Raw genomic sequence first — 72,089 nt, forward strand, 5'->3', positions numbered from 1 at the left:
AGGTCTACGGAGGATTTCATTTTCTGCCAATCCTTTCTTAATTCTGTCAAAAGCTGTCTGCCATTCATCAGACCAATCCCACAATGCATTTTTCCTTGACAAGTTGTTCAATCATGGTGCATTAAGTGACTGTGTTTTCACATATTTTTGATAGAAGTTTACTACTCGAAAATAAGATTTTAAATCTTTTTTATTTCTAGGTTTTGGGAACTTTGCGATGGCCTCAATCTTTTCTCAATTAGGCCAAATCCCATTTTCATTCATGCAGTGGCCAAGAAATTTTAATTCTTTCATGGCAAACTTACATTTTGCTAATTTCAAAGTCATACCCCCCTGTCACATTTTCTCTCCAATTTCCTTTAAAATTTGAATATGTTCCTCCCAGGTCTTACTTGATACCAAAATGTCATACACATAAATAATTACCTTTTCTAAGAGTTATCTACCCAAAACAAAGTCGAATCCCCAAATAAATTCTGCTACAGATACATTTAAACGAAATGGTACATCACAACATTGAAAATATTTCCCATTAAACAAAAATGCAGCGTATTTTCTAGAATCTCGTTCTAATTCAGTCTGATGAAATCCAAAAGTCAAGTCAAGGCTAGTCATATATTTTACATTTTCAGACTTATTTAGTAGTTCATCTATAGTTTCAGGGTGGTCAGTTTCTCTCTCCAAATATTTATTCAGGTGTCTAGAGTCGAGCACTAAACGAATACCACCATCTCGTTTCGAAACTACCACTAATGGGTTATTGTAAGAACTACAACTTCTTTCTATTATTATCCACCTTTCCATTTTCTGACGTTCTCTTTCTACTACCTTTCTGTTACAGATAGGGATAGCATACGGTTTTATGAAAAACAGATCATCAACTTTCAACTTTCGACTACATTAATACCCTTTTACTCTCCTTGGTTTTACATCAAATATGTCATTATAATCCCACAAAAAATTTTCAAGCTCTCTTCTGTTTTCTGTGCATTAAGGCTTTCAGTTGCAGATACTTTTTTATACACTAGTTTACTATAATAATTAGCACTACCCTCATCAGTACCAAATTATTCCCCTTCCTCACTATAACTATCACCGTCAGGCTCTTGCATCTCTCTAATCTGACTACTTAGACCATGATCTTCCATTAAAATACTCATTTTCCCATGAATTCCACTTTTGGTTCAACAAATGTTATTTTCATGTCACCCCAGATAAAATTTACTTTAGCCTTAACAATCCACTTCATACCTAGAATCAAGTTTTCATTTACATCATAAATTACTAAGCATTCCTGTATAAATTGTACATTATTAATCTTAAATTCAAGTAAGACTTGTCTGGTAATCTACTTACTGCTTTTTCCTGTTGCCCCTTTTATCCTTATCCCTGTTACTGGAAATTCTGTGAAATTATTATCATTATTTTTGATCCTGTCTCTTAGCTTTCTCGATATTCCTGTAATTGGGCTGCCTGTATCCAGAAGACAGTTGCCTATCCAGTCATTAATCTGTACTACAATATATGGACCTCTAAATTCTTTACCCATTTCATTGATCTCATTTTCAAATAACAAATCCTCTTCTATGTTCCGAAAATTCACCCCTTTATCACAATAAATGCCTTTTATTACAGATTCTACAGATTTACTAATCATACTACCACCAGGAGACTGTTCGACATTTTTATGGCAATTTTATCATCTGAGTGCACACTTTGACAATTTTCACTTAAGACCACACACTTTTGATCACCATACTGACATTTGCTACTATAATCATTGACTACACTCAGTAATCTATCACTAATTAGATCATCTTTTCCATTTCACAAACACATTCAGACACATCATCACTAACATCAACTGGTAACATTAATCTATCAGGCACTGCTCTACTGGTTTCTATCTCATTACTCAAACACTCACCAGAAAATCCAGAATCATTCAGCATCAAATCATCAACTTTAACTTCTACATATACCATCCATCTACTTCTGCAAGTATCATCATCATCATCATCTTCTTCTTCTTCTTCTTCTGAATCATTCTCATTAGAAACATTATTATCACATTTAATATTACCTTCAACACCAAACTCATTTCTCTCTTCACACACTTCTTCAACAACCTCAACACTGTGACAACTCTGTTCTACCACATCCTCATTTTCCTGTTTATTATCTACTATAATTTCATCTGGAATTACTCTGTCATTCTCACTTCCACTGCCTAGCACATGAACATCAGCTTCCACACACACAGCATGAGTACCAGCATTTTCACTCATTTCACAGTTACTCAACATTCTCACTAAACCATACTCACCAGATTTGTTCTCATCACTATCAACAGCTACTACTGCATTACTACTGTTAAAGAAATTTGTCGAAGTGTTTTCTTCTAATTCAAATTCGGATTTTTTACTTTTTTGTTCATCTTTGTTTTCAGATAAAAAAATTTCCCAAAATTCCCTATCAAACTTCATTCTCTTCACTTCAGGTTGTATTCTTGGTACAAGATTCTGGTACGTTCTATTTGTTCTTCCCCTTCTGAAATTACTACAATGAACCTGATTGTAATTCCCATGTCTATTTGCCCCATTTTGCCAGGCTCCGAAAGAGGCAGGTCTCAGTTTACTGGATCATTTCTTCTGTTTTCAAAATTTTTACTATTGTTTCCCTGATTTTGCCCTCACTGCCTATTTCTTGGTTCGAAATTCTTATTCTCAGGTCTCTGCCTATCATTCCTCTCCCCATTTCTTCTGTCATCATTTCTAAATCTGCTGTTGAAATGATCATTGAAAGCTCTGTTATTGTTATTCCTGTATCATCAGGTCTGTCATTACATCTGTCATTTCTCTCCCATGCTAAATCCAATCAATATCTAAGAAATTGTTCAATTGAATCATCAGGTCCATAGACAAGACTCCACTGTTACCTATTCAGCAACCTACATTTTAGAGCATCTATTTGGATCATTTCATCAAGTGATTTATCAAGATGTACTAAAGTTCTCAACTGTTGTTCACAAAAAGTTTTCATGTGTCCACTACCCGGTTTGAAATTTGGCCAATTCAAAAATTCTGACTTAATTCAAGCTTGATTAGTTTCTGACCATAATATGTTCTTGAAAGCTCATGCTACCTCATTAAAGGACATTTTGGGTTTGATTGCTTGGTTCGCCCATCTAAGAACTTTTAAAAAAATATAATTTTCAAATTATCACTCATTTTATCAGTCAAGTTGTCTTTAATCTGGTACATGAAATCAAATTGCCCTCTCCTGAAAATGTTTTTATGTTTAGATTACTCCACAATGGACTGTAACTACAGAAAGCTTTCACAGCAATGGAATCTTTGATTTCTTGAAATTTAGATTTGAACTTCAAAATTTCACCTAAACACGTGCCTACATCTTCTTTTAACTCTGCAAATTTATCGTTTGCAATTTCAGTGAAATTTTGTATATTTTAGTCTGTTTCTGTGATTTTTTTTTTTACAAAATCTTTGTTGAGCTTTGTTAATTGTAACATTTCAACAGTAGCAACTTTTTTGAAATTTTTTGTGGAGTCTAGTCTCTCTTCAAATTTTTGGTTTTCCTGTTATGAGGTAACAATTTCCCCTTCTATATCCAACACATTTTTGGTGTTCTCATCTACTTTTTCCCAACACTTCTCTAAATTCTCTTTTGTCTTGCGAATCTGGGTTCCATGGTTGTCTAACTTTTTATCAATAGAATCAAGCTTCTAGTCAAAAAAAGTTTTATGTTCATCAAACGATTTTTCAATTGTCTTTTTCTGTTCTTCCATCAGCTGAACTAATCTATCCAAGGCTGATACATTAGGTTCATATCCATGAAAGAGTGTAAGTACACTACTGTGGGCACTGTCCTCTCCGATTTCATTGTCCTGATTAACAACATTACTATCAGTAATATCTACACTGTTTTCCCAGTTTCCATTAACCTCCCCATTATGATTAACTTGCCTATTGTTGTTAACCTCTCTATTATCCCCTATAATGACAATGCAGACAAAAAACAATTTCAAACAGTGAAAGTTCAAATAATTATATTGTACTTGCAGACAGTTGGTTCTCCAAGTTGCATTTTCACATAAGTACACTTTGAGTGTTACTCACTTTCTTCTCTGTCCAGTTCTCAGAAAAATGGAATATTATTTTTACAAGTGGATTAACTCTGAAACAAAATACAAGATTAGTTTACAGGTTTACACTTCATCCCAGATCCTCCACCAATTATAACATTTCTCTAACTACTCATAGTAATGGGGTTGATCATAGTTACTCTTTATCTGCTGCAGTCATGCTCCTCAGAACATTTACTGTCACTGTAAAACAACTACTGTACAGTTGATTTTGTTTAAGCTTGCATTAAGTTTCATAGTTTTTTCTTATACTTTCAAAACATAATTAAAGTATTATTACAAAGACAAACAATACTTACAATACAAAAGGAGCAGCTACAAGCTCACTGCTCAAAAACCAAAACCAGTCAGACCCCTTGCCAACATGGCTGTTAGTGTTTATACTTTCTTAAAAATCCCGAACAATCCTTGACATTGTTTAAAATTATTATTTCATTAATTAACAATTAAAACTCTCATCCTAAAACAAATGACATATTTAATGGTTACCTAGAGTCTTATATATTAAACACATCAGTGAATTATAATCTCTACATAAGTTGAAGCAAGTATAAACACTTAGGTATCAAATGTTAACAATACACTTGTTATATTTCCTAATTACAGAAGATTCACATCATATAAAATGTTACTACCAATTAACAGATCTCTACACATTAGTGTAATTAAGACTTCATAATTATTTTCTTCATAACTTTTTCACAAGTACATATTTCCATACACCTGTACGTCAGAAACTGCTTTTTATGGTTAAAATTTACACATTTTTATTAGTTTTGATTGGACTGTTACGTTTCAGTATGATGAGGAAGCTTTTATTACTGCTGCAGAGCACTAAAGTACACCATTTCATTCTCTGAGCTGATGCAGCATCACTCTAAATATCCTCTGTGCTCTTTAGTTAAGGGGAATTGGAACACCCTATCCCAACAGTGTTAAATTCAGCAAATTGGCTTCCCTGTATTTCAGAAACCACTTTAGCCATCAACATCAAACTTATGTATGACATTAAACTGTATGTTCTGAGTCCACTGAACTACAATAATTGCATTTCAGCCATTGCTTTTGGAAATATAATTTTTTAATTACATGGTTAAAATGTTGTGTACTTTTTTGTATGTTATCCTAAATAATCATAATTATACATAACAATATGTTCTTCTTTTACTTCAGTAGACTCAGGATGTGTGTGCGTTATTATTACCTGAAAATTTGGATACTCTGCTCGAAGTGGTTTCTGAGATTTAGGGAAAAATGCAACAGAAAATGTAAATTTTCAGAAATGGCTTCTAAAGTTTCAAAAGACTGTAACTCACTTAATACATGCTTCATGTTTTAAATTTTTAGTTACTCAGATGCACCCTGCACCATACTGCATATCATCTTGATCTTTTTCCAAGTTTTTTCTTCTTTTCTTCTTTCCAGACTCTTTAGTGGCCAACTGTGATGCATACTCTGTTTTATCATGCAAACCTTGTCCATCTATTCCAGTTCTCTGATACAGTTTTCTCCAGGATTAATTCCCCACATTCATCCTACCAATGAAGTGTGTGAGTCTATATAAGACTATGGAATGACTCATTTGGATCTTGAGTCTGACCATGCACACACTTCTTCAGAAATTCAGAATTTTCCAGGTCTCTGTAAATTGTTTTTATGGTATTCATGACTGCTGCTGGGATGGAATGTTTAAGGCAGTATGAACTGTTTGAGTACTGGGAATTGCAGTAATTGCACCATGAATCAGGTCCAAGAGGGCAAAGGTGGTGTACTGTTTTTTCGCCAGTTGGCAGTCTGTGGAAGAAAGTAGCCCATACTGTCTGCTTCATTTTCAACAAATCCTCAGTATTATTTCTAATGGTCATCCCATAATATGGCTGTAGTTCATCAATCATTTAGTCTGTCAGCCTGCTACTTATGGTATTACCATCAGAAAGTTTCTTGTCTCTCAAACTTTGTTTCAGCTTCCTCAGCCAGGTGCCCATCCTCTTCTGGACATGACCAATACAAACACGTAATTTAACCTTGATAACACAGCAATCCACAGCCTTCCATGCAAAAAATTACTGATTTTATTAGATCCTGAAATAAGGCATGTAAAAAAATTTAACAGTTTCAACCAGTGTAGATTATATTTAAAAATAAAATAAAATTCTATCTCCTATATTTGGTGTGTGTGTGTGTGTGTGTGTGTGTGTGTGTGTGTGTATTTGTCAGGAACAGGTCCATCTTGTATTAACTGTCTGGAGTAAATGTCCACCTTCTTCAGTATGGATAGGAACTGTAATTGCTGCGTTCAGATGTGAGCAGAGTTCGCGTTTCTTCTCTCACAGAATCCAGAAGGTGTTGGCTTCAGTCACACAGCTTGTTGCTGTTGTCAATGGATATTATTTCAGGGAGCTGGAAGTGGAGACCGCTGTTGTCTCTTGGGCAGTGATTCTGAGGTGTGGCAGACTGAGAAAAACTTTCCAAGGGACCAATCGGAGGGGCACCCAGTTCATTGATGGACAGGTTTTGGGCATTATCTGTGGCTGACAAAGATCCTGAGTCATATGCTGTCACTTGCACTGTTTTATAGGAAGCCCCTTGACTTGCTAAGGTCTGGGAATCACCAACGGTGGGATTGCTGGCAGTTGGGAGCTCCAACAGTAGGTGTGTAATGGGGTTCCTTAGGGATTTGGCTGTGAATGAAAGGGAAGTATGTTTGCATACCAGGAGTAGTTGTTCCAGATGTGGAACAGGTGCTTCTGGGTACCATGGTGAGTAGAGGTTGCAGTCAACTGCAGATGATGACTCATGTCGGTACAAACACTGTGTGTTGCTTTCGATGATATCGGTGTGTGTCCAGTTTTGGGTGGCTAGATGAAGTGGTAAAGATTGGGTGGTTGTTTTCCTGGGTCATGCTTACTAGTGGTCCACTACACCCAGTAGGTGACTACTTGGGCAGTGGGGGCTGCATGGAGGTGACTGGCCTTCTTCTTAGGTTACGGGGTCTCAGTAAGTTACAGGAAGGGCATCAGTCTAAAAGGGTGAAGGGCAAAAACAGAACAAAAGTAGTTCTAGCTGCAGTTGCTATTGTACTTCCAAGTTGTCAAAGCTGTGTTGGGAAAGAACCTGAGCTCAAATAACTAATAGGAAGTACTGAAGCTCAAATCATTGCAGGTATGTAAACCTGGCTAAAGCTATAAATAAATTCACCTGAAACTTTTACTGAGGACCACACGGTGTTCATAAAGGATAGATTAAATACAGTTAGTGGTGGAATGTTTATTGCTGTTGGTAATAATTTACCTTGCTGTGAAATTTATGTAGATAGTTCCTGCGAAATAGTATGGATAGGTTATATTTGACAACTGGAACAAATGAATAATTGGTTCATTTTACCAGCCACGTGAACAAGTTGCTGAACAGCTCAAAGACGAGCTTAGTCTTTCAAATAGGTACCTCCCTCCTACAATTACAGATGGAGATTACTTCAATCTACCCTCCACATGTTGGCTAAAATATGTACTCCAAGTCGATTGTAAGCATAAGACGTCATCCGAAATCATACCGAAAGCATTCTCAGAGAACTATTCCCAACAATAATTATTAGTTCAGGGGCCCATTTTAAGCACAAATTGTTGCAAAAACATAATTGACATCTTATCAACAAATAATCCTGAGCAAACAGGGAGCATCATGACGGACTGTCCACATGCTCATTTTAGCAAGTCTAAATATCGTAAGATCCACACCCATCAAAAATTAACGTAGAGAGAGAGAGAGAGAGAGAGAGAGAGAGAGAGAGAGAGAGAGAGATAGAGAGACTGTGTGTGTGTGTGTGTGTGTGTGTGTGTGTGTGTGTGTGTGTGTGTGTGTGTGTGTGTGTGTGTGCGCGCGCAGATAAAAAGCACTTGAGACAGCCTCAACTCATTCCAGTCTGACTAAGTAAGCCTACACCAGATGTCTTTTGAATTTATATATACATAAAATCGATGGCAGTTGAGTGATATATACCAAATAAATTAGTAATAGATTCCCCATGGTACACAAAACAGGTCACAAGACTATTACAGAAGCTACGAAGAAACACATGCCAAATGTAAAAGAATGTAAAATCCCAACACTTGCAAAAAAAAGTTTTACAAAAGCTGGAAATATAGCGCCAACTTCAGTGTGAGAGGTTTGCAAAACTTTCCACAGTGAAACTGTTCTGAAATCTGACAGAATCCCAAGAGATTCTGGTCATATGTAAAGTATCACAGTGCCAAGATGTAATCAATACTGTCACTGCACAATAACAGTGGTGAAGTACCTCTAAAGCTTAGATTTCTTTGCTGAAAGAATTTTGAAAAACCATGCTTAGCCATGTTGGCAGTCATTCTTGATTTGAATACAGGAATATCTACATAGTTACTAATGTAGTAGTAGGTATCCTCCATGTTTACAGGCAGCTAATGTAGTAGTAGGTATCCTCCATGTTTAGAAGAAGCTTACATCACTTAATACAAGAAAGGCATTCGGTCAAGATTGTAACCAGTCAGGTTTGTTTCAGAATATGCTAATACAATAATTCCATATTCAGCAATCATATATAACTGTTTACAGTCTTCAGGTGTGGATCTTTCGAAGAGCAAAGTTGCACAAGTCCCATCAATACCCTAAAAAGGAAACAGAAGTAATTTGCTCAATTACAGACACATATCACTAACGCAGAGTTGCAGTGGGATGTTGGAACTTAAACTGTGTTCGTACATCATGAGTTACCTCAAGAAAAATTATCTGTTAATGCCCAGTCAGCACAGATTCAGAAAACATCTTTCTCATGAAACAACACAACACAACTAGTGCTTTAGTTTAATAAAATAATGAGTGCTATCAATAGGGGATCTCAAACTGATTTGATATTTTTAGATTTGCAGTAAGCTTTCAAACAATATTCATCAGATGCCACTTCTAATAAATTTGCATGGCTATGTATTATCATCCTAGTTGTGCATTGGATTCATGATTTTCTATCAGAGAGGTCATAGATCATTATAATTTACAGAAGGTAATCAACTAAAACAGAAGTAATATCTGGTGATCTCCAAGGAAGTGTTATAGGCCCTCTGCTGATTCTGATCTACACAAACAATTTAGGAGGCAATCTCAGCTTTCCTCTTAGATTGTTAGCAGATGATGCCATGATTTACCATTGTGTAAAGTCAACAGATAATAAAAACTAACTGCAAAATTATTTAGGCAAGATATCTGTATGGTGCAAAGAGTGCTGATTGTCTCTCAATAAAGAGATGTGAGATCATCCACATGAATACGAAAGGATACCCGCTACATTTCTATTTCACAATACATGAATCTAAATGTTGTCAGTTCAGCTTAATACCTGGAAATTACAATTATGGACAAATTAAACTGGAACAATCATATAGACAAAGTGAAACCTACAACTGTGATTTTTTGGCAGAACACTTAGAGAGTGCCACAGGTCTAAAAGAGAGACTGCTTACATCAAGTTTGTCTGACCTCTTCTGAAGTATTACTATGTGGTGTGGGATCTGCATCAGATAGAACTGATGGAGGACAACAATAAGTTCAAAGAAAGGCTGCTGCAAAAAAGGGGAGAACTAAAACAAAGTTGTTTCTTGTTGAAATACTCAATGAATATTGGATATTTCCATGTGTGATCAGACTTTTGATGGACTTTAAGCATCTAAGGAAGAAAATATTAAACAAAAGTTTGAAGTTATGCCTTACATGAAATATTTATCATATTAGCTCATTTGCAAAGCAGTCCGAATTTTGATGCCGTTTTATGCACCCGAGTTAGAAGCTGTAAAATAGCAGCAATTTACTGGTACAGCTATAAGATATTGATGATATGGTATTGAACAACAGGAACATGGAAATATCACTGCAATATTGTTTTAGTATTCACAATATCAAAGCCATCATGATAATCATATTTACGCCCATTATAGTAACCTGTGAACATCAAAATATGTCTTTTGTGACAGAATAAGGGTAACATACATGCTTTCTTACTAACGGCACAAGCAGTCTGAAAACATTTATGAACGAACTATTGTACTATTACCTAATGTGTTTCACTCACATTCTTCACCATTGCAATATTGAATTTATAAGGGAAACATGACCAACAACTCCAGACTGGGGTAATATTTCTACAAAAATTTCTAAACAGACAATAGTATGGTCATCTCAGAATAACAACTTATTTATATTATTGCGTATTTACATATATGAAGTAAGACTAAGGCAAAGCTTCTTAAGAGCAAGCAAGTTTCTTTTCACCCCCAGGTAACAAACTACCCGCAAAACAAAGTTTCAGTAATTTATAAATCCTTTACAAAAACTTAGTTCTCTACATTGGCATCAAAATAAGCTTTACTGCAAACAACAAACTTCTAAATAATAAAAGTGACTGGTTGGCATCATAACAAGAAACAAACTCACACACAAAATTAATATACAGTTTCTTTCTGTGTAATAATACTGGTAATATCTGTTGCTTTGTAACAAGTGGAATGATATGCATACGAGATATAAAGGATGTAGACTTACTGAGGTTCAATAGTCTACACTCAACACATGCCATTCCCCTGGTCGCTAAAGAAGCCAGAGTGTCTCACAATTCTTATTACAGAGAGGTTCTAGAACAAACTTTATCCACTAGGTTCCATTAATGAACCCATGTCTGGAAATGTATAGCGTTTCTTCTACAACCCCTACATGTTTGTAATGGGAATTGTGACATGCCCTGTGCACAGAGAGAGTGAAATATTGTGATTGAAATTTCTAACAGTGAACAAAAATAAGAAATCCTTAATGATCAGATAAAACTGCCAAATGGGCTTTTCTTCAAAAATTTCAGAGATTCTCAGTACACTTCAATAAACTCTGGAATGATTTATGGATCTACTATTACAAGTATCTCCTCATATTTGTGAGTGGCTAGCCATTCATCTTGAAGTGAATAGTGTAAGTGCAGTGCTACAAATAAAAAGAGCAATAGAGTAGGTAAGGTTCGTATTCCAAAACAATTTTAGTGATTTTAAAAAAATTGAGTAGGAAGCTAGGCTTCACAGAGTTTCCATGATTATGTGCTTAGATTCCAGCATTATAAAGAAGCATTACCATAGCATCTCTGCAGTCATATAATCATCTTTTGATAATTACTGATTAAAGAAGTGACATAATTCAACTAGCAATTTATCATAGAGTAATGCAATGCTTGGAACCCAAAAAATGATGATGGGGAACACCACAGTAACTGTCTTAATTAAACTATATAAAAACCATATTAAAAATAGCATCTCAGCTTGCATGGATATATGTTGTTGCAAAATTACCACACCAAGCTAAGAGCACATTTATATAAAAAACTTAACAGCTTGGTGTGGCAATTTTACAACGGACTGCATAATTTATATTAAATGTATGTAGCACCACTGAAAATAAGCAAGAGCATGAATGGTGTGGTATCTGTGACTAAATAAATACATAGTAAAAATAGTGACATTAATGTTCTTTTTTAAAACATTACATTCTGAAGCCATGGTATGCCACCTACCTGTTATTGGTAAAATATTCATAGTTAATTGGCAGCTATAATATAACAAATAACTGCATCACTTATCCACATCATTTACCTCAACTGGCACATTACTTTCAATCAAGTTACATTACTTCAGATGGTACCTATATTGTTTTCATATTGATTTAAAATATATTGCACCACCTGAATCAGTTGTAAATCTACAGTTTCTCTGAAGCAATAGTGTTGCACAATATAAGCAGGAAATGATGCTTAAATCACAACTACTTACGTAAGTAGTATTCTTTGGTTAAACATACAACAGGTCATGAGGAGAAAAAAATTAGGCAGCAAAACAGAAACAAATTTAAATACCATGTGAAGTACATCTAAAATGAAACCAAACCCAGAGTCATTTCATGTGACATGTACACATAACTAACTCAACCAGGTCTCACTGGCTGTGTCTTAAAACATTAAAACATCAGGAAGGGAATTCCACGTCTGAGGTGCTGGGCTAAGGCTGGCATCTTGCACTTTGTTTTCTCTAAGCTGGCTACTTGCACACCAGACAAAAGAGATATCCACTACTACTTAACATTGCATTTGGCCCAATACTAATCTGATACCACGATGTGCTGCGAGTAGCTACAATGTCAATGTGTGATGGAGAATCCATGATTTTTAGTTGATGACACTCATGAACCACCCTTAAAACATTTGTTCCCTGGCTTTCATAATGCTGGTGCAAATTTTTGGGATGGTGAGGCACGTACATGGCTGAAAGAAGTGTGTTGCTCCACATTTAGGGCTTGTGACATGAGACAGTTTTGTGCCTTCCCAAATGACAGGCTGCAGGTAAAGGTACTTCAGGCATCTGTAGTAACGAAAACCAACTGCAGGAACACCTTGGGCTGCGGATCGGAGCCGCCAGGCGGGGAAGCCGCCGGCGGTGGAGCATACACCACCAGGTAAACACAAGGACGAGTCGGACGACAGACCAATGACAACCGACAAAGACTGACACAACAAGGAAGAGATAAACAACGGAGGCTTGTAGAAACCACCACACCAAACACCAACAGTAAATACACTCAGAACCAGAGCCAGGCAAACGTCAACAACGAGCAATGACCAGATCGCAGTACTGCTGAGATTCAGACACAAGCCAGAGCGAGTGCCAGACTGACTGGACCAGGGCAGAGTGGGTCCCTATATATGAAACCATAGGGGGCGGCTATTGGCCGCTGTCTGCACGTGGCTTAGCGGTGGTGTCCTCGCTGAGCGAGAACCGCTGCGCGGAATAGCCACCGCGGACGCGGAGCCCTCTATGGGTGGGAGGTACTAGAGCATCTGGCAATGCTGGCTAGACCTCATGTCATCTTCCTGTTGGTGGACTTGCAGAACATTCTTCCACAATGACAATGATCTTTCTGGCGGTATTGGACACCAAAATACAAATGATATAATCAGGGCAGACATCCATGTGGTCTGTGATGAAAGACAAAACTCTGAACACAGAAGCATCTGGGAGACTGTTTACTAGGTACAGCAGTACCTCATATACTTTCAACAATCCTCCACATAGTGTCCTGTCCTAATTTTCAGCCCCCAGGGGCTCAGCATTCGTTTGCTGGGTACGGGCTTGGCGACCCCGGGGTTCCTGAGCTGGGGACTGGTAAGCGCCACCAGTCCCCTGTCACCGTAACCTCTAAGCATACTTCAACGACCACCGTGCGGCGCGGCGGTGGAATGTTGTGTGTCTCAGGGAATGGGGATCTTGGCTTGACCGCCCGGATCGCGAGGATGGAATAAACCTCTATAAAAAAACCCTCAATCTCAAGGTGTGCTGCGCGCTGATGAGATGCATGGCTGTTGAGGTGGAACAGTCGGTAGCGGGCAACCTCTGGGGAACCTGCCGCACCTCAGTTGTATAAGGCTTACCTAGGCACACGGGGCTCTGTCTAGGTGGACTTCTAGTTCCCTAGCTGCTCGTGGGACCGAGATGGATCCTTCGAAATTCTCTTTTCCTCCTCCCAGCGGAAAGGGTGGGCCGCTGGAAGGTTCTAACACCCAGTCTCTTAAGAGGGCCCGTGCAGTCAGTCCCCCTGACTCCGGCGCTTCTTTCAAAAGTCCAGTCTTAGGTAACAGAATGCATTCTGGTAATCCGAATGTGTTTCTCATTGTGAAACGGAAGGAGGGTAGTTTCGAGAAGGTTTCGCCCTTCTATATACAAAAGGGATTGGAGGGAATCTGTGGCTCCTTAAAATCGGTGAAGCGCTTACGTAATGGGACCTTGCTAGTGGAAACTTCCACTTCCCAGCAAGCAACTAACCTCCAATCTGCTAAATGCCTTGGAGAGTATGCCATAGACACCGAACTGCACAGCACCTTGAACTATAGCAAAGGTGTTGTGACATGCCGGGATCTAGCTGATATTCCCAAGGAAGAACTGCAACGTGAGTGGGCTCCGGAAGGTATCGTTGATGTCCAACACATCATGAAGAGGGTTGATGGCACTCTTGTCAAATCCGACTCCTTTATTCTGACCTTCAGTAGCACAACACTTCCTGAACATGTTAAAGCTGGCTTCCTTCGCCTTAGTGTGAGGCCTTATTTCCCGGCCCCAATGCGCTGTTTCAAATGCCAGCGTTTTGGGCATACCACCTTAGGCTGTAAAGGCGAAGCGACTTGTGGAAACTGTGGTCAGGCTGCTCATGAAGGAGTTGGTTGCTCGTCTCCGGCTAAATGTATTAATTGCTCTGGGAACCACCCTGTTTGGAGTAGGGACTGCCGCATATTTTTAGAGGAACGCAAGGTCCAGGAAATCAAAACAACCAAGCGTATCCCCTATGGTGAGGCCAAGAAGATTTATAAGTCGATGCAACCTCCCACATTTGCTACATCTTTTGCATCCCTGGTACAGAAGCCTACTCCAAAGGTCGATGCCTCAACGCAGACTGAGGTGGTGAGTGTTGGCACTAACACCTGTAGCTGCCAGTGCACTTGCAACGCAGCCAGTGTTCCAGAGCCAGTAGCCCCTACTCGAACGGCAGACAAAGGTACAGTGGCGGACTTGGTCCAGCCCCTCGCGCCTCCAACAGCTGAGGTTGTCCCCAAGCCCAGTGCGCCACTTACCACTCCCACATCCGCTCCCCCAAAGTCCACCAAGCCACAGAAAGCTACTGTGCAGCAGCAACAGCGGGTCAAATCCCGTGGTAAACCATCTGACCATGCGGATGTTGTTTTACGCGAGGCTTCATCTGACTCTTCCCCAGAGTTGATGGAGTACGATGTATGTGTGGGGCAATCATCTCGTCCCACGCCTGCCCCTCCACCTGCTGCGGTCTCCCCGCCCCGTCGGAGAGACAGGATGAAGGTGCTACCCCCAACATAGATGGCTCCCATACTCCAGTGGAACTTGCAAGGGTTCAGGACGCATGTGGAGGAACTTCGTCTACTTTCTCAGGGTCGACCATTGTGTCTCTGTCTCCAGGAGACGTATTTCCATCCATCATACTCCCCTGAGATACGAGGCTATACACTCCACAAAAAGGACGACCTGCGTGGAGAGAGAGCTAGAGGAGGCGTAGGTATTTTCGTCAGGACGGACTACCATTCCTCGCCTCTCTCACTTACGACGACTCTACAGGCCGTCGCTGTGTCCGTGCACGTGCGTCATCCATTGACTGTATGTTCACTTTACTTGCCCCCACATGATGCTCTTGATGAAGCGGCCCTCACCGACCTTCTTACACAGCTCCCCCAGCCATTCATTATTTGTGGTGATTTTAATGCCCACAATGTGCTTTGGGGCTCTGCAATTACCTGCCCCAGTGGTAGAGCAATTGAGAGGCTTCTCCTGTCATCCTGTGCCTACTTGCTCAATGGAGGACAGAGTACTCATTTCTGCACGGCGACTGGGTCGTTCTCTGCCATTGATCTCTCGCTTTGCTCTCCAGCTCTTGCCGCTAGTGCTCACTGGGAAGTGGTCGCTGACTTGCACGGCAGTGATCATTTCCCAATCTGGATTCACCTGCCAGATGGCGTGGGCCCCGACAGGAGACCACCACGATGGGTGCTCAGTGGAGCTGACTGGACACTTTATAGCCAGTTGGCCCAATTCGAACACTGTGCGAATGTTGAGGTGTGGGTGGATCATATTACCAAAACGGTCCTCCATGCCGCTGCGGCATCCATTCCACAGTCCACAGGTCACCGGAAAAGGCCACCTGTGCCTTGGTGGAGTGACGAATGCCGCTCTGCAATCAGGACCAGGCGTGCGGCTCTGCGGCGGTTCAAGTGTCGGCCGACTGCTGAGAATCTTGCTGCCTTTCGGGTGGCGAGGGCGAGATGTCGCCGCATTATTCGTGAGAGCAAGAAGAGGTCGTGGCAAAAGTTCCTGAACACCGTTAATCGTTCCACCAAGAGTTCCATTGTGTGGGAGACCATTAGGAGAATTTCTGGCAGAGGAGGGAGGTGCCCCATAGCTGCTGTACTGAATAACGGCACTCTCCACACAGATCCGCGGGACATTGCCCAGACTATGGCAGCCTATTTTGCGACAGTTACTGCCACAACCAGTCAGGATCCCGGTTTCCAGCGCCATAGAGCGGTTGCTGAGAGGTGTAGTCTGAACTTCCAGCCCACCTCTCATGAAGTTTACAACTGCCCTTTTTCTATGTGGGAGCTGGATTCTGCATTGTCTGGAGCTCGTGACACTTCCCCTGGTCACGACAGGATCCATTACAGTATGCTATGGCACCTCACAATGCGCAACAAAGAAATCCTCCTCGCACTTTTTAATGCCATTTGGGCGTCGGGTCACTTTCCTGACGCGTGGCGTGAGGCAGTTTTAATCCCTTTTTTAAAACCTGGGAAAGACCGCTCGAGCCCAAGTAGCTACCGTAGTATTGCCCTCACTAGTTGCATAGGGAAGACCTTGGAGCGGATGGTCAACCGCCGCCTTGTCTGGATGTTAGAATCCCGGCAACTACTTAGTCGCTTTCAGTGTGGGTTCAGGAGGTTTCGTTCCACCTTCGATAACCTTGCCCTCCTGGAGGCGGCTATCCAACAAGCTTTCCTACGCCGTCATCACCTTATAGGTGTATTTTTCGACATCGAGAAGGCCTACGATACCACTTGGCGGCGTCTCATCCTGGAGCAGCTTCACGAATGGGGTTTTCGTGGTTGTCTTCCTCTTTTTATTCAGTCTTTGCTCTCGCCACGATATTTTAGATACCGAGTTGGTGACGTCCTGTCTGATCGCTTTGAGCAGGAGAACGGTGTCCCTCAGGGTAGCGTTTTAAGTGTGACTCTGTTTGCCATCGCTATTAATAGCATTACGTCCATGGTGAAAAGTCCTGTCCAGTGTTCTTTGTTTGTGGATGATTTCTCTTTGTTCTGCTCTTCTTCAAGCCTTGCAACGACAACTCGTCAGTTGCAACTTACGATTAGGCGTTTGGATGACTGGGCGCTGAAGAGTGGATTTAAGTTTTCCACCGAGAAGTCTGTATGTGTTCTTTTTAACCGTTCTCGTTCGATTTTACCCTTTCCTGAGTTGCGCTTGAGGGACACTATTCTTTCTTTTAAAGACACGGTGAGATTTCTGGGTCTCACTTTTGACTCGAGGCTCACGTGGTTACCTCATCTTAAAGACCTGAAACGACGGTCGCTTCAGGCTTTAAGCATTTTAAAATGTCTTAGCCACAGTACATGGGGAGCTGACAGGACTTGTCTGCTCCAGTTTTACAGGGCGTTTGTGCGATCTCGGCTCGATTATGGGTGCACGGTGTATGGGTCTGCGAGGCCTTCGTACTTAAAGATTTTGGACGTTGTCCACCATGAAGGGCTGCGGTTGGCCACTGGGGCATTCCGAACTAGCCCCATACCAAGCCTCTGTGCAGAGGCTGGTGAACCGCCACTTCATATGCGACGACGGCTACTTACGGTACGCCAGGCGTATAAAACTTTGTCAACACCGTACACACCTGCATACCATACCGTTGCTAAGCCTCCTCTGGCACGGTTATTTCATAACCGGCAACGTGCGACGCAGCCCTATGGGATTCGCGCACAGGATTGCCTCGCTGCGATGTCTGTGGCTGGTCTTCGTGTTTTACGTCGCGGTTGGAGCAGATCTCCACCTTGGCTCCTCCGGCGTCCCAAATTTATTTTAGATTTGACTCGTTTTAAGAAAGATGGCACACCAGATTTTACGTTCCAATCTCTGTTTTTTAACATTTTAGACGTGCATCACGGTTTCACTGTCGTTTATACTGATGGCTCGAAACAGGAGACTTCCCTAGGCTGTTCTGTGGTGTTCCCTGATCGTGTCACCCGGATTCGCCTCCCTGCTGAATATACCGTTTTCGCAGCGGAGCTCCACGCGATCCTGAAGGCACTGGAGCAGATGCATCGTGTTCGGGGCGATCGATTTCTTCTCTGCTCCGATTCTCTTAGTGCCTTACAATCGCTGCAGAGCCTATACCCGACTGAAGAGATGGTCCAGTTGATACATGACCAACTGTACTTGCTCCAACAGCGGGGTAAAGAGGTATCCTTCTGCTGGGTGCCTGGTCATGTCGGCATATGGGGCAATGAACAGGCTGATCGGGCTGCCAAGGAGGCCTGCAGAGAGCAGGATGTGGTCCAGTGTCCTATCCCCTTGCCGTCAGTCATCGCTGCACTCCATAGGAAGTGCATGGAGTTGTGGGAGGCCGAATGGCTGGCGGTGTCGGCCAATAAACTGCGGTCGGTAAAGTCAACCACTCGGCCGTGGCGTTCCTCCTGTCGGTTGCTCAGGCGGGAAGAGGTGGCCCTCACACGTCTGCGGATTGGGCACTGTCCTGTGACGCATAGCTATTTATTACGGCGGGAGGATCCTCCGTTTTGTGCCACTTGTGGTGTGCACATCTCTGTCCGGCACATTTTAATCGACTGTATTTTATACCGTGATGCAAGGGCAGAAGCACAGTGTGTGTGTGTGTTGGGGTTTATGGGCGCTCAACATCGAGGTCATCAGCGCCCTGACACACATTAAAAGGAACGAAGGCAGAAGCACAGGTTGTTGGGGATCTCCCTTGTATTTTAGCTGACGATGAGACGTGTGTGGCAAGGGTTTTTAAGTTTTGTGATGTGTCTGGACTCTGGCCTCAACTTTTAGGCTGGAGGTTTTAGTGTGTTGCAGAGTGGCTGACTCCTCCCTTTTTTCCTTGTGGTCAGCCAGCCACTTCCATCTGCTCCAATGTTTTAGCTCTCTCTACCATTTTCTTCCTGTATTGTCCACGTTTTACTGCTGACGCCCTGCATCATCCCACACTTCAGTGTGGGTGAGCCCATTTTTTCGATGATTGTTCCCCGTGTTCTCTGTTCCGTTTTATGTCCCTGTTCTGAGGTTTTCTTTTTTCTTGACACCCGTCTCACTATGATGCTGCACGGGCGCTGAAGACCTTGCTGTCGTGCGCCCACAAACACCTCTACTACTACTACTACCTAATTTTCACTTCAATCTTCTCCAAACACATGGCACCTTCAAATTACTTTTACATCTGTCAGGAATGTCCAGTCTCCTGCACAACTTTACGGAAATTTAATGATGCTCATCCATAAAAAAGTTGCCACTCTGTTCAGACACAAGCACTGCTGATAGTAGCGATACTATTTTGTATCTCCGTAGTGTATCTGGAGACACTATCTCCTCTTGTTCTCGTTATTCAATGGCCGAGGAGTTCCTCCTCCCTATCAGAGAGAAGATTAAATAAAGGAAATGAAAGATACCCTCTGGCCTCGCAATCTAATATCGTTGAGATCAAAAAAATGAATAGTTGGTCAAGACACAAAAGAATACACAATACATCTGACACAAGTAAGTGGAAGCAATGTCAGACATTTCTAGAACACTGATAGTGTTTGGCCATATTTAAAAACAGTCATACGTGTGTCACTATTTGAGCTAAGCAGAACAAAGATCATATCACATTTAATACCGTGAGATTTGCATGTTTATGCTGAGCCAACATGTTGACACAATACCATGTTCTCTAACATTACAAGTACTTTCTTTGGTATATGTACCCATGTTGAACTGTATCATGACCAAAGTGCAACATTACAAAACTGAATGGATGGAATATCTAAAAGCATATGGTAGTGCATAAAGTGCTGTTACATTTATCAAATATTTGAACAGTAATATTTAGAAAACATCTAACAAGCCTCTGTAGTCCCTACAGGCTAAACCTCAGCTAACATTAAATTCTAAGTGTCAAAAGAAATTTCATTATGCCTATTACACATAAAGTAACTATGCAGGTTGTTTGATCTGATTGTAATACACAAAATAATATATTCCACACTACACAACTGAATGTTCCAATTTAGTAAAGTGTTGACTGAAATTTATGAGGGGCATTCAATAAGTAATGTGACAATTTTTCTGAAAGCAGGTTGGTTTTATTTAGTATTCCAATGCACCATAATGTTCCCTGTGATTTTTGTTACAAAATCCTACTTTTCAACATAATATCCATTCAATGTAATGGCCTTTTGCCACCTTAGTGGGAGGGCTTGTATGCTCATATTATACCATTCTACTAGTCGACATCAGCATTAACTCCTTGTTGCATCAATAAATTCCCTGCTGACTTCAGAGTGCACCCTTCACTGGACCATTCTTCCTCATCCACCCAACAGCCTGGATCTTGCACCTGCTGGCTTCAATCTGAAGTTTTATATGCTCCTCTCGATTGTTCAGACTTGTACGAGATCATGCGATGTCATGAAGAAACGACTTCAGCATGTTCATTGTCACAAAAAATTGAATGAACCTTTTCTTCTCCAATTTCCTGATGGTAGCGCAATACATTTCAGAGTTGACAGTTGCACCATGATGGTGGTAATCAAAAACAGTAACACCTTCACAGTCCCAGAAGACCACCAATATGACTTTACTGGTTGAGGATCTGGCTTTGAACTTTTTCTTTGGAGGTGGTGTTATGATGCCACTCCACAGATTGTCATTTTGCTTCTGGTTCGGGTGAAAAACCGACGTCTTACAAAGTACTACAAAAATTATCACTGTCGGCATCATAACATGCAGACAGTTTGACACACATGTTCCTTCATTGCTCTTTACGGTCTTCAGTTAGGTGGCGCGGAACACAGCGGGGCACAGCTTTGAGTACCGTAACTGGTGGACGAGTGTGTCTGCACTAACAATAGACACATCCAGCTGAGCAGCAAGGTGGTTCATCTATCATGATCAATGGATCTCCATGTTCCAATATTGATGAGGTCACAAATGTGTTCGTCTGGCCCTCTTCTCTTTTCCACTACTAGGTCTCCGTAGATATTCTACAAGTGCCTATGAACATCTGCAACGCTCTGGTTTTGCACCGAAAACTCAACAGGTCCCTCCCTAGAATGTACCTCTGTTACAAACGCCATTTTGAAGTCACATATAGTGCTGCCACTTATTGGGACTTGGTGGAATATTCCTACTTCAGCCCCTATAGTTTCATCATGTTCCAAGGTGTTTCATGTGCATTTTTTTGAACTGACGTTGGTTGAGAAAAGAAATATGCTGCATTTCTTATTGAGTGCCACTCCTACCTTCTGCTACAAATGCATTTTTTTATTTCTTTTTTTTTTTTGTATGATGCTTTTCTACATAATGGCAAAGCTGAGAGATATTGGAATTAGTGTGTTTCAACTGATAGAGACATTTTGTAGGAAAACACTGTGATAGCTGTATAAATGTGAGCAGATGACAGTTTAACCAAGGCAAAACATAGTAATTGCCTGTATACAAAGGTTACCTAACAGAAAGTAAATATAACTTTCCAATACTTCCTCTGTGTGTCTAAATTATGTTAAAGTAAGTCTTCTATGAATAAATTAAATTAAAAAAATTATGACAATCATATATTTACAAGGTCATCAACAAATTCCCAATTGTAGTTACACCTTCTTGATCAACTGCTTCTGTATCTACGTTTACCAAGTTTGATAATATTATTTGGAGGCTCTAAAAGAAAACATCCTCTGTTAAAGGCAGTACTTACAAATATGCATCACGTTTGTACGAGATGTGACACACAGATCAAATTGTCAGCACACACACAAAGCCACAATTGAACAACAGTACGTTCTGTATCAAATACAGAGGAGAGAGCAGTACAGTATGTGAAAGACCCATACCTAGTATATCTCGAGGACCGAGATTCTGTCCTTTCACTGCACGAAAGGAAATTTGTAAACCACAACTAATCAAAACTACTGAAATATCAACTCATAGAATGAAGGATTAATTAGCTGTTCCAACGTCTGCCAAGGCACACTAAAAGGCAGTACGCAAGTCTTCTAATACCGTATGCCGAGGCACATTACATAGTTTCCTGGAGTGCCCATTAGTCTAAGTTGAATCTTTCGTGCTCAAATACACCAAAATGGTATAAACACTTCCGCTGGAATGTGAGGAATGTTTATACGCAGTGAGAACACTCATAACATTCATTCCCTCACGATTCGTATCTCATCCTCGGCTATACTAATACGATGCACCGGCGCCGGGCCGCAAGTCGTGACACTGACACTAGTAAACACGCAAATCATGTGGCGCACAGTCTGACCGTCCATCGTACCGTGTCCGAGACACAGGGTGCTCGTAATTAAACTCTCGGTGCTCGAGGTGTCACTGCCGCCAACGAGACAGGTGACGGTACTGCTCGCAGCTGGGGGAGATAGGTGGGTGGGAGCAGTGTGTAGGTGTCTGTGCTTTCCTTCCTGCAAAACACGCGCAGATTCACTGAGCTCGGGCGGAAGCCCGGGAGAGCGACGACTTTCGCTGCGAGCAGCCGGAGCAGTGAAAACACGGCAGCGCCTCAGCGAGCAGGGGCGAGGAATGAGAGGACCGCGGCTGCGGCTCACGGCCGACACTGTGCTCTCGACACACGGCTACCTGACAGAAGCACTTCACGGCGGGAGGGACCCACTGTGGTACACAGTCACTGTATACAAACTTCTACACCAACAGCAGCTGCTGCGTAGCAATAATTGCAAAGCAAAGCGAAGGGCTGTAGACAGACAAGTGATGCACTAATGGCTGTCAAGAGGGTAATGCGTTCTGCAGAATATTATCGAAAAATGTCTCACAAAATGCTAAGAAATTCTGGTCACACGTTAAGGCTGCCAGTGGCACCATATTACTCTCTGTTCGCTCACGAATGACACAAGAAATGAAACTGAAGGTAGCAAACCAAAAGCTCAACTACTGGACTCCGTTTCCAAATGTACCGAGATACAGATGTGCTGCTCCCATTTAATCTTTACTCCACGCACGACTGCGAAGATGAGACATATCGCCATTAGTGTTGGTGGCGTCGAGAAACAGCTGAAAATTCTTCGTCTGAGGAATGCCATCCCTGTCAGACTCTATGCAGAATTTGGAGCTGAGCTGCCTCTCATTTTAATAGTAATAGACCACCACTGAACAAAAAAACTATCCAACTTGCTCTTTTCTGACATGACATCCAGAAAGTCACGTATCGAGGCAGTCACGAAGATGGGGTATTACTTTACTTCCGAACAGCGTATGACGCAACGATTATTATCGAAAGTACAGTCGTATCGGATCTCGAATGAAATTTGTGACTGGATTGAGCATTTCTTGGTAGGGAGGACGCAACACGTTTTCTAGGGAAATGTGCCCTTACAATTCAAGTTGGTGCCAGTTGCATATCAATAACATTAAGGACAATATTAATAGTAACTTCATACACTTCGCAGACGATGTAGTTCTCTACACTGAAGCGCCGAAGAAACTGGTGTAGGCATGCCTATTCAAATACAGAGATATGTAAACAGGCACAATACGGCGCTGCGGTCGGTAATGCTTATGTAGGACAACAAGTGTCTGGCGCAGTTGTTAGGCCAGTTACTGATGCTACAATGGCAGGTTATCAAGTTTTAATGGAGTTTGAAAGTAGTGTTATAGTCGGCACATGACCGATGGGACACAGCAGCTCAGAGGTACCAATGAAGTGGGCATTTTCCCGTACGACCATTTCATGAGTGTACCGTGAATATCGGGAATCTAGCTGCATTCGGAGGAAGAGCCTACAAGAACGGGGCCAACGACGACTGAATAGACGATGACAGAAGTGACAGATTTGCAACCCTTTCGCAAATTGCTGCAAATTTCAGTGCTGGGCCATCAACAAGAATCAGCGTGCCAACCATTCAACGAAACGTCACCGATATGAGCTTTCGGAGCCGAAGGTCCACTCGTGTACCCTCAATGACTGCACGACACAAAAGCTTTCTGCCTCACATGGGCCTGTCAACATCGACGCTGGATGGTGATGACTGGAAACATGTTGCCTGGTCGGACGAGTCTCATTTCAAATTGTATCAAGCGGACGGACTGTTCAAGCTGGTGGAGGCTCTGTAATGGTGTGGAGCGTATGGAGTTGGAGTGATATGGGACCCCTAACATGTCTAGATACGATTGACACGTGACGTGTACGTAAGCTTACTGTCTGCTCACCTGCATCCATTATGTCCATTGTGCATTCCCACGGATTTCGGCAATCCCAGCAGGAGAATGCGACGCCCCAAACGTCCAGAATTTCTACAGAGTGGCCTCAGGAAGGTTCTTTTGAGTTTAAACACTTCCACTGGCCACCAAACTGCCCGGACACGAAGATTATTGAGCATACCTGGGATGCCTTGGAACGTGCTGCTCAGAAGATTTGTCCAGCTCCTCGTATCTGACGGATTTATGGACAACCCTGCAGGCCACGTCGTGCTGCGGCACTTCTGCGTGCTCCCGCGGACCCTACACGATATTAGGCAGGTGTGCCAGTTTCTTTGGTTCTTCAGTCTATAACCAATTATGGCCTGAAGAAAGCTACACAAATATTGAGTCAGATCATGATAAGTTTTCAAACTAATACAAAGATATTGACAACTTACTGTAAATGTTAAGAAATGCTAAATTGTGCTCTTCGCGATACGAATAAACCAAGTATCCTGTGAGTACAGCATCAGCTAATTATAATTGGAATTGATCAGCTGGGTGTAACAGTTTGTAGGATTATCAAATCGAATTATCAGACAGGCTCATTCATATGTACAGCGGGTAGCACACTTCGGCTTATTGATCGAATACCAAGGTGGTGGTGGTGGTTGTTGGATGTTTAAGGGGGACTAAACAGCGAAGGTCATAAGTCCCCCATTCCAAAATCAGGCGAGCCGGAAATCGACGAAGCAGATAAAAACCAAAGGGGGAGGAGACGTCCCCCCAGGCGCTAAAAGCACACAAATCCAGCAACAAACACTACAGACAAGAACAGGACATAGGAACACCAGACAGAAAGAAACAGAAAGAAACAGAAGAAAGGAAGATGGCCGGAGACTGGTTGACTGACCACGAGATCAAAAATGGGAAAGAGTCAACCAGCTCACGGCACACCAGAACAGCAACAGACACAAGGACAATAGACACAGAAAGGGAAAGGCGCAGGACCTCCCTAAATCGAACCATAAAACGGACTACCACGGATAAAATTTAAAACGGTATCAGCCATGGAGGCATCGTCGGATAAAACCAAAGCCAAAGTGCCCGGGAGATTAAAAGATTGCCGGAGTGTGCGCAGTCGGGGACACTCCAGCAAAATGTGGCCGACCGTCAGCCGGGACCCACACCGACACAAGGGGGGATCCTCCTGACGCAACAGATGGCCGTGCGTCAGGTAGGTATGGCCGATGCGCAGCCGACATAGGACTACCGAGTCCCTGCGAGAAGCCCGCAGGGAGGAACGCCACACATCGGTCGTCCCCTTGACAGCCCGTAGTTTATTCGGGGCTGTCATGCCACGCCACTCAGCAGCCCACATCCCAAGTACCTTACGGCGCAACACCAGCTGCTGGTCGCGAGCCGTAAGGCCGATATCCAAAGCTGGGGCGTCTATCGCCCCTTTGGCCAGCCTGTCTACACGTTCGTTCCCTGGGATGCCAACATGACCGGGCGTCCAAACCAGGACCACTGAACCACCAGAACGGGCAATGGCGGAAACAGCCTCCTGAATGGAGGACACCAGAGGAGAGGAGGGATAGCAGCGGTCGATGGCCTGAAGGCTGCTCAGGGAGTCACTGCAGATGACAACGGACCTACCTGAGCAGAAACGCATGTGCTCAAGAGCGCGCAAGATGGCCACCAGCTCTGCAGTAAAAATACTGCAGCCAGCCGGCAAGGAGCGTTGCTCAACATGGTCAGAGTGAGCAAAGGCGTAGGCAGTGCGACCATCAACCAGGGAACCATCAGTGTAGACAGTCTCACAGTCCGAAAATGAGGCGAGGAGAGCAAGAAATCGGCGACGGAGGGCCACAGGCGGAACCGAGTCCTTGGGTCCCTGTGCCAAGTCCAGACGGACGGACGGCCGGGACAAACACCAGGGAGGCGTAGGTGCATGGACGCGGAAGGGAGGCGGAAGAGGGAATGAACCCAAGTCCGACAGCAGGGACTGAACTCGGACAGCGACGGAAAGCCCAGACCTAGGTCGCCGTTCGGGCAGATGGAGGACCATGGCAGGGAAAAGCAGGCGACGATTGGGATGGCCTGGCGAGCAATGCACGTGGACAGCATAGTCGGCGAGCAGTCGATGGCGGCGAAACCGCAGCGAGGGAACCCCGGCCTCCACCAGTAAACTATCCACGGGGCTCGTACGAAAAGCGCCAGTTGCAAGCCGGACCCCACAGTGGTGTATGGGGTCTAACAACTTCAACACTGAGGGTGACGCAGACCCATAGGCCAGGCTCCCATAATCAAGCCGGGACTGCACAAGGGCTCTGTACAATTGCAGTAGCGTGCAGCGATCTGCACCCCAAGACGTGTGGCTAAGGCAGCGGAGGGCGTTGAGGTGCCGCCAGCATTTTTGCTTCAGCTGAGTAACATGAGGAACCCATGTGAGCCGGGCATCAAACACGAGTCCCAAGAAGCGGCAAGTGTCCACCACGTCAAGCAGGTGGCCGTCGAGGTAAAGTTCAGGATGAGGGTGGACCGTCCGACGCCTGCAGAAGTGCATAACCCGAGTCTTGGCAGCAGAGAACTGAAAACCATGAGCCAGAGCCCATGATGCTGCCTTGCGAACGGCGACTTGCAACCTGCGTTCGGCGACTCCCGTAGTCGTGGAGCTAAATGAGATGCAGAAGTCGTCGGCATACAAAGAAGGAGACACCGACGACCCCACTGCTGCAGCCAGACCATTAATGGCCACTAGAAATAACGAGACGCTCAACACTGAGCCCTGCGGGACCCCATTTTCCTGTATATAAGAGGAACTAGAGGTGGCACCGACTTGCACCCGGAAAGAGCGGCGCAATAAAAAGCTTTGAAGAAAAGCCGGGAGCCGACCACGAAGACCCCACCCATGCAACGTGGCGAGGATGTGATGCCTCCACGTGGTGTCATACGCCTTCCGCAGATCGAAAAATACAGCAACAAGGTGCTGACGTCGGGCAAAAGCCGTACGGACAGCAGATTCCAGCCACACCAAATTGTCCACTGCAGACCGGCCCCGACGGAAGCCACCCTGGGATGGAGCGAGGAGACCGCGCGACTCAAGGACCCAACACAAACGCCGCCCCACCATACGTTCGAGCAATTTGCACAAAACGTTGGTGAGGGTAATGGGACGATAGCTGTCCACCGCCAGTGGGTCCGCACCGGGCTTCACGATGGGGACAATAAGACCCTCTCGCCATTGCGACGGGAACACGCCCTCGTTCCAAATGCGGTTAAAGATGGCGAGGATGTGTGTCTGGCAGTCCCTGGAGAGATGTTTCAGCATCTGCGCATGGATGCAGTCCGGTCCTGGTGCTGTATCAGGGCAATCGGCGAGGGCAGCGAGGAGTTCCCTCTCGCTGAAAGGAGCATTGTATGTTTCATAATGACGCGTGTGGAATGAGAACGGCGTCCGCTCGGCTCGCTCCTTTAGAGAGCGAAAGGCGGGGGGATAGGATGCAGTCGCAGAGCTCTGAGCAAAGTGCGCGGCTAGCCGTTCAGCAATGGCGGCAGCGTCCGTGCAGACAGCGCCGTCCAAGGAGAGCCCAGGGACACCCACAGGGGTCTGGGAGCCATAAATCCGCCGGATACGGGACCACACGTGCGAGGACGAGACACGGGAGCCCAGGGAGGAGACGTACCTCTCCCAGCACTCCTGCTTACGCCGTGCAATAAGTCGACGGGCGAAGGCACGGAGCCTCTTAAAGGCGATGAGGGTCTCCAGAGACGGGTGCCGCCTATGACGCTGGAGAGCCCGCCTACGGTCGCGAATAGCCTCAGCAATCTCCGGCGACCACCAGGGGACAGCCTTCCGCCGAGGGAGGCCAGAGGAACGGGGGATGGTAGCCTCGGCCGCTGAAACGATGGACGTGGTTAAAACACGGACCACCTCGTCAATGTCACCCTGTGGGGGAGACGCAATGGTTACAGCGGAAGTAAAAGCTGGCCAGTCAGCCCTGTGGAAAGCCCAGCGGGGCAAGCGCCCAGAAGAATGACACTGTGGCAGTGACAAATAGATGGGAAAATGGTCACTACCACACAGGTCAGGATGCACACTCCAGTGGAGGGATGGGACAAGTCCAGGGCTGCAAATAGAGAGATCGATGGCCGAGAACGAGCCATGGGCCACACTGAAATGCGTGGGAGCACCGGTGTTTAAGAGGCTAAGGTCGAGCTGAGCCAACACATGCTCCACGGCCCGACCACGATCATCGGAGACAGTCCCACCCCATAGAGGGTTGTGGGCATTGAAATCGCCCAGCAGCAAAAAAGGTGGCGGCAGTTGTGCTATCAGAGCAGCCAGGACATGCTGCGCGACAGTACCATCAGGTGGAAGGTAAATACTGCAGACGGTGATAGCCTGTGGCGTCCACACCCGAACAGCGACAGCCTCTAAAGCTGTTTGTAGAGGTACAAACTCGCTGTGAAGAGAGTTCAGGACATATATGCAGACGCCACCAGACACCCTTTCGTAAGTTGCCCGGTTCTTAAAATAACCCCGATAGCCACGGAGGGCGGGGGTTCGCATTGCTGGAAACCAAGTTTCCTGCAGAGCAATGCAAAGGAAAGGATGACGGCTGATAAGTTGGCGGAGCTCAGCTAAATGGTGGAAGAAACCGCTGCAGTTCCACTGGAGGATGGTACTGGCCATTGCTGGGAAAGGCGTGACGGGACAGGGAAGGCAGATTACGCCACTGGGTCACCCGCTGCCTCCAAGTGAGCACCTGTGCCAGTGCTTTCCATGGCGTCGGAGGGACTGGCGAGATCGAGGTCCTCAGCGGACGCCAGGATCTCCACCTCGTCCTCAGACGCAGAGTTTGAGGGTGGCGGTGGGACAGGTGCCACCGCAATGTCAGGTTGCTTGGGAGCCTTTTTCTTCAACGGCTTCGCACGCTGTGCCTTGGGAGGGTCTGGCTGGGAGGGCCCCACTGGGTCAGTCTCAGGGACGGACGACGACCGTGAAGCCCTATGACCAGCGACCGGTTGTTGTTTCAAAACTTTGCGGGTATCCGCTTTGACACTGGGCAAAGCCTGGGAAGGGAGGGTCCCAAGGGACCCCTTCCTGGCTGGAGTGGCCGAAGAAGCCCTACGCTTCTCCGGCTGGGAAGGGGGGACGAATGTCCCTGATGGTTGGGGTGGTGTTGCTCCTGGAGTAGGTGGAGCAACAGTGGGCGAAGTGCCCCCAACAACCAAGGGGGCCGGTGCATTGAGACATGGCTGAGAGGCAGCAGTACGTGACGACACGGGAGAGGATCGGACTGCTTGTGCAGCGGCGGCATAGGTGGATATCATGGGCACGGGATGTAGCCGCTCATATTTCCGCCTTGCCTCAGTGTAGGTCAGGCGGTCCAGGGTCTTATATTCCATTATCTTCCTTTCCTTCTGGAAGATCCGACAGTCCGGTGAGCAGGGGGAATGGTGTTCTCCACAGTTAACACAAATGGGAGGCGGAGCACATGGAGTATCAGGATGCGAAGGACGTCCGCAATCCCGACACGTGATGCTGGAAGTACAGCGAGATGACATGTGCCCGAACTTCCAGCATTTAAAACACCGCATCGGAGGAGGGATATATGGTTTCACATCACAACGGTAAACCATCACCTTAACCTTTTCGGGTAAGACATCACCCTCAAAGGCCAAGATGAAGGCACCGGTGGCTACCTGATTATCCCTCGGACCCCGATGGACGCGCCGGACGAAGTGAACACCTCGTCGTTCGAGGTTGGCGCGTAATTCATCGTCGGACTGCAGAAGAAGATCCCTGTGGAATATAATACCCTGGACCATGTTGAGACTCTGATGCGGCGTGATGGTAACTGAAACATCCCCCAACTTGTCACAATTGAGCAACCTCCGTGACTGGGCAGAGGATGCCGTTTTGATGAGCACAGAACCCGAGCGCATCTTGGACAGGCCCTCCACCTCCCCGAACTTGTCCTCTAAATGCTCCACAAAAAACTGGGGCTTGGTCGACATGAAAGATTCTCCATCAACCCGCGTACACACGAGGTACCGGGGTGAATATTCTCCACTGCCTTCTTTAGCAAGTCGTTCCTCCCATGGAGTAGCTAGGGAGGGAAACGATCTCTGATCCAATTTCTTCACGTTGAGGTTAGACCTCGATCGCTTAGAGACTGCTGGTGGAGGCCCACCAGCGAGAGATGATGTACCACGCTTCATTGCGGGTCATCCGCCCTGATGCCACCTACTCCGACCAAGGGCCCTCCCCACGGGCGCCACCCAGCCACAGCAAAGGCCACCTGGCAGGATGGCCATTGCCGGGAGTCCTGATGCCCCAGGGGGATGGGCATCTACTCCTTGGCATACGTGGGGAGTGAACGGCGCAGGCATCAGTAGAGCGATCCCTGTGTTGTCAGGGGGCTACAACCAAGAGGGTACATGGCGACCCCACCACAACGGACTGGCTACCGTGCTGGATCTTAGGTGCAAAAATGGCCAAGGTCGTCGTCACAGTTAAAAGAAACACTGCAGAGGGCAGCGTGGTATTCGCCCAAGAGATCGAAAACGAGCGGGACACCATGGCAACGACGAGAAAGACGGCTATAGGTCTAATTGCACGAAGGATACAGTGCACCATGTAAGGTGCCCTTCCCCAATTGGCTCGCTCTTCGGAATAATTTAGATAGATGGAGGTCAAACCCGAGAGGGGACCATCACATAAGGCCGAAACGTTTGAGACTCCTTTTAGTCGCCTCTTACGACAGGCAGGAATACCGCGGGCCTATTCTAACCCCCGAACCCGCAGGGGGGGGAATACCAAGGAACGCAACATTAGGTTGCTTACAACTCACTCTTGCAACCCATCCTAATATATTTGCCAAGTGTGTGGGACCTGTGCCAAATACGACTAACAGGGGATATTGAACGTGTACAGCGAGGGACAGCAGGAATGGGAGTGCATCACGGAGCTCCTAATAGAAATGAACTGGTCGACGCTTGAAGAGAGAGACAAACCACTGCAGGAAAGCCTATTTACAAAGCCTCAGAAAACATCCTAAAGGAAGGTACTACAACATACTACGTATCGCTCCAGTAGGGATCGTGAGCATGTGACTTATTAAAGTGCGCACACAGGCGTTCAGGTGATCATTCTCTCGCGCTCCTTGCGTGCGTGGAAAGGGAAGAGGACCTAATAGCTGCTACAACAGGAAGTACCCTTTACCATGCTCTTCACAGTGATTGGCGGAGTGTGGACTTAGAAACAGACTGTGGTGTTCCCCCCGCCCCTTTCGCGAATAGAAAACCACAGAAAGTGGTCAACACTACACCTACATCTATCTGAAAGCGGTCGCATCTCTCGCAAGCTACCTTCATTGCCCCTATGGGAGACTCGCGACGATGACACCAGAATCATCACACTGTGGTCCTGGAACTCCGGTTCTCTAAGTTTTATCGGTTTTCTGGCTATTCCAGCCGCGCACCGAAGTAGCGAATTTGGCAGCTTACATACTTCTCTCGTGGCTGCTACGTTACCTCTCACTGGCATTCTTGCTGAACAGCTTCTCGAACAAGCATCCCGTACGAGCAAATCAATTGCGACTTTACCTGTGGTTACTCGTATCTTGGGTAAGTGGGCTATGCACTTCTCTGTTTACAAAAGAAATGCCCTATAATGTACGGTTCGAGTCGCACACATCTGCTTTTATGTCCAACAACTAACTCGCTGCAAATACCTGCCTGTAGCTGCGATCCTACAGTCGAACAGGCCATCCACTGGCTACAACTGCGAATTAATAAAATGCCAAAAAATACTAAATGAAAGATTAATGAACAACAAATTACAGACGATAGATGGAAACATTTTTATTAATATAGAATAAGACACTCAGTTCTGTTGAATAATGGTATGCTGTCTGTATTATAATGCTTATTCTAAATATACTTCACTGAATAAATCTTACTAAATGCTGTTAAGTCGCGTTGAGGAAGTTACGAGAATGGTGACAGATTCCACAAACTAAACAGTCATCCATTTAAAAAAAAATGGCTCTGAGCACTATGGGACTCAACTGCTGAGGTCATTAGTCCCCTAGAACTTAGAACTAGTTAAACCTAACTAACCTAAGGACATCACAAACATCCATGCCCGAGGCAGGATTCGAACCTGCGACCGTAGCGGTCTTGCGGTTCCAGACTGCAGCGCCTTTAACCGCACGGCCACTTCGGCCGGCATCCATCCATTTCCTTGTAGCAGTACAAGAAAATATTCGCCATCTAAAAACAATTCAGAGTTCAGAACGGCAATGAACACAGTAACACACAAGAGATATCAAATGGAAATTCATGCTCTGTTTATTCTCAATTCCGTAACGCAATCGGTAGTCCCTTCACACGTTAAAGTATTGTAGTGGCCGTTAAACGGCCCATAATCGGTCACCTTAAAGACCGTATAACACACGTTACCAAAAGCAGATGTGCCTTCTTCCAAATCTGGACTGAAGTGTCTCAAAAGTTAATGTCTTCTAGAGGCCGTTCACCACCCAGAATCAACCAACCAGACGACAGAATATCTCACTGGTCTGCTTTCTTCAGAAACTGGCGTAAAAATGTCTCAGAATTTAAAATCGAACAACTGCTACATCACCCAAAATCTACCGCCTACACAAAAGAATACCACACATTATCACAGCAGGAATCCCTACGGAAAATACATGATTCTTATGTTCTACAGACATGATGTGACTCAACTTGACCACTTTCTGCACCAAACTAGCATATTGCACAATATTTAAATAAGACCATTCACAGCAAGCATAAAAAAAGTTTGTTTACAAATAAGTGAGTTAGCATTCTTGGGCCAATGCGCTCATGTTAAAAGAAAACAAAATGTTAAATATTGTTTAAAGAAGTATTTAAGTCTGCTTGATAGAAGCGGCTTGTTGTACTCCTTTCAGTGGCGGTGTCAGCTGATACATGCGATTACTACTAAATTTAAGACGGTTTACAATATTAATTGTGATCAACATTTGAATAAAGTTACCGGTACTGGGACAGTAGTAAAATATTCATTAGCTAACTACACGAGTATGACAAGATATGAAGTATTCATGCTGCATTAAGTTGCTTCGTTATTGTGCAGGAGACAATGTTCTGACAAACATCTGCATAATGAAAAAGACATAAAACGCAATAAATTGATAAATAAATTACATCCAGGCGACAATGACAGTTACAGTGCATTGCTATCTGAGACATCGTTAGTTGAAATTGCATATAGCGTTTAAGAGTTGTTAATCCTAAAAGTCCTTTCCGGAAATATTTAATCGTTGTGTAGCGTTACACGTGAATGTGGCACATTAGCTTGCTCACATGGCACATTAAGTTGCACCAAATTTGACGTTTTTACATAACAATATAATAGCTGTGAGAATAGAGTAAGTATCTTTGTGGTGGTGTATGAAGCAGCACGCACGTCCTAGGAAATGACATATTATTAGCATAAATCGATTCGAAGCCTAAGACAAGTTATAAAATTACGACATATTAACTAAACGCCGAAATAAACGCAAATCATATAAACTGAAAGAAATTTTGCTCGTAAAAGTTTTTAGCGCTATTGTGCTCATTTGGCAACAATTTTTTCGCCATTTTATCGTAGCAGTTCCCTGGCACGATTTCGTACACAGCGCACTGTCGGTGTTTTTGTGTCAACATTTACGCCCTTTGCAGTCCCGCTGCCTCTGCAGAAACTCATGCCTCCACGGGCCACACACCGCACTGAAACGTGCGGCCATGCGCAGCCACCGCCCGTGTTGAACGGCAATAGCTGTCGCAAGACGACTGTTGGGTGGTCATACCATTTTCCGAACCCCCGTAGTTGAGGCACTGAACGCCCTCCCCAGTGGAGTCTATACATTCGCAAACAGGATAGCAACGCTAAAACTGATTTATAGCTTTAGTAAAAATACATTTGATTCAGTTCGACATTTCTAGCACCCTGCCCAGTTTCCAGGAGAAAACATTTCTTTCCTGGCAGGTAATTTGTCCGACACTGTAAGTCAGCTAACATTTTACCATTTCTCACCATTTTGCCACATGTAATCAGTTCACATACACAAAACAGACACTTCCTAGGCAGTGCATGAAACCCTCATTAAATTAGCTCACGATCGTGGGTTGCCCCCAAGATTTCATATCGCGAACTAAATTTTTGGCTCTTCCAATATTCCTCGCAAAAAATCATCGCCATAAGCGGTGACAAAATCAGCTGGATGGTATTTTCCATGATTTACAAACCACTTACGTGTTCCATGTGTTAGTTCAGAAACGACAATCACAGTGGCAGCCTTAATAGCTGCCAACGAATTTAATTCCGCCCGTGCGCCTTTAAACTGCTGACCCCACTATGTAGCTTTGGTATTAGTTCCTGATTCCACTTATTGTCCTATTTTCACCACTTCTTCTTCACACTCTACCACACAAAATATTAACAGACTTAGCCTTCACTTCCTCAAGCGCATTTTGCCTCAGCACACAGTTCTTAACATCACCAACCAGCTCGTCCTGTACCTTTTCCAAATTTTCCCACAAATATTTTTCCACAGTGTCGACTCTGATGTTAATAGGCCACCCTCCTCAGAAATTTTCCGTGTGTCATTATAACCCCTAATTTTGCATCTATCATCGATTCAATATCTGATTTGATCTTTCCTATCTCAGCTTTGACACTTTATACGTTTGTCTCTATACCCTCAATTTTGAAACTTAACTCTGTTTATACTGAACCCAAATCATCTTTTACACAACTTGCCTCCGCTTTTACTGAACATAGCTCAGTATCCAATGCCCCAGCATAATTTGCATTACGTGTGACGATGTATTGTCGGAAAGCTTACTTCTTCCCTCTATTTTGGACTATCTGCCCAAGCAGTAAGTTCCCTTTCGACACTATTACGATCGGAGTTAGGACTAAATGGTCCACTAGTATTACCTGAACTACTCAGACTGGGTTGCGGCCCATTCTTTGTAGGCTGCATCACTGACGATGACCCTGCAGTTTCACAAATAACACTATCAGCGCATGTACTTTACTTACCGGTCGTGCTGGCTGCTACTGTTGAACTGCTCTTGCCGAAAGTGTAGATGCAGCCGCTGCCGTTGCCGAAGCTGATGAACTAAAAGTCGTCTCTGGCTGCAGCAGGCTGGTGGAACTCTGCACCTCCTTTCATTGCCTCATATTGTTTATTGAAGTTCCGCGCCTGGCTCCCGCACACTTAATTACTGTCAGCACGCAACTGCTGCAAAGGTCTTATGCTCGGAGCCCCCAAGCAAACTGCCTGCCCATACAATAAATTTGGGACCTGGATCACAGAATGCTATTTTGTTGAAAACTGACGTTTTAAGTCCGTGGCTGTGTACAAAATGAGGACCGACTTTTACATGTAAGATAACAGCAACGAGCCACTTTTTACCATTCTAGAATTACAACTACTTTTACAATTCTAGAATTACAACTGCAATTATAAAGGGATTAGATTCATACCCTGGAGCAACCACCAACTAAGACATTACCACACTGATATTTTTGCTGAGAACTCCTATACAAGGAAACCACGAGCGGCTTTGCGTGCAGCTACTCGCACCTTAGGACAGCCTGCCTTATCAGTAGGTCCGACGACTGCAGATGAATGCTTCAGCAGAGTCGTTGATCATACTGGTAATATATTCCACCCATCGCTGGATACTGTCACGGTGTACTAAGTACAAACAGCGAGTTGGTTGTGAAGCGTCGCATCTGCCCTACGAAGCATCCATCGTGGCGGATGTCTTTCAGTCATCACTCCGTCTGGCAGGTAAATTCCGTCCAGATCATCGACCACTTACCTTTGAGCGGCGTGTGTGAGGGCTGGAGAGCATGCCGAGAGAGATCTACGGCAGTGAACGTCCCTGACGGAGTGCTGAAGAGCATGTTCCACCCCACATTCGATAGACATATGCATGTAAGGACAAGAGGGGGGAGCCTTCATAGTCTACAGCAGAATAACACCAATATGTAACCTCTCGATAGATCAGAGTTGCCCTGCAAGTCCCTCAAGAGCATTATGTATCCAAAATGGCAACAGGTTTTCAAAAGAACCATGTACACGTTTCATGACAACAAGTCACATAATACTGTCCGTGACTTTCAGAAATGACTGGGAGTAGAAACATTTGATTTATGTTTCATGGTGTTCCCACAGGCAGCTGGAGGGGGGGGGGAGGAAGTGCACCCAGACAGAACTCCACTTGCCTTGGTAGGCCGTATACAGTTGAGTTGCGGCAGGTTGCACAGAGGTTGCCCACTAGTGACAGTTCTTCCTCAAGAGACATGCATCTCATTAGCAGGCAGCACATCTAGAGACTGAGTGGTTTTTTTTGTAGAGGTTTTACCTCCCTCATGGTGCCGGCAGTTAAGCCAATATTCCCAGTTCCTAGGATACCCAATGCTCCAATGCTGCTCTGTAGGCCACAAGCAAAATCACACATTGGAGGGTCCTCCACCTGGAGCAAGAAGCCATTCGTCAAAGGGCTGTGACCTATGTGAAGACGAGTAAGGAGAACCTCATCTTTTCGATGTGGCTATAAGAAGGTATGCAGTATCAATGTGTGAGCTTTGCTTCCTTCTCCATCATGTATTGCTGGAGGAGGGTGTCATGGATATTCCGAACTACTTTATCAGCTGGATAAAAGCGTTGCAGAAACTTAAGTGCACCCAGGAAGTGGGAATGGGAACAGATGGGGAATTTAGCAGGCACAGCATATGCTCCAGCGCTCTCGAGATCGCATCAAATACAATGAGCTCTGCAGGCGTCCAGACCTGGAGGACATGATCAGGGAAGGCAACAGAGCGACCAACGGAGACTTCTGTTTAGACCCACCTTTGGAGACAGCCACATAGCTGTGGTGCCCATTCAAAATGTAGGAAAACATCGCTGCACTAACTCTAAAATTACTCCGAGCTTCTGCACTTACCTGGGTGATGGTCAGATGTGAGAGTGTACATGCCCCGTACCAAGGGATTGCAGGACACATTTTGTATGGATTCCTAATGCCTCATTGCCCATGGACGATTTATACAGAAGTGTTCACCAGCAAATGATACCAGCTATGGGGGTAGGGAGGAGCTGACACGCCTGGTGCACCATGAGAAGAAGCCACCAGATGGTAAGAGCTAGTTCAGAGCCTCAGCAGAGAGACTGGGTTTGGGCCTGGTCCAGTAGGAGCCTGTGGTCGCATGATGTGCACCTTCAATTATCTTCAGCATGGAGGCCTCGTCAGCTTATTTCAGTTCCTCCGTGGGAATGTCAGTTAGATCCCTCCAAGTCAAAACACGTTTGCTGTGGTTCAAGATGATGTGCAATACAATTTCTATTGCATACTCTCTGAGTCTCCTAGATTTTTTGAGGTTAGGTTCTCCATGGGAATTACAAGTTCCCACTGACAGTGTCCCAATTGAAAAGTGCTTTAATGACTTAAAAGAGCCACAGTTTCCCTCTTAAACCCCTTTGGATACAGAAAAGTGAAATTTTCTTAGAACTACCCTCTTTCCGCTTAACTATTAAAAACGATTGAATGATGGTTGCTCAGTGTCTAAGAAATGCCAACGTTACTGTAGGGAGAAGCAGCTCCACAACCGATCACTGCTCCCAAGTTCCGGCAATTTAACAGTAACGAATTACACTGGTCAGAATGCGGCGCCCAACTCAAAGCAAGCAAGCTGCACAGCCTACGACGTTAACGGTATGACGGGCTTTCCTTTCTTTTTTACCGATGCTCAGAGCCGATATGTATCTCATATGGATCAACTTATTTCCCGACTCTCGGCCGGAAGATATTACTTGTGAGGAACTCGTTCATCTCAACCAAGATTATGAATCACAAGTTCATGTTGCTGTGGAGAGAATTACATTTTTTTCGTTTTAAGAAGCACCCTGAACAGTCTTTCGCTGAACATCTTGAGCCAAGTTAAGGAAGACTGGAAGGTTCTGAATAGCATACTACCGTTCAAGACAATGTGCAACCACGACTTGGACATGCCAGGGCCTCTCCCCCAGGCTATATATGAGCAGGTTGCTCACGAACTACAACGATGGAGAGGGACTGGAATGGTACAACCCATTTCAGCACGTCAGTTGCTATCACCCTTGGTGGTATTAAACATCTACATGGTTACTCTGCAATTCATACTTAAGTGCCTGGCAGAGGGTTCATCGAACCATTTTCATACTACTTCTCTACCATTCCACTCTCCAATGCCGCGTGGGAAAATGAAACATCTAAATCTTTCCGTTCGAGCTCTGATTTCTCTTATTTTATTATGATGATCGTATCTCCCTATGTAGGTGGGTATCAACAAAATATTTTCGCATTCGGAAGAGAAAGTTGGTGATTTGAAATTTCTTAAATAGATCTCGCCACAAAGAAAACCGTCTTAGTTTCAGTGACTGCCACCCCAACTCGCACATAATATCAGTGACACTCTCACCCCTATTGCGCGATAACACGAAACGAGCTGCCCTTCTTTTCACTTCTTCGATGTCCTCCGTCAATCCTACCTGGTAAGGATTCCAAACCGCACAGCAATATTCCAGCAGAGGACGGACAAGTGTAATGTAGGCTGTCTCTTTAGTGGGTGTGTTGCATCTTCTAGGTGTTCTGCCAACAAAGCGCAGTCATTGTTTCGCCTTCCCCAAAACGTTATCTATGTGGTCTTTCCAATTTAAGTTGCTCATAATAGTAATTCCTAGGTATTTAGTCGAATTGACAGTCCTTTTATTTGGGCGATTTATCGTGTACCCAAAATTTATCGGACTTTTTTTAGTACCCATGTGGATGACCTCGCACCATACAGAAATTCCTTCTCGATCATTTTTTATTTGGAATTGATCGTCTGATAATTTTACTAGACGGTAAATTGCAGCGTCATCTACAAACAATCTAAGGGGGCTGCTCGGATTATCACCCCAAAAAAGCCTTAAGGAAGTTTACGCCCATGTGCTGCTTTTAATAAACCTACAAACCGGAGAAATTTATGGGTAGACTGGGCAGGCCACATTCTTTTCGAAGACTCACTGGTAACTGTAAGTATGCCTCACACCACTCGACGTGCAGTCCAAAGAATATTTTGTGATCAACCCTCACCTGGGTTTGTCCCCATTTCAAACACTACTGTAGAAAGTGCTTCAGCTCTGGGTATATTTCCATTGGTTCCTGAAACAATTAAGAGCCAAAAAACCTGTCATATATTGTCGTCACGGACTGTATGCCTGCTAGTCATTTACCAGATGTAGAAAGTTTATATGAAGTATTTGCTACGACTAGCTTCAAGAGTACCAAGAAAAAGTCAACGAAGAAATTCAATACTCATGCCATAAATGCACAGTCCTAAATACTTGTTCTGCTTATTCACTCTCATCTGTGATTAAAGGTCTGCTGGCACCCCAAAACACAATTTATCGAGACACCTGTAGCTTCTTGTCATATTTGTTGAAGTATATTGGAAACACTGCGCAAACGGCTGCGCCGCTGAACCGGCTGTGACGGAAATCCCTTTGTGTGAGCCCAAGAATGTGAGGACGTATTTCAGCAGTTACAGGGCGCGTTGGTAAGTGGTCGTCGTTTGATTCAGTTTCATCCTGCTAAGATGTGGGTGCATCTTGGTACGGGATTGGAGCTGTGCCCTCCCACAGAATGGATCCATCTGATGAAACGATTACTTTTGGCTCGAAAACGATCAACAAAGCGGAGTGCAATTACAATCTGAATAAGAGTCACTCGGTATTATCTATGATGTTATCAAGTTCCACCAATGCTTGTATGTTCAGAAGTTCTATCTGATTATAGATCACCTACCTTTAATGCTTTGTTCAGTACTTCCAGGTCTGTCTCAAAACAGATAGCGCAAAAATTGATACTGTGGACACTGTTACTGTCAAATTATGAATACAATTTGTTGTACAGGCCCACTGCACAACATTCGAATGCTGATTCCTTGTCTCGGATACAGGTTGGTACCGACACAGGGTTTGAGGTATAGTGTTATCACACTGATACTCAAGATTAGGAAATTCTTCAAAGTTTACCACTTGACTTTAGGCGTATTGCTGGACTAACAACCGCCGACGCAGCTCTTCAGGTAGTTTTGCAGTAAGTACGACATTGTGATCACACGGTCTGAAAGAAATTCCCCACCCAATGGCGCTTTTTGAATTGTCACGCGGTATTCGTGCGGTCTGGTGTTCTGCTGCTGCGCACAGAGAATGACGATGCACAGGTTGTGATTCCTCACTCCCTCCAGTGGCGGGTTTTGTCACTGTTGCATCAAAGTGATTGGAACGTTGTTCACACGCAGTAACTTGCCCACCGTCACTGTACTAGGCAGGTTATGGACACCCAAATTCAGGAAATTATCTCTCGCTGTAGCGTGTGTGCGTGCGTGCGCGAGGAGTATCAATCGACCGCCGTCTCCGCTACGCCACGACCGTTCCGACAGTGGCGACGTGTCCGCAGTGATTTTCCGGGCTAATTCTCGAACAGGAACCGTTGTTGGTGACCGACGCATACAGTAAATTTCCTAGTGTTGTCACCATGTCATCCACACCAAAGTTCTTTCTGAGGTCCTCGTCTCGTATAATGGAACGCAGTTCACATCTGCCAGTTTTCAACAGTTCTGCGCTGCTAACGGCATCCACCACGTAACTACTGTTGTTTTTCACTATCAGTCTAATGGTGAAGCTGAATGGTTCTTTGGAAGGCTCAAAAGTCACACGGAGGAACTCCAGTCCTCCCACGTATTGGAGTGAGCGTTAAAGGTTTTCCTTTGCGAAATGAGGGGAAATCGCCGGCGTAATTATTACACGATCATCACCATACTTTTTAGCGTCTCCTGTGACCAGTGTGGAAACATTTCGTTCCGCCAATCAGACTACGTCGAGGCACAGGACGAGTTTTTGGAAAGAAATAGCGTCGGTAGCACAGTGTCATTAAACAATATTCTGGGGATGGCCCGAGACTTGTGTAAGGTTCCTCTGCGCCGCACCGGCATCTGCTAAACCGGATGCGGATCCCGTACGTCAGAGCTTCCACCGCCAAATAATGGCCCGCAGACGCAGCCCGCCGCTGCAATCGCCCCCGCCCTTCCAGCAGTCGCCGTCGACACCGTTCAGGGCGGCGGAGGTGGAGAGGCGGACGGCGGGCCACCTCTGTCGCCCGTCCTGCAGCCCCAGCCGATCTCTGCGGAGGCGCCATCCCCAGACAGCCGTCGCGGCACCTCTTGCGGTCAGCCCGACCGCAGCGTCAGAGGGCGTGCACGCTGGTCTCCAGTTTTACGGCTGCTGTTCCCAGCCACTCGCGGGTAGTTACCGGGGTCCTGTCATCGTCTGTCATTACACTTCCTGCCTGCTCAACTACATCCGAATTCGGGCATCCACCCCGCCATTCACGTGACACAGCACTACAAGACGGTGGTGCAGAGGTCTGTGGGGCAGGAATGTGCTGTGGGACCACGTTCTTCAGCCGACACCGAAGTTGGTACCTCACGACGGAACCAGACGTAGTGGCGGACCAGAGGCGTCGGTGCGGACACACCCTCGAGAGGCTCCACGCCCCACCGCAGCCAGGGCATTCCTGCGCCGCTCGGCCCAGTCTACAGTCGTCGCTTACGGCGACAGCACCGTCTTGCGTCGGATCCAGCAGCACGAGCTGTATTACAACCCGGAAGTGTATTGAAATTGACAGTCACCTGTACACTGAGAGAAGAGATTATCACTGTGTCCTGCCACAAGCGACATGTCAGTGCTGAGCGACGGTAACAAATACAAGTGATATTCGTATGCACAAGGACTGAAATACTTAAATTTCGTGTGTGTTGTAGTATCCACTCGATCTCTTCCAGAAGTAAATCAACGACTAAATATAGTGCTGACAAGTGTTATTTCGTCCGTCACTACACGTACAGAAACAGTTAGTATTGGAAGCTGGTTTGAGTGGAGAGAAGTGTGCCCCGTGTTGCCTAGTGTGGATATATGGAAATCAGCCCTGAGACCGGACTAACAACCCGCACACCCTCTCCAAAGTCCCCAAAAGCGTGGTGGGAGCATACCGTTCAGCGTTGATTCCGCACAACCCAGCTTAATGCAGTTCCTTAGATACACCTGACCACCCATCTTGTATTGGTTCAGGCGTCTCCCTTTGTCGCAAGCAGTAAGAGGTGAAATGTCCCTTCACATCACATCGAAACCAACACCCGTAAGACTTCTGTCCCTTTGTCATCAACTGTATTCCCTGGAGAATAATTTTCTCTGCACTGCTCTACATACCGTAGTGCCTTCCTCGATGGTAAGTGTTCATCGGAGGTGAGGGTATCATCTGGAGTGCCCCAGGGAAGTGTGGTAGGTCCGCTGTTGTTTTCTATCTACATAAGTGATCTTTTGGATAGGGTGGATAGCAATTTGAGGCTGTTTGCTGATGATGCTGTGGTGTACGGGAAGGTGCCGTCGTTTAGTGACTGTAGGAGGATACAAGATGACTTGGACGGGATTTGTGATTGGTGTAAAGAATGGCAGCTAACTCTAAACATAGATAAATGTAGATTAATACAGATGAATAGGAAAAAGAATCCCGTAATGTTTGAGTACTCCATTAGTAGTGTAGCGCTTGACACAGTCACGTCGATTAAATATTTGGACGTAACATTGCAGAGTGACATGAAGTGGGACAAGCATGTAATGGCAGTTGTGGGGAAGGCAGACAGTCGTCTTCGGTTCATTGGTAGAATTTTGGGAAGATGTGGTTCATCTGTAAAGGAGGCCGCTTATTAAACACTAATACGACCTATTGTTGAGCACTGCTCGAGCATTTGGGATCCCTATAAGGTCGGTTTGAGGGAGGACATAGAAGCAATTCAGAGGCGGGCTTCTAGATTTGTTACTGGTACGTTTGATTATCACGCGAATATTACGCAAATGCTTTAGGAACTCGGGTGGGAGTCTCTGGAGGAATGGAGACGTTCTTTTCGTGAATCGCTACTGAGGAAATTTAGAGAAACAGCATTTGGGGCTGACTGCAGTACAATTTTAATGCCGCCAACTTATCTTTCGCGGAAAGACCACAAAGATAAGATAAGAGAGATAGGGCTCGTACAGAGGCATACAGGCAGTCATTTTTCCCTCGATCTGTTTGGGAGTGGAACAGGGAGAGAACATGCTAGTTGTGGTATGAGGTACACTCCGCCACGCACTGTATGCTGGATTGTGGAGTATGTATGTAGATGTAGAACTGCTCGTTTACTGCTCGCTCGCGTCCGTAAGGTGACTCCGTGATGCTTTTCTCAGCACGTGCAGGTATAACATAACAGCGGGTGGGTGTCTTTCAACGTCTCCCCTTCACCACATCCTTCGCTATCCTAATTGTCCAACTACTCTTACAACGTGGCTACATTAAATTGCGGGCCATAGAAATCTTACGGTTAAACATTCTTTTGTTTAGTCAATCACACCACATCACAAAGACAAAAAAATGGTTCAAATGGCTCTGAGCGCTGTGGGACTTAGCGTCTTAGGTCATCAGCCCCTAGAACTTAGAACTACTTAAACCTAACTAACCTAAGGACATCACACACATCCATGCCCGAGGCAGGATTCGAACCTGCGACCGTAGCAGTTCCGGACTGCAGCGCCTAGAACCGCACGGCCACCACGGCCGGCATCACAAAGACATTTGACCATATCAGATATTTAATCAATAGAGATATACTTACGATAAAATGTTGCCGTTATGGAGTGAGGAATCCCAGAAAACTGTAACTATAGCTACCTTGCCGACAACTCTACTTCAGTATCTTGCATCGTATCATCTTGAGTGACGTTGTTTCAGTGAGCACGATTCTCTAGCATTGGAAACATTGATGGGCCCACCTCTTCTCGAACTCACTTTACTCCGCAACCTTCTCATCCCTAACAAGTGCTAAGAAATGACTAATAATATTCATGTAATAAGCAAGTTTAGCTCGTAGTCTACGGATCGTCTACGGATCCGGCCTCGCGACGGTAATTCACACTGCGAGAACTGTTCAACAAGTTCCAGCTCCGGGACGACCCAAATAACAACACCGATAATACTACTCACGTACTTGCGCTGCAGTCCAGTTTACCGCACCGGCTCGCCCAGCACATGCTGCTGCTGCTGCTGGGACAGCCACTCCGCTGCGCCCGCCCGAAGCCGACCACGCATCGACGCTTCGGAAGCCAAAGCACACCCAAAACATCCCTCACCGTCATGGCCGGAAAATCTCAAAGGGAATCTGTAATATAGATCTTAGGGATATCAGAAGATTTTAATCACAGTACGCCCGAATTTCCTTTCGTCGTCAGGGCGCTTTCTCTTGTTGAGGTCTTCAGTTCCAAGACTAATTCGGTTCAGCTCGGCACGCTAGTCCGTTCTGTGCAGATCTCTCCATCTCTGCGTGACCACAGTAAGCCACGTCCTTTTGAACCTGCTTACTGTCTTCAACTCCTAGTCTGCGTCTATAATGATTATTTCGCAATGAAGGGAAGCGTTGGAGAGTACAGTGCAACGTGGCTACAACAACATTCAAAGTGTAACTCCTTGTTAAATATCTGGTCTTTTTGAAACAAAAATTTATTCGAACTGGCCATGAACAATTTCCATATTTCGTACAGAATAACGAATTCTCGTTTCAAAGCAGAGAAAATTATTCCATTGGCTGTTGTTATTCTTTTATTTAGAGTATTATATGGTCAGTAGCAAAGGGCTTTTTTCAAAGAGTTCTAATGAACGTCCCTATTATTTCATAATTATGATATAGACACAACGTACGTATTGTTAACGTCTCTAGCGTCTGTGAGTCTTTGGCTTCTGGGAGACTTTAGCGTTTGGGGTTTTAGTGTCCGAGCTTTCAGCGCTAGAGTTCTAAATATTCCTGTCTCTTAAGTTCAAGCATCATTGCGTGAAAGAGTTAACTTCGTTGGAAGCCGGGAAAATTAAAAGTAAATTTCTTTACTTTCGATTATAGACCCTGTTGGGACATTTATCATCAGGCATAAGTATGAACGTTCATCGTAGTGAATCATATCAAAGAAACTGTGTCAATAAAAACAGAGTTAAGGAAAAACTATAGTGTCCTACGATTTCAAACAGAGTATCACGAGAAGTGAACCGTATATCGGATTCCCTCTGGACAAGAGTAATAATAATAATAAATTATTCAACATTAATATTAAAGGGAATAGTTTTCAACGGGCAAAATATCGTGCTCGGTTAAATGAACCCAGTGATCTTTGAAGGAATTAATTCGGTGTACAGGGACTACGCGAATCAGATCATTCTGAAAACCGAATCGGGCGCCTAATAACTGTTAATGAGCATCCCTGGCAGAAACCGCTAAACAACGCAGCCAACCGATGGTGTTAATTTGAATTTAAACTTATTGATCAGCAAATATTGACTACAATGTGTCATCTGGCTTTCACGTTCTCGACGACGTGAAGAAAACTGGCTGGCCACAGAAAAAAGATATTACGTAGAAGTGCCAGCAGGCAGCAATAGGAAGCGTCACAAAATGACTTTGAGTTATGCTGCAATAAACGAGTGTCGTTGTAACCGAGATTCGTATTTTCAGTCTATTCTGGTGACAAATGGTAAACAACAAATTTATTTAGCCTCGTTTTACTTTACATACAGTATTCACTCTTAATCTTACATGAAAGCAGTATATACAGCAGTACGTCGTGTGCTCACCAAACTTCTTTACTTGGGGGGGTGAAGTAGTCAGTCATTTTACTCTGCTGTCTATTTGCCCAACACACACTTTCTAAATTACGTTCTATCTTCATTATTTCATTTGCAATTTCACTGCTCCCTCCCCGAGCTTCACAGAATATATTTACAATTCTAGTGGCTCCTAAAGCGTCACTCACAGATGGTATAGGCACTCTATCTACTTCTTCTTCCTGTTCTTCATCTCCCTCGCTCACTTCATTGTCAGTGTGGCCCTGATTTTCACTTCATTTACCATTTCGTCTTCATTTTGCGCTTCGATTGTAAATAGGTCATCAGCTGTTGTTGCATACATTTCATAGCCGCTCTGATTGAGAATATCACAGTTGATTTCTGGCTGCAATGCAGATGGTGTCAGATCATCTGTGTCATAGAACGTGTCTACAGTTTCGGATGCATTTATTCCTCCAGTTGTGATCCAGCATTACGGAAACAGTTCTTGATTGTTTGGGCTGTTACTTGGCTCCAAGCTTTGGTAATGCATTTAATCGCATCCACCAGTGTAATAGAATAACCCTACTTTTTCTCAATGCATTGTACCATTTTCATTAATACGAGTTTACAATAGTGGCATTTCAGATTCCTAATTACTCCTTGGTCCGTAGGCTGCAACAAGTATGTCGTATTCGCAGGACGAAAAGCAAGCTTAATATTCTCCAGACTGGAGAGTGCAGGATGTGCTGGACTGCGTCAATCTTCCTTCCCTGACTTCTGACCTCCGATCCCTACGCTTATCTCAATTTCAAGGTGTTCGGAGGTCATCCAGGACTTTTTATTAGCATTGTAGTGCACTGGAAGATTTCCTTCATGCTCAGAACACCTAGGAGTTTTTGATTTACCTATCACTAACATTTTCTTCTTCTCAATTCTGGTTTGTGCTGACGCAGATGGAACTGTTATTCGTTCTTTAGATAACTTGCCACCAACACATTTTTCGCCCTTGCAGTTCAGAGTTTTGTGAGGTGTCAATTTAAAGAAGATGCCAGTCTCGCCTGCATTAAAGATGTCACATCTGGATGTCGTTCATGAATTGTAGGTCACACGATAGTGAGCCATTGTTGGATTGTTTCAGTGTCACACTATTGGTTTCACCATTCACTTCGCCAAAAGCAATGCCGTGGCGTTGCTTGAATCTGTCAACCCATCAACTACTGCTCACAAATACCCCAAAATATAATTTCATGGCAAATTCTTCTGCTTTCACCATAAGGAGAGGTCCACTCATGGGAACATGGATGCTTCCCCGTTACTTAAACCACATAAGCAGCTCTTCATCCACGTTGTCCCGTTCAGATTTTCGAAATCGCTTAGTTTTAGATGCGTTTTGTTCAAACGCAGTAACAATTTTATCCTTGTGAATTCCACAGTCCAAATGGTTTGGAAGAACGAGGCCAAGTTGACGACAAACGCCAACCTTTTTAGCTCCATTCTCGATTTCATGAATCACTTACACTTTTTCTTCCACCGTAAAGACATTTCTTTTACTGGCCATGCAGTTATAAAATGCGTGAGCTTCATAACGAACTGTTATGAAACAGATGTGAATTGCGATGATCACAGGACTCGCCAACAGTACAACTACTGTAATACAAATGCGCTAGGGTAACACTGGACTGGGAAGTCTATACTGTACCTACTGTTGACGGAAGGACACAGAGGTGAATACGTCAGGTTGCGATATTACATCAGATTTACTTCTACGGTACACTGATTTGGAAAATCTTGTTGATAATTGAGACTGAAAGTTTCTTTACATATGAGATATACTCATATACATTCGTATAGTTAATCAAGGATGAGAAGTATGTTCCTTACGAGGAATACGGCGACAACGACAACTGGATCATAACGTTGTGATTTCTGTGCTACGGCCAATGTCATTAGAAAGTTCAACTGTAGTTGATTTCTTGCTGTCTCAGGATAATGCCCTACCAACTGATCCCTTCCTTTAATGAAAAGTTGGCATTAAAATATTTTCTTCCCAACTAATTTCAGTAGTAGTAACTCTCAAGTGGTTATCTGATCCACACATCAAATCTTGTGTAAACCAAATCTTAAAAGTTTCTACTATCTTCTTGTTAAAAGAGTTTATTGTAAATGTTTCGCTTTCATGTAGGGCTACCCTCCAGACAAACAGTCCCAGAAAAGTCTCCCAACAGTTACTTGAACAAAAGTCTTCCTACCACATAGTTTCCTGTTCGGAAGAGATTTTCTTGCTGCTCCCAGTCTGGGGTTTATAAGTTCTTCACTTCTGTACTCTTTCGTTGTTTAGCTGCCCAAATATCAAAACTCGTCTGTTTGTGTAACTACCTTCCTACTGTAATACCTTCTGGATCATTTGTTTTAATTCGATAACGGTCCTTCACCCTTATTTACATTTGTTGATGTTCACATTATAACCAGGTTTGAAGGTATTATTCATACTGTTTAACCGTTTTGGCAAGTCCTTTCCTGTCCCTGACAGTTATAATGGCACAGACAAACCATTTGAACTTTGATAGTGACTCCAAATTTATCTTCAGTTTTCTTTAGTGCTTACTCAGCGTACAAATTACTTATCATGAGGTATAACATATATCCAGATTTCAATGTTCTCGTATTCCAGTCAGCTTGTCAACAGGCTTTTTAAGTCAACAAATCTTCCAGTCTACCTTCTAAGAAAAGCCTTAGGTTTCACACTGACTGCCGTATTTTTGCACTTCTCTTGAACGTTGCCTAACATGGCTTCTATCAATGACTAAGGTCAGTTGGGGTATGCGGGCCCAGGGGGTAAATGGGCCACGAGTTTTTCCTGCAACAGTTGTCAGAGGAATTTCACTTCAAGTGGTTGGCAGCACTGAAGGATAATGGCGTCTTCCTTGAGAGAGCAGTCTCATCTTTCTAAGTGCTTTGGTTTTCGTATGTGGAAGTTTTCAATTTTGTAGTGCTGGATTTGTATATCAACGTGGTGTCATCACGATTTGACAGAATATCTAAGGGTTCACTGCAAGTATTATCAATGTTACAAGTAATTTGTCATGCTTCTACTTTATGCTAGACACCTGAAATATTACTGGCAGCATGTGTGATCCTTTAGGTTGTAAGTTTGAGGGGGTGGCCCAGTTACCCCAAAAGTTTGCCAAAAATGGGGCAATTGGGCCGTATATCCATTTACCGCAAGTACATTAATTATCATTATTTTTATTCTTTAATTCATTACTCAAGTGAGTTTTTATTATTTACTTGTGAATCTACCTCTACATCTACATCCATACTCCGCTCAAGCCACCTGGCGGGGTGTGGTGGAGGGTGCCCTGAGTACCTCTATCGGTTCTCCCTTCTATTCCAATCTCGTATTGTTCGTGGAAAGAAATATTGTCGGTATGTCTCTGCGTGGGCTCTAATCTCTCTAATTGTATCCTCATGGTCTCTTCTCCAGATATACGTAGGAGGGAGCAAAATGCGGCTTGACTCCTCGGTGAAGGTATGTTCTCGAAACTTCAACAAAAGCCCGTACCGAGCTACTGAGCGTCTCTCTTGCAGATCTTCCACTGGAGTTTATCTGTCATCTCTGTAACGCTTTCGCTATTACTAAATTATCCTGTAACTAAGCGTGCTGTTCTCTGTTGGATCTTTATAATGGATTATACTGTAAATGATGAAAGTATGTGAATGCAGCTTGCCGCTAACTTGGTGTAATGTCTCTCACACATAAACCTGTACAGTAAAGTAAAGGCCTCCTGTTTTATCTTTAGGCTGATCCGTGATAAGACAGGCAAACAATTATACTAATGGATCATTCTGCGTATTTTCTCTAATTTCATTCGCTCTCTCTCTCTCTCTCTCTCTCTGTCCTTTATCTATATACAGTTTTAAATATAATATTTCATTAGGTGAACTCAGACCAATAGAATCTCTGGTGGAGCCCTTCGTCTTAATATTCACCGGCTGGCTTGCTGTAAAAGATCTTCATCTCTATTATTATTGTTAAGCACTGCATTCAATTGGGAAAATCGATCGTTTGAACAATTCGTTCATTTTACGACAGATTTAGAATTTCAGATGTGTCTGAAGCCTTTTTGGACGATTTTATAAAATCTCGGTGATTGCAGGCTCTCTTCGTCACAACTGAAACTTCCCCATTAATTACAGGGCCAAGACTATCATCAATGATTCAGACAGAGAACTCATTCGTCATTCACTCTAGAATAAAAGGGTCACAAACCTTATTTCTGAGGAAAATTGTATATTCAATCCATCTCCATTACATGTTCCGTTTTCTGTTGGTTGGTTGGTTGGTTGGTTGGTTTGGGGGATTAAAGGGACCAGACTGCCATGGTCATCGGTCCCTTTTTCCAAAGACATAGAACACCCACAGAGAACAAAAACGAGGAACAGAAGAGATCACAGACGATACAGAACAGGAGAGACAGAGACAAAGACAAGACAAAACGAACGAAAACCACATAGAGATGGACGGTGGTTGGCCGACCATAGAAATAAAAAAAGGAAAAGCCAACCACTTAGAAACACATTAAAAAAATCAGTGTAAAACATAGGCCAAAGGCCAGAGTCGACACAAAACAATAAAATAAAACAGAAACACTCAGATTAAATGATAAAATCCCCCTGCCCGAAGAAAACGTAAAACTAAGTCAGCCATAGTGGAGTCGTCTGTTAAAAGGGCAGGGAGCGTATCAGGCAGCGCAAATGTCTGCCTGACCACAGCTAAAAGGGGGCAGGCCAACAGAATGTGGGCCACTGTCAAAGCCGCCCCGCAGCGACATACAGGAGGGTCCTCCCGGCGCAGTAAATAACTGTGTGTCAGCCGGGAGTGGCCAATGCGGAGCCGGCCAAGAACTACCGATTCCCTGCGAGTGGCTCGCAGGGATGACCGCCACACAGCCGTCGTCTCCTTGACAGCACGGAGTTTATTGGACAATGGCAGTTCGCGCCATTCCTCGTTCCATAGCGCCAAGATTTGGCGGCGGAAGACTGCCCGCAAATCAGTCTCAGGGAGGCCAAGGTCCAGAGATGGCTTGGTGGTGGCCTCTTTCGCCAGGCGGTCAACATGTTCGTTACCCGGGATACCGACATGACCGGGGGTCCACACAAAGACCACAGAGCGGCCGCAACAGGCGAGAGTATGCAGAGACTCGTGGATAGCCATCACCAAACGAGAACGAGGGAAACACTGGTCGAGAGCTCGTAAACCGCTCAGGGAATCGCTACAGATAACGAAGGACTCACCTGAGCAGGAGCGGATATACTCTAGGGCACGAAAGATGGCGACCAGTTCAGCAGTGTAAACGCTGCAGCCATCCGGCAAGGAACGTTGTTCGGAACGGTCCCCTAGAGTGAGCGCATACCCGACACGACCAGCAACCATCGAACCGTCAGTGTAGACAATACCAGAGCCCTGATACGTGGCCAGGATAGAATAAAACCGGCGGCGGAAGGCCTCTGGAGGGACTGAGTCCTTCGGGCCCTGTGCCAGGTCCAGCCGAAGGCAAGGGCGACGAACACACCATGGGGGTGTATGCAAAGTAGCCCGGAAAGTAGGTGGAACAGTAAAAACCTGAAGCCCAGAGAGAAGCTCTTTGACGCGGACCGCTATTGTACAACCAGACCGGGGCCGACGATCTGGCAGATGGACAACCGATCGCGGGAACAGGAGACGATAATTTGGATGCCCGGGCGAGCTTAGAACATGGGCAGCATATGCGGCCAGCAAACGTTGGCGTCGGAACCGCAGGGGAGGTACACCTGCCTCCACTAGTACGCTGTCCACGGGGCTGGTGCGGAAAGCACCAGTGACAAGGCGTATCCCGCTGTGGAGAATTGGGTCCAGCACCCGCAACGCAGACGGGGAGGCTGAGCCATATGCCAGGCTCCCATAATCCAGACGGGACTGAATTAACGCCTGGTAGAGCCGTAGCAGGGTAGAGCGGTCGGCTCCCCAGCGGGTGTGGCTCAAACACCGGAGTGCATTGAGATGCCGCCAACACGTCTGTTTGAGCTGCCGGATATGAGGCAGCCAAGTCAACCGGGCATCCAAAACCACCCCCAAAAACCTGTGGGTCTCCACCACAGCAAGGAGTTCGTCGGCAAGATAAAGCCGCGGCTCAGGATGGACTGTTCGGCGCCGGCAGAAATGCATAACGCAGGTCTTGGCTGCCGAAAACTGAAAGCCATGCGCTACAGCCCAAGACTGCGCCTTACGGATAGCGCCCTGTAGCTGACGTTCAACAGCTGCAATGCCAGTAGAGCTGTAATAAAGGCAGAAGTCGTCAGCATACAGGGAAGCAGAGACAGAATTTCCCACGGCCGCAGCAAGCCCGTTAATGGCTATTAAAAACAGACAGACACTTAAAACAGAGCCCTGTGGCACACCGTTCTCCTGGACGTGGGAGGAACTATACGAGGCCGCGACTTGCACGCGGAAGGTACGACACGACAGAAAATTGCGGATAAAAATCGGCAGAGGACCCCGAAGACCCCATCCATGAAGCGTAGAAAGAATGTGATGACGCCACGTCGTATCGTACGCCTTCCGCATGTCGAAAAAGACAGCGACCAAATGCTGACGGCGGGAAAAGGCAGTACGGATGGCCGACTCCAGGCTCACCAGATTGTCGGCGGCGGAGCGGCCTTTACGGAACCCACCCTGAGATGGAGCCAGAAGGCCCCGAGACTCCAGTACCCAATTCAAGCGCCGGCTCACCATCCGTTCAAGCAACTTGCAAAGAACGTTGGTGAGGCTAATGGGACGGTAGCTGTCCACCTCCAGAGGGTTCTTTCCAGGCTTCAAAACGGGGATGACAATGCCTTCCCGCCATTGCGACGGAAACTCCCCCTCGACCCAAAGACGGTTGTAAAGATCGAGAAGGCGCCGCTGGCAGTCCACTGAAAGGTGTTTCAGCATCTGACAGTGGATGCCATCTGGCCCAGGAGCGGTATCAGGGCAGGAAGCGAGGGCACTGCGAAATTCCCACTCACTAAATGGAGCATTGTAAGATGCTGGGTGGTTGGTGCGAAACGAAAGGCTCCGACGTTCCATCCGCTCTTTAATGCAGCGGAAGGCCTGGGGGTAATTCGCAGAAGCGGAACTCTTAGCAAAATGCTCTGCTAAGCGATTGGCAATGACGTCGGAGTCAGTACAAACTGCTCCATTCAGTGAGAGCGCAGGGACGCTGGCAGGTGGCCGATAGCCGTAGACGCGTCGAATCTTGGCCCAGACCTGCGAGGGAGTGACATGGAGGCCAATGGTGGACACATACCGCTCCCAGCACTCCTTCTTGCCTTGGCGGATAAGGAGGCGGGCCCGCGCACGCAGCCGTTTGAAGGCGATAAGGTGGTCGAGGGAGGGGTGTCGCTTGTGACGCTGGACCGCCCGCCGGCGATCTTTAATCGCTTCAGCGATCTCAGGCGACCACCAAGGCACAGCCTTCCGCCGAGGGGACCCACAGGAATGGGGAATGGCAGATTCGGCGGCAGTAACGATGCCGGTGGTGACCGATTGAACCACCGCATCAATGTCATCGGTAGAGAGAGGCTCAAAAGCGGCAGTGGAGGAGAACACGTCCCAGTCAGCCTTATTCATAGCCCATCTGCTAGGGCGCCCAGAAGAGTGGCGCTGTGGTAGTGACAAAAAGATCGGAAAATGGTCACTACCACACAGGTCGTCATGCACACTCCATTGGACAGACGGTAAGAGGCTATGGCTACAGATTGAAAGGTCAATGGCGGAGTAGGTGCCATGCGCCACACTGAAGTGTGTGAAGGCACCATCATTTAACAGCGAGAGATCGAGCTGCGACAATAAATGCTCAACGATGGTGCCTCGACCTGTTGCCACTGACCCACCCCACAGAGGGTTATGGGCGTTGAAGTCGCCCAATAGCAAGAAAGGTGGTGGCAATTGGGCGACCAGTGCAGCCAGGACATGCTGCGATACATCACCATCCGGTGGAATGTAAAGACTGCAGACGGTAACAGCCTGTGGCGTCCACACGCGTACAGCAACAGCCTCTAAAGGCGTCTGGAGAGGGACAGACTCGCTATGCAGAGTGTGAAGGACATATATGCAGACGCCACCAGACACCCTTTCATAAGCTGCTCGGTTCTTGTAATAACCCCGATAGCCACGGAGGGCGGGGGTTCGCATCGCTGGAAACCAAGTTTCCTGGAGAGCAATGCAGAAGAAAGGGTGAAGGCTGATAAGTTGACGGAGCTCGGCTAGATGGTGGAAGAAACCGCTGCAGTTCCACTGGAGGATGGTGTTGTCCATGGCTGGGAAAGGCGTGAGGAGACTGGGAAGGCAGATTACGCCACTGGGTCACCTGCTGCCTCCGATATAGCATCCGTACAAATGCCATCCATTGCGTCCGAGGGACCGGCAAGAGCGAGGTCCTCAGCGGACGCCAGAATCTCCACCTCGTCCTCAGAGGCAGAGCTTGTAGGAAGCGGTGGGATCGGTGCCACCGCAATACCGTTGGGCTTGGGGACTTTCTTCTTTGTCTGCTTGTCACGCTGCGCCTTCGGCGGTTCAGGCGGCATGGGCTTCACCGGGTCAGTCTCAGGGACAGACGACGACCGCGAGGCCCGACGACCAGGGACTGGCGGTTGTTTCAACCACTTGCGGGCGTCCGCTTTTCCACTGGTCGGAACTGGTGAAGGGAGAGCCCCAAGGGATCCCTTCCTGGCGAGAGCAGCCGAAGAAGTCTTACGCTTCTCCGGCTGGGAAGGGGGAGCTGATGTCCCCGATGGTTGGGAGGGCGTTGCTCCCGGAGAGGATGGAGCAGGAGCAACAGGGTGTGAAGTGCCCCCCACAAGCAAGGGGGCCGGTGGATGCTGACCGATCTTAGAGCCGATTCGTGATGACGGGAGAACCGTCGTTGCAGCAGCGGCGTAAGTTGACGGCATTGCCACAGGATGGAGCCTCTCATATTTCCGTCTAGCCTCGGGGTAGGTCAGCCGGTCCAAGGTCTTATATTCCATTATCTTCCGTTCTTTCTGCAATATCCTACAGTCCGGCGAGCAGGGGGAATGGTGTTCTCCGCAGTTAACACAGATAGGAGGCGGGGCACATGGAGTATCGGGATGCGAAGGACGCCCGCAATCCCGACACGTCATGCTGGAAGTACAGCGAGATGACATGTGCCCGAACTTCCAGCATTTAAAACACCGCATCGGAGGAGGGATATATGGTTTCACATCACAACGGTAAACCATCACCTTAACCTTTTCGGGTAAGACATCACCCTCAAAGGCCAAGATGAAGGCACCGGTGGCGACCTGATTATCCCTCGGACCCCGATGGACGCGCCGGACGAAGTGAACACCTCGTCGTTCGAGGTTGGCGCGTAATTCATCGTCGGACTGCAGAAGAAGATCCCGGTGGAATATAATACCCTGGACCATGTTCAGACTCTTATGCGGCGTGATGCTAACGGAAACATCCCCCAACTTGTCACAATTGAGCAACCTCCGTGACTGGGCAGAGGATGCCGTTTTTATCAACACCGATCCAGACCGCATCTTGGACAAGCCCTCCACCTCACCAAACTTGTCCTCTAAATGCTCTACAAAGAACTGAGGCTTCACGGATAGAAAAGATTCCCCATCAGCTCTGGTACAGACAAGATATCTGGGCGAATACGTCTCAGTGTCACGCAATGCCTGTCGTTCCTCCCATGGTGTGGCGAGGGAGGGGAACGATTTGGGGTCATAAACGTTACCTTTAAAATGGGCTCTCGAACGCTTAGAGACTGCTGACGGCTGGCCGCCAGCGACAGATGATGTACCACGCTTCATTGCGGGTCATCCGCCCTGATGCCACCTACTCCGACCAAGGGCCCTCCCCACGGGCGCCACCCAGCCACAGCAAAGGCCACCTGGCAGGATGGCCATTGCCGGGAGTCCTGATGCCCCAGGGAGATGGGCATCTACTCCTTGGCATACGTGGGGAGTGAACGGCGCAGGCATCAGTAGAGCGATCCCTGTGTTGTCAGGGGGCTACAACCAAGAGGGTACATGGCGACCCCACCACAACGGACTGGCTACCGTGCTGGATCTTAGGTGCAAAAATGGCCAAGGTCGTCGTCGCAGTTTAAAGAAACACTGCAGAGTGCAGCGTGGTAATCGCCCAAGAGATCGAAAACGAGCGGGACACCATTGCAACGACGAGAAAGACGGCTATAGGTCTAATTGCACGAAGGATACAGTGCACCATGTAAGGTGCCCTTCCCCAATTGGCTCGCTCTTCGGAATAATTTAGATAGATGGAGGTCAAACCCGAGAGGGGACCATCACATAAGGCCGAAACGTTGGAGACTCCTTTTAGTCGCCTCTTACGACAGGCAGGAATACCGCGGGCCTATTCTAACCCCCGAACCCGCAGGGGGGCCGTTTTCTGTTGATTCCCAGTCTTACTTAATTTGCGTTTACAATTTTTCTCTCTCTTCAAATAACCCGCTAGTGGCACAAACGTTAATAGCTCGCTTTAGCGAGAAGAAGAGCAAATATGTCTCTTTTAGCAACCCGACAATCTTCCAACAGATAATTCCGAAGCTGTCCTAGTTATCCGTTTATAATAACCATGGAGAATCCATATATGTATCTCTGTTATTCCAAAGAATAAACGTACTAGAAAAATACCTTGGCGTCGACGAGCTGTCGGCGCATATATTACTAGAAAATCCGATCAGATACTTTTCAAAAGTGAATAAATGTGGACGATTTGATTGACCATTATTAATTATTGCATGGTAGAGGGTAATTTTCCGTCGGGAGATTACAATGCCCCTCGCAGCGAGCGAAGTTTGTGAGCTCAATTTCGATTTACCGAACACACTTCGCGAGCTATCTATTAGTGTGGATAACCCGGAAGTGATGGTTGTCAGTCCTCCGACTGAAAAAGAATATTATGTTTAAGACAGACGAAGAAAAGAAATGTTGAAAGCAGAAGAAATGAAGAGACAGTTATCGCGGCTGTATTGCTTTTACGCGCATCTAGGTGTTATGTTTGCTGTGCACAACCAAGGAAGATGATCATTCATGAACTGATGTCAGGGTCTACCCATTCGGGAACTTTCTTAAGCAGGGAAACCTTGGAATACCTCTTAAGCCTAGACCCCCAGCCTACGGTACATAGAAGATAGGAAAGCCCATAGAAGAAAAAAATAATTTTGAAATAGATCTCTAAAGGAAAGACAGGGATCAATTTATATCACGATTTGGAGAAGAGTGATTTGTGCCTCTAGCAAAAAAAAACCATTTTACAATAAATAACGTGAATTTTCGTTTTACAATCTTGTTCCTAGGACAATATCTTGAGGTGCTAAAACTCCCCCGGGTCTTGCATGTCCCCGACGTCCACATTTGTAGTCGGTCTTCTACGCGGCCCACTTTGTAGTCGGTCTTCTACGCGGCCCACAATGGGAAGAGTAGAAGGGACAGGGATACTCGAATTCACATGCAACATTCATTCCAAAAGAATTAGCAATGACCAAAAGGGAAACTCTTCCTGTAAGAGAACTGGTTAGGTTGCACCGTCCAAGATTCTCCTTTTTGAAAGCAAAATCCTTATGGCTTCATGGATCCTTTTTGTTACGACGTACTTCAAGGAATTTAGCCATTAACTAATGATGTTGCCAAAGGCATCATCATATTTACTCTCGTTTTAATACTCTTTTTGACTTTGCATCCCCACTTGGGCTTATAAGTCCAAAAGTTCTGACACATTTTCTATCACTGATTTGTTCTTCGTAATTAAAGGATACATGCAACTTACAATAGATTTTGGATTCAAATCATCGAATAATGGAAAGTGTAGTTCACTTTATACAAAGACATAATCCATCATTCCCTTGAAAGTCATATAATTTATCTATACTCAAAAACTTTTTCTCCTAAATACACATATTTCTCCAGTTGATTGTTGTAATGTAAAAGTTATTAGCATTGAGGAATGCGGATTCACTTCTTTCATTTATTCTCTGATTCATACGGCGTTCACACATGCACATATATGGAAATGGATTTTTTTTTTCAAACAAAAATTCCAAACGAACACGACCCATTAAATAACTATTAATTCTATGAATATTACTTTCTTTAAACATTCAATAATAAATTAAAAACTCTTAACTTCTAATTATAACACCTTTTCTTTTTAAAGTTCAACTTGAATCAGTTTACCCTCGCGTTTGGTGCGAGGTGTTTTCTCTGTGTCGTCTATATCGATTCTACCTCTCGCGCCGACGTCAACTGCTTTGCGCGGGAAATTATCTTTGCGGCGTTAACCGTCACTCATGATTCACTGCCTCAACACATCCCTTCACACGTTTACACATCTAAACGAGCACTTGAAATTATATATGAACCTTCACTCGGAACCTCTTTTGATTATTCAGTGTCATTTACGGGAAACATTTCATTGTTCTTGAAGGTCAGTTAGATCCTTTATAAATCTTGATGACATTAGCAATGCTAAAGTTCCATGTTCACCCAAACACAGGTGAAGCCTATCTCCACTATCTTCTTTGCAACAGTCGATAGTAATAGTTAGTCACTATTTCTATAGTCTATGTCACTGATTAATTATTTCAATTTAAACTTTTCTAACACTACACACACAGTTTATTGCACTCGCAACACCATTCCTCCCTATCTTCTAGTCTTCATTAAATTTCTTCAAGTCGTTATGGGAAAATAACCCTTTTATTTTGTTCGATCCCGGGTATGCTAATAGATAAGCCCCAGGATTCGGAATTTGTAGGATAATGTATGGGCCAGTATATAGTAACTCCCATTTCTTTATACTTTTCTTTATTAAGGATGATTTGGTATGTCTTTTGACTAATAACTTTTCTCCGACCCGGTATGTCTGTACCCTCTTGATTAATTTGTCAAATTGTTGTTTTCTCTGATCAGCTTTTTTGTCATATTTATGATGGCTTGTCTTATTTCTTCTTCCCAAGGCATCTTAGTTTCCTGAGTTTTGGGCATATGGTCAGTCTACAAGTTTTCCTCTTTTGCTTCGAACATCAATTCACGAGATGTATATCCAGTTGAGGAGTGGGGCATGTTATTGTATATCTGCTCAAACTCTTCCACATAATTTGCCCACGCAGTCTGCTTATTATGGCAATACGTCCTCATAAATCGATTGAATTCTCTAAAAATTCTCTCAACCAAATTGCCTTGTGGGTGGTAAAATGATGTTAGTATGTGTTTCACACCGACTTGAGACAAAGTCTGTTTCCATCGGAGTCCCGTGAATATTTTAGCATTGTCTGTTATGATCGCCTTAGGTGTACCAACATGTGGAAGATAATCCCTTATCAATCTTAATACAATTACTTTGGCTGTAGCCGCCTTTATCGGGTATAGCTTTACGTATTTCGTACACACATCGAGAAATGCCAACACATATTTAACACCACCTCTTGAAGTAGGTAACGGTCCACACAGATCGCACGAAATTAATTCTTTTGGTTCTTGGACTAATATAGAGCATAATGGGTGCTTAGTCCCTTTTGAATCCAGCTTTGTTTTTTGACAGATTATGCATTTCTTTAAGACCTCATGCACTCTGCGCTTTATGTTGGGAAAATAACAGTACCCACTTATCTTGTCTGCACATTTTGTCGCACCGAAATGTCCCCAGGTTAAATGAGTGAAACATACAAGTTTCTCTGTTTGCGCCTCAGGTACACAAACACACCAACGGACTTTGTTTTGCCTTCCACAGCGGAAAAATAATACGCCATTTACCAGTTTGTAATAATTTGCCACCTGATCCGAAGGTTGGTGTTGTAACCTTTGAATGACACTTCCCCATTGAGCATCTCTCTTCTGTAACTGTGCCATATGCGCACACAAATTGACGTAGTATGTCTTAAATGGATTTTCCTGCAGCAGCAATACAGGGAATTCAGAGTTATTATTTACTTCAATCTCTTTAGTCAAACCCTGCGGTGACCTTGATAGAGCGTCAGCAATAATGTTTTGCGGTCCTGAGACATGCACGATCTTAAATTGGTATTGTTGCAGAGCGAGAGTCCATCTAGCCAGTCTGGGGTGTAACAGTTTACACGTTTGTAAAAACGTTAATGACTGATGATCGCAATATACGATAGTCTTTGACCCATATAGATAATAATGAAATTTTTTAAAACCCCAGACGACTGCAAGAGCCTCTAATTCTGTCGTCGTGTAAGTTCGTTCACAGTTGGACAAAACACGACTGGCAAACGCAATAGGACAGAAGGTGAGTTGTCCATTTATCTTGCGTACTTGGAAAAGGCACTCTCCAAGACCCACATTCGACGAATCTGTTGACAAGTAAAATTCTTCTTGCATGTCCGGATGGTACAAAAGCGGTGCATTTACTAATTGCTTCTTTATCTCCTTGAATGCTTCTTGACACTCTAATGTCCAGAGCCAGGGCACATCCTTCTTCAGCAAACTATTTAGAGCTGCTGCATTCATGGCCTGATTTGTTATAAATCTTCTAAAAAATGAGGCAAGACCCATAAACCCTTTTAATTGCCTCCTCTTTCTGGGTGTTGGAAACTTACCAATCGCAATTAGCTTCTCCTTGGTTGGTAAAATTCCCTTTGCGTCAATTATATGCCCCAGAAACTTGATTCTGTTTACTGCAAAATGGGATTTCTGTAGGTTAGCAGTTATTCCCATGGTTTTGAACACGTCCAACACCCGTCTCAGTAAGGTAATATGCTCCTCCCAAGTCTTCGATGCAATAAGCAAATCATCAACAAACACTGTTATCCTGGTTCTTAGTTCTGGGCCTAGTGCATAATCTAGAGCTGCTATAAAGATTCCAGCACTAATATTGAGTCCGAAAGGAACTACAGTAAATTGGTAACTTCTTCCGGAATAAATGAAAGCCGTATATTTCCTTGATGACTCATCCAGCTTGACTTGCCAATAAGAACTCCGCAAATCAATGCTTGTCAAATATTGGACATCCTGGAACCGTTGTATAAGTTCGTCTATGTTTTCCGGATGTGTTCTCACTGGAATTATGATTTTATTTATTTCTCTGGAGTCGAGTACCAGTCTCACAGTCCCATTTGCTTTGGCCACGACCAACAATGGGGAGCAGTATGGGCTTGTAGAGGGTTCGATCAAACCCCATTTCAACATGCGATCTATTTCTTTCTGAACTTGAGCCTTTAACCTCCAGGGAACAGGATAGAAAGTTCTACAATACGTTTCGTGCGGCTTAACGTAGAGATGGCATATGTATCCCTTAATAACTCTTGGCCTTTCATCAAACACGTTTTTATACGCTAATAATAATTCTTTTAGCTGCTTCTTCTGATCTTCAGTAATGCAGTCGGATTCATTTAACTTCTCGTACACTAATTGACCAAAATCTCCTTTGACTTGGCACTCACTAATTACATGCTGTTTGGAATTTTGTGCCGTCCTGATTACTTGCACACTGATCTCACAATTATATTTTCTCGTAAGGCTTTCTTTTTTCAACAAGTCCAACTCAATTTCTTGTTTATTTACATTTAACCAATTTTTTCCTGTTTTAAAATCTATTCTGCATCCGTATTGATGTAGGCTGTCGACTCCGATAATGCAATCTAGCACCAAATTTTTCACAACAAGGAATGTGCTTAATATTGCTACATTTCCGACTTTTACACTAAGTAGTTGGTTGGTTGGTTTGGGGGATTAAAGGGACCAGACTGCCATGGTCATCGGTCCCTTTTTCCAAAGACATAGAACACCCACAGAGAACAAAAACGAGGAACAGAAGAGATCACAGACGATACAGAACAGGAGAGACTGAGACAAAGACAAGACAAAACGAAACGAACGAAAACCACATAGAGATAAACGGTGGTTGACCGACCATACAAATAAAAAAGGAAAAGCCAACCACTTAGAAACACATTAAAAAATCAGTGTAAAATCATAGGCCAAAGGCCAGAGTCGACACAAAACAAAAATAAAACAGAAACACTCAGATTAAATGATAAAATCCCCCTGCCCGAAGAAAACGTAAAACTAAGTCAGCCATAGTGGAGTCGTCTGTTAAAAGGGCAGGGAGCGTATCAGGCAGCGCAAATGTCTGTCTGACCACAGCTAAAAGGGGGCAGGCCAACAGAATGTGGGCCACTGTCAGAGCCGCCCCGCAGCGACATACAGGAGGGTCCTCCCGGCGCAGTAAATAACTGTGTGTCAGCCGGGAGTGGCCAATGCGGAGCCGGCAAAGAACTACCGATTCCCTGCGAGTGGCTCGCAGGGATGACCGCCACACAGCCGTCGTCTCCTTGACAGCACGGAGTTTATTGGACAATGGCAGTTCGCGCCATTCCTCGTCCCATAGCGCCAAGATTTTGCGGCGGAAGACTGCCCGCAAATCAGTCTCTGGGAGGCCAAGGTCCAGAGATGGCTTGCTGGTGGCCTCTTTCGCCAGGCGGTCAACATGTTCGTTACCCGGGATACCGACATGACCGGGGGTCCACACAAAGACCACAGAGCGGCCGCAACAGGCAAGAGTATGCAGAGACTCGTGGATAGCCATCACCAGACGAGAACGAGGGAAACACTGGTCGAGAGCTCGTAAACCGCTCAGGGAATCGCTACAGATAACGAAGGACTCACCTGAGCAGGAGCGGATATACTCTAGGGCACGAAAGATGGCGACCAATTCAGCAGTGTAAACGCTGCAGCCATCCTGCAAGGAACGTTGTTCGGAACGGTCCCCTAGAGTGAGCGCATACCCGACACGACCAGCAACCATCGAACCGTCAGTGTAGACAATACCAGAGCCCTGATACGTAGAATAAAAGCGGCGGCGGAAGGCCTCTGGAGGGACTGAGTCCTTCGGGCCCTGTGCCAGGTCCAGCCGAAGGCAAGGGCGACTAACACACCATGGGGGTGTATGCAAAGTAGCCCGGAAAGTAGGTGGAACAGTGAAAACCTGAAGCCCAGAGAGAAGCTCTTTGACGCGGACCGCTACTGTACAACCAGACCGGGGCCGACGATCTGGCAGATGGACGACCGATCGCGGGAACAGGAGACGATAATTTGGATGCCCGGGCGAGCTGAGAACATGGGCAGCATAAGCGGCCAGCAAACGTTGGCGTCGGAATCGCAGGGGAGGGACACCTGCCTCCACGAGTAAGCTGTCCACAGGGCTGGTGTGGAAAGCACCAGTGGCAAGGCGTATCCCGCTGTGGAGAATTGGGTCCAGCACCCGCAACGCAGACGGGGATGCTGAACCATATGCCAGGCACCCATAATCCAGACGGGACTGGATTAACGCCTGGTAGAGCCGTAGCAGGGTAGAGCGGTCGGCTCCCCAGCGGGTGTGGCTCAAACACCGGAGTGCATTGAGATGCCGCCAACACGTCTGTTTGAGCTGCCGGATATGAGGCAGCCAAGTCAACCGGGCATCCAAAACCACCCCCAAAAACCTGTGGGTCTCCACCACAGCAAGGAGTTCGTCGGCAAGATAAAGCCGCGGCTCAGGATGGACTGTTCGGCGCCGGCAGAAATGCATAACGCTGGTCTTGGCTGCCGAAAACTGAAACCCATGGGCTACAGCCCAAGACTGCGCCCTACGGATAGCGCCCTGTAGCTGACGTTCAACAGCTGCAATGCCAGTAGAGCTGTAGTAAAGGCAGAAGTCGTCAGCATACAGGGAAGCAGAGACAGAATTACCCACGGCCGCAGCAAGCCCGTTAATGGCTATTAAAAACAGACAGACACTTAAAACAGAGCCCTGTGGCACACCGTTCTCCTGGACGTGGGAGGAACTATACGAGGCCGCGACTTGCACGCGGAAGGTACGACACGACAGAAAATTGCGGATAAAAATCGGCAGAGGACCCCGAAGACCCCATCCATGAAGCGTAGAAAGAATGTGATGACGCCACGTCGTATCGTACGCCTTCCGCATGTCGAAAAAGACAGCGACCAGGTGCTGACGGCGGGAAAAGGCAGTACGGATGGCCGACTCCAGGCTCACCAGATTGTCGGCGGCGGAGCGGCCTTTACGGAACCCACCCTGAGATGGAGCCAGAAGGCCCCGAGACTCCAGTACCCAATTCAAGCGCCGGCTCACCATCCGTTCAAGCAACTTGCAAAGAACGTTGGTGAGGCTAATGGGACGGTAGCTGTCCACCTCCAGAGGGTTCTTTCCAGGCTTCAAAACGGGGATGACAATGCCTTCCCGCCATTGCGACGGAAACTCCCCCTCGACCCAAAGACGGTTGTAAAGATCGAGAAGGCGCCGCTGGCAGTCCACTGAAAGGTGTTTCAGCATCTGACAGTGGATGCCATCTGGCCCAGGAGCGGTATCAGGGCAAGCAGCGAGGGCACTGCGAAATTCCCACTCACTAAATGGAGCATTGTAAGATTCTGGGTGGGTGGTGCGAAACGAAAGGCTCCGACGTTCCATCCGCTCTTTAATGGAGCGGAAGGCCTGGGGGTAATTCGCAGAAGCGGAACTCATAGCAAAATGCTCCGCTAAGCGATTTGCAATGACGTCGGAGTCAGTACAAACTGCTCCATTCAGTGAGAGCGCAGGGACGCTGACAGGTGGCCGATAGCCGTAGACGCGTCGAATCTTGGCCCACACCTGCGATGGAGTGACATGGAGGCCAATTGTGGACACATACCGCTCCCAGCACTCCTTCTTGCCTTGGCGGATAAGGAGGCGGGCCCGCGCACGCAGCCGTTTGAAGGCAATAAGGTGGTCGAGGGAGGGATGTCGCTTGTGACGCTGGAGCGCCCGCCGGCGATCTTTAATCGCTTCAGCGATCTCAGGCGACCACCAAGGCACAGCCTTCCGCCGAGGGGACCCACAGGAATGGGGAATGGCAGATTCGGCGGCAGTAACGATGCCGGTGGTGACCGATTGAACCACCGCATCAATGTCATCGGTAGAGAGAGGCTCAAAAGCGGCAGTGGAGGAGAACAAGTCCCAGTCAGCCTTATTCAGAGCCCATCTGCTAGGGCGCCCAGAAGAGTGGCGCTGTGGTAGTGACAAAAAGATTGGAAAATGGTCACTACCACACAGGTCGTCATGCACACGCCATTGGACAGACGGTAAGAGGCTATGGCTACAGATGGAAAGGTCAATGGCGGAGTAGGTGCCATGCGCCACACTGAAGTGTGTGAAGGCACCATCATTTAACAGCGAGAGATCGAGCTGCAACAATAAATGCTCAACGATGGCGCCTCGACCTGTTGCCACTGACCCACCCCACAGAGGGTTATGAGCGTTGAAGTCGCCCAATAGCAAGAAAGGTGGCGGCAATTGGGCGACCAGTGCAGCCAGGACATGCTGCGAGACATCACCATCCGGTGGAATGTAAAGACTGCAGACGGTAACAGCCTCTGGCGTCCACACGCGTACAGCGACAGCCTCTAAAGGCGTCTGGAGAGGGACAGACTCGCTGTGCAGAGTGGGAAGGACATATATGCAGACGCCACCAGACACCCTTTCATAAGCCGCTCGGTTCTTATAATAACCCCGATAGCCACGGAGGGCGGGGGTTCGCATTGCTGGAAACCAAGTTTCCTGGAGAGCAATGCAGAAGAAAGGGTGAAGGCTGATAAGGTGGCGGAGCTCAGCTAGATGGTGGAAGAAACCGCTGCAGTTCCACTGGAGGATGGTGTTGTCCATGGCTGGGAAAGGCGTGACGGGACTGGGAAGGCAGATTACGCCACTGGGGCACCTGCTGCCTCCGATGGAGCATCCGTACAAATGCCATCCATTGCGTCCGCGGGACCGGCAAGAGCGAGGTCCTCAGCGGACGCCAGAATCTCCACCTCGTCCTCAGAGGCAGAGCTTGCAGGGAGCGGCGGGATCGGTGCCACCGCATTACCGTTGGTCTTGGGGACTTTCTTCCTTTTCTGCTTATCACGCTGTGCCTTCGGCTCTTCAGGCTGCATGGGCTTCACTGGGTCAGTCTCAGGGACAGACGACGACCGCGAGGCCCGACGACCAGGGACTGGCGGTTGTTTCAACCACTTGCGGGCGTCCGCTTTGCCACTGGTCGGAACTTGCGAAGGGAGGTCCCCAAGGGATCCCTTCCTGGCGAGAGCAGCCAAAGAAGTCTTACGCTTCTCCGGCTGGGAAGGGGGAGCTGATGTCCCCAAAGGTTGGGAGGGTGTTGCTCCTGAAGAAGATGGAGCAGGAGCAACAGGGTGTGAAGTGCCCCCCACAAGCAAGGGGGCCGGTGGATGCTGACCGATCTTAGAGCCGATTCGTGATGACGGGAGAACCGTCGTTGCAGCAGCGGCGTAAGTTGACGGCATTGCCACAGGATGGAGCCTCTCATATTTCCGTCGAGCCTCGGGGTAAGTCAGCCGGTCCAAGGTCTTATATTCCATTATCTTCCGTTCTTTCTGCAATATCCTACAGTCCGGCGAGCAGGGGGAATGGTGTTCACCGCAGTTAACACAGATAGGAGGCGGGGCACATGGAGTATCGGGATGCGAAGGACGTCCGCAATCCCGACACGTCATGCTGGAAGTACAGCGAGATGACATGTGCCCGAACTTCCAGCATTTAAAACACCGCATCGGAGGAGGGATATATGGTTTCACATCACAACGGTAAACCATCACCTTAACCTTTTCGGGTAAGACATCACCCTCAAAGGCCAAGATGAAGGCACCGGTGGCGACCTGATTATCCCTCGGACCCCGATGGACGCGCCGGACGAAGTGAACACCTCGTCGTTCGAGGTTGGCGCGTAATTCTTCGTCGGACTGCAGAAGAAGATCCCGGTGGAATATAATACCCTGGACCATGTTCAGACTCTTATGCGGCGTGATGCTAACGGAAACATCCCCCAACTTGTCACAATTGAGCAACCTCCGTGACTGGGCAGAGGATGCCGTTTTGATCAACACCGATCCAGACCGCATCTTGGACAAGCCCTCCACCTCCCCGAACTTGTCCTCTAAATGCTCTACAAAGAACTGCGGCTTCACGGATAGAAAAGATTCCCCATCAGCTCTGGTACAGACAAGATATCTGGGCGAATACATCTCAGTGTCACGCAATGCCTGTCGTTCCTCCCATGGTGTGGCGAGGGAGGGGAACGATTTGGGGTCATAAACGTTACCTTTAAAATGGGCTCTCGAACGCTTAGAGACTGCTGACGGCTGGCCGCCAGCGACAGATGATGTACCACGCTTCATTGCGGGTCATCCGCCCTGATGCCACCTACTCCGACCAATGGCCCTCCCCACGGGCGCCACCCAGCCACAGCAAAGGCCACCTGGCAGGATGGCCATTGCCGGGAGTCCTGATGCCCCAAAGAGATGGGCATCTACTCCTTGGCATACGTGGGGAGTGAACGGCGCAGGCATCAGTAGAGCGATCCCTGTGTTGTCAGGGGGCTACAACCAAGAGGGTACATGGCGACCCCACCACAACGGGCTGGCTACCGTGCTGGATCTTAGGTGCAAAAATGGCCAAGGTCGTCGTCACAGTTAAAAGAAACACTGCAGAGTGCAGCGTGGTAATCGCCCAAGAGATCGAAAACGAGCGGTACACCATTGCAACGACGAGAAAGACGGCTATAGGTCTAAATGCACGAAGGATGCAGTGCACCATGTAAGGTGCCCTTCCCCAATTGGCTCGCTCTTCGGAATAATTTAGATAGATGGAGGTCAAACCAGAGAGGGGACCATCACATAAGGCCGAAACGTTTGAGACTCCTTTTAGTCGCCTCTTACGACAGGCAGGAATACCGCGGGCCTATTCTAACCCCCGAACCCGCAGGGGGGCACTAAGTAGTGACTGCACTTTTACATTAGCCGATCTAGCCCCAACGGCGCCTATTATTCTGCAATTCTGAACTGGAAAAATTGGTACTCGTCTTATATTTCTGATCTTGTTGAATAGAGCCTCCAAAATAACATTTGTGGTTGCAGCTGTGTCTAAAACCACCACTATAGGTACAGTCTCCAAAATGACTTGCACTTCGGCTACTGCCACCTGTACCTTATCCTCATCTTGGGGTTCTAAGTCCTCGGTCAATTCTTCTGCCAGTAATCGTCCACCATTATACGTTAGCATGGGTACACATATCCTGTTGCCCCTCAACCAATTGTTGACCGCTCCTCCGGGGCAAAAGTGGGTCCTTACAAGTTTGTTGGATTTTGATTTGCCTGCTGGTTGACATCATCCGTCACTTCGGTAATTACCGGTTGATTCGTAGATGTCCGTCCCCACTGATGTTGATTATTTGAATTCATTCCCCCCGATTGATTCCACTTTCTATTACTGTTATTATTCCAGGCTTGGGGTCTGAAATTCCTTTCGTTCCCCCACACGGGATTGTATCTTTTCCCATTCCTGTTGTTCCTTTGATAGCCCCTCGCAAGACTATTGCCGGTATTACTATTGCGATTTTGAGGGGTTTCTCCGCTATTTAACGATCTCTGTCCATTCCCTTGCCTACCGTTGGGCGAAGGTTCTATCTCCCTATATTGGAATCTGTTATTACGGGCTTTCTGGTTGTTCTCTTCGATAATATCTATATGGTCTAACGTCGTGAGGAACGACTCCAAGTCTTTATCATTGCCGTAAATCAATTGATTCCGGATGCTGATTGGTAGTCTTGCCTTAAGTATGTTTATTATGTCTGGCATGGGCATAGGTCTGTCCCAGTATCTAGTTTTATTTATATATTTTTCAAAATACTTCCTAAGGCTTCCTTTTGAAAAGGAGAAAGGCTCTGGGTAGAGCACCTCCTGCCTTAGGCGTTCCTGTACCCCTTCTGACCAGAACTTTGCTAAAAGCGCCTTCTCAAAATCGTCATATGTCGAGCAAACAGAAGTCATGTCCGAGGCCCAAATCGCCCCCGAACCTTGTATATATCCTGTAACGAAACTGATCTTCTGCCACTCCGACCAATTTCTGGGTAGCACTCCTCTGAAACTTCGAACAAAAACAATTGGATGGACCCCCCTTTCGTCAGTGTTAAAAATCTGGAATTGCCGATGCTTTATCATTTTTTCTTCGGCATGGCAAAGGCTTTTGTAATCTCCGTTAGATAAGACTTCACACGAACAACTAGCTCGTGGCAATTTAATGTTTGAGTTACTTACACCAGTCGGTATCGTGTGCGAATGTGCAGTAACTGGCTCTATAGTCGCTGCCAACTTCTGCTGCTGGCCTGTATTCATTTGTTCTGAGCCTTGTTGTGAAACGCGTATCGACTCTTCTATCGTTTGTTTCCAACGCTCGAAATCAGCACCTAACTGCTGTCGCACTTCCTCAAGTCCTTTCGCAAACAAATTCTCTTCCTGTTTGCCAACTAGACTCTGGAATGCTGCCTTAACATTTTGCTCAACGTTTTCACACATTAGCCTTTTGTTTTCTAATGTGATTTCGGATAATTTACCCGTTAATAATTAATTTGGTGGTCTATAACATCTTGACGCTCTGTCAGATGTTCAACACTTTCCTTTAGGTTAGTCTGCGTACGTGCCAATTCAGGAAGTTGCGCAATTGCACATGACATGGCATCTTGCTTTTGTACTAATTGCGGAACCATTTCCACCTGTTCCCGTACGGTATCTATCTTAATAGCCACATACTCCTTCATTTCTACATGTACGCGGTGAGTAGATTCCTCACATTGAGCTTTCACCAATTCTATCTGTGCAGTTAATTTTCGTTCCGTCTCTTCGGCCTGATCTTTGAGTTCCTTTGTCTTCGTCTCTATCCGCCGCTCTAATTCGGAAAAACTTTCTTGTAACTGCTGCTTAATCTCAGTTTTCAAATTTTCCTGCCCTTCCGTAACTGAGGATGATTTCGCGTTCAAGTCATTTTGCCCTTCAGTAACTGAGGCTAATTTTGTGTTCATATTATTCATGCTCTCGGTTATCATCCGCTCTGCTCTGCTTGACTCATCTTAAACATTGCCCTAGTTAAAACCATATAAATGTTCTACCGTCAATATATACACTCCTGGAAATTGGAATAAGAACACCGTGAATTCATTGTCCCAGGAAGGGGAAACTTTATTGACACATTCCTGGGGTCAGATACATCACATGATCACACTGACAGAACCACAGGCACATAAACACAGGCAACAGAGCATGCACAATGTCGGCACTAGTACAGTGTATATCCACCTTTCGCAGCAATGCAGGCTGCTATGCTCCCATGGAGACGATCGTAGAGATGCTGGATGTAGTCCTGTGGAACGGCTTGCCATGCCATTTCCACCTGGCGCCGCAGTTGGACCAGCGTTCGTGCTGGACGTGCAGACCACGTGAGACGACGCTTCATCCAGTCCCAAACATGCTCAATGGGGGACAGATCCGGAGATCTTGCTGGCCAGGGTACTTGACTTACACCTTCTAGAGCACGTTGGGTGGCACGGGATACATGCGGACGTGCATTGTCCTGTTGGAACAGCAAGTTCCCTTGCCGGTCTAGGAATGGTAGAACGATGGGTTCGATGACGGTTTGGATGTACCGTGCACTATTCAGTGTCCCCACGACGATCACCAGTGGTGTACGGCCAGTGTAGAAGATCGCTCCCCACACCATGATGCCGGGTGTTGGCCCTGTGTGCCTCGATTGTAAGCAGTCCTGATTGTGGCGCTCACCTGCACGGCGCCAAACACACATACGACCATCATTGGCACCAAGCCAGAAGCGACTCTCATCGCTGAAGACGACACGTCTCCATTCGTCCCTCCATTCACGCCTGTCGCGACACCACTGGAGGCGGGCTGCACGATGTTGGGGCGTGAGCGGAAGACGGCCTAACGGTGTGCGGGACCGTAGCCCAGCTTCACGGAGACGGTTGTGAATGGTCCTCGCCGATACCCCAGGGGCAACAGTGTCCCTAATTTGCTGGGAAGTGGCGGTGCGGTCCCCTACGGCACTGCGTAGGATCCTACGGTCTTGGCGTGCATCCGTGCGTCGCTGTGGTCCAGTCCCAGGTCGACGGGCACGTGCACCTTCCGCCGACCACTGGCGACAACATCGATGTACTGTGGAGACCTCACGCCTCACGTGTTGAGCAATTCGGCAGCACGTCCACCCGGCCTCCCGCATGCCCAGTATACGCCCTCGCTCAAAGGTGGTGATGGTGGTTGTTGGATGTTTAAGGGGGACTAAACAGCGAAGGTCATCAGTCCCCCATTCCAAAATCAGGCGAGCCGGAAATCGACGAAGCAGATAAAAACCAAAGGGGGAGGAGACGTCCCCCCAGGCGCTAAAAGCACACAAATCCAGCAACAAACACTACGGACAAGAACAGGACATAGGAACACCAGACAGAAAGAAACAGAAAGACACAGAAGAAAGGAAGATGGCCGGAGACTGGTTGACTGACCACGAGATCAAAAATGGGAAAGAGTCAACCAGCTCACGGCACACCAGAACAGCAACAGACACAAGGACAAGAGACACAGAAAGGGAAAGGCGCAGGACCTCCCTAAATCGAACCATAAAACGGACTACCACGGATAAAATTTAAAACGGTATCAGCCATGGAGGCATTGTCGGATAAAACCAAAGCCAAAGTGCCCGGGAGATTAAAAGATTGCCGGAGTGTGCGCAGTCGAGGACACTCCAGCAAAATGTGGCCGACCGTCAGCCGGGACCCACACCGACACAAGGGGGGATCCTCCTGACGCAACAGATGGCCGTGCGTCAGGTAGGTATGGCCGATGCGCAGCCGATGGTGGTGGTGGTGGTTGTTGGATGTTTAAGGGGGACTAAACAGCGAAGGTCATCAGTCCCCCATTCCAAAATCAGGCGAGCCGAAAATCGACGAAGCAGATAAAAACCAAAGGGGGAGGAGACGTCCCCCCAGGCGCTAAAAGCACACAAATGCAGCAACAAACACTACAGACAAGAACAGGACAGAGGAACACCAGACAGAAAGAAACAGAAGAAAGGAAGATGGCCGGAGACTGGCTGACTGACCACGAGATCAAAAATGGGAAAGAGTCAACCATCTCACGGCACACCAGAACAGCAACAGACACAAGGACAA

Source organism: Schistocerca serialis, unplaced genomic scaffold (assembly GCF_023864345.2).
Source record: "Schistocerca serialis cubense isolate TAMUIC-IGC-003099 unplaced genomic scaffold, iqSchSeri2.2 HiC_scaffold_1362, whole genome shotgun sequence".
NCBI classification, from domain to species: domain Eukaryota; kingdom Metazoa; phylum Arthropoda; class Insecta; order Orthoptera; family Acrididae; genus Schistocerca; species Schistocerca serialis.